This window comes from Hibiscus syriacus, unplaced genomic scaffold (assembly GCF_006381635.1).
Source record: "Hibiscus syriacus cultivar Baekdansim isolate YM2019G1 unplaced genomic scaffold, ASM638163v2 tig00111330_pilon, whole genome shotgun sequence".
Taxonomy (NCBI): Eukaryota; Viridiplantae; Streptophyta; class Magnoliopsida; order Malvales; family Malvaceae; genus Hibiscus; species Hibiscus syriacus.
In genome coordinates, this window is record NW_024063059.1 from 1,259,554 (window position 1) to 1,331,642 (window position 72,089).

General features: G+C 33.0%; 4 protein-coding genes and 1 long non-coding RNA gene across 6 annotated transcripts in view; 1 reads left to right on the top strand and 4 right to left on the bottom strand.

The window, feature by feature from the left end:
* Positions 1-1,573: 1,573 nt before the first annotated feature.
* LOC120158536 (50S ribosomal protein L19-1, chloroplastic-like) lies at positions 1,574-3,887 on the top strand. The gene is made up of 5 exons (XM_039169355.1): positions 1,574-1,612; positions 1,694-2,044; positions 2,534-2,620; positions 2,706-2,839; positions 3,577-3,887. Exons 1-5 carry the CDS (start codon positions 1,589-1,591, stop codon positions 3,683-3,685), a joined length of 705 nt encoding a protein of 234 aa, XP_039025286.1. The 5' UTR covers positions 1,574-1,588; the 3' UTR covers positions 3,686-3,887.
* Positions 3,690-17,330, bottom strand: LOC120158537. The gene is made up of 3 exons (XR_005519242.1): positions 17,316-17,330; positions 16,536-16,539; positions 3,690-3,761 (listed from the first exon to the last, which is right to left on the bottom strand). It is a non-coding gene; the product is annotated as an uncharacterized LOC120158537 (long non-coding RNA).
* On the bottom strand, positions 8,172-13,307 carry LOC120158535 (GATA transcription factor 26-like). Its single transcript, XM_039169354.1, has 8 exons — positions 13,067-13,307; positions 11,221-11,562; positions 10,264-10,696; positions 9,874-9,946; positions 9,558-9,661; positions 9,133-9,319; positions 8,941-9,046; positions 8,172-8,602 (listed from the first exon to the last, which is right to left on the bottom strand). Exons 1-8 carry the CDS (start codon positions 13,104-13,106, stop codon positions 8,298-8,300), a joined length of 1,590 nt encoding a protein of 529 aa, XP_039025285.1. The 5' UTR covers positions 13,107-13,307; the 3' UTR covers positions 8,172-8,297.
* Positions 17,331-34,961: 17,631 nt separating the features above from the next.
* On the bottom strand, positions 34,962-36,195 carry LOC120158686 (DNA polymerase zeta catalytic subunit-like). The gene is made up of 6 exons (XM_039169482.1): positions 36,010-36,195; positions 35,824-35,906; positions 35,519-35,585; positions 35,380-35,429; positions 35,149-35,261; positions 34,962-35,016 (listed from the first exon to the last, which is right to left on the bottom strand). Exons 1-6 carry the CDS (start codon positions 36,119-36,121, stop codon positions 34,962-34,964), a joined length of 480 nt encoding a protein of 159 aa, XP_039025413.1. The 5' UTR covers positions 36,122-36,195.
* Positions 36,196-69,981: 33,786 nt separating this feature from the next.
* The window catches only part of LOC120158564 (vesicle-associated protein 2-1-like), a 6,498-nt gene continuing 4,390 nt past the window's right edge, over positions 69,982-72,089 (bottom strand). For both annotated transcript variants that reach the window (XM_039169388.1, XM_039169387.1), the window contains 4 exons: positions 71,432-71,547; positions 71,195-71,326; positions 70,690-70,758; positions 69,982-70,281 (listed from right to left, as the gene is read on the bottom strand). In XM_039169388.1, the coding sequence (XP_039025319.1) occupies positions 70,147-70,281; positions 70,690-70,758; positions 71,195-71,326; positions 71,432-71,547 (452 nt within the window). In that variant the 3' untranslated portion in view covers positions 69,982-70,146. The remainder of the gene's footprint in view (positions 70,282-70,689; positions 70,759-71,194; positions 71,327-71,431; positions 71,548-72,089) is intronic.

Below are 72,089 nucleotides of genomic sequence, written 5' to 3' on the forward strand. Positions count from 1 at the left end.
AAAACATTACTTGATCGAAGTGGTGTAATCCAATACGACATTTGAACAAAATGTGAACTTGAAATAAAATTGATTTTATCTTGCTAATTAATTCTTTTTATTTTAAGTTGAACAACACAATGCATGTTTCTAAATAGTGATTTATTTTATGCAAAAATGTCGATTTTCCATTTATATTTGATTCATGTTTTTTTAAAATCAATGAGGAGGGAATATTCTTTTACTGATAAGAAATAGGCAACATAGATTTCCCAAAGGAGGATTACGAATTTTGAGATTTCTTTTTGAGTTAAAGAATTTTCCCTATCAGTATAAACATTCGAAACAAGTTAATCAATATTCAATAAACGGATCATATTTTAACTTTATGTTCGATTTGTAATTTCCACCATTACGACAACGTGTAAGCGATTCAGTACCAATTTTTGGGCGTTGCGGGGGTGCTTATCCTTCCCCACATGTAACCGACTCCCGGACCCGTCACATCAAATCTTTGTAATCGCAGACCAATCTTTATCTTAAAAATGATTTTTCTTAAAATTGTTTTAAAAAACGTTTTTAGGTATTCAACCTACCTAGCCCAAAGGTCGATGGCGACTCTAATTCAAATTAATTCAAAATCCCAAATTTTCAAATAAAAGTCATAATTTTTTAAAATAATATTTAATTATTTAAAAACGAGACTTAAAATTTTGTATCTAAATATAGTTAGGAAACATAATAAGTTATTCAGATTAATACACACGTCTAATTATATCTTGAACAATTCTAAACTTTATTTATATGCTATTGTACATTGTATAATAAGCTAATATATAAAGTGACATTTAAAAATTATATGAAATAATCTAAAATTTAAAATAATTTTAAAAAATAAATAAAGATTTGAACTTTATAAAATTAAATTGACCCTCAAATTCGACCAAATAACTAAATTAATTTATATATCATATCATCATGCATTGTAGACGGCCGTAAGAACACCATAAATTACCACATAAACATCGTAAATTATTACATCAATATTGTAATGATTAACGTTCGATTTCGTTAATTAAAAAGTTAAATTGATTTTTTTTCAATTTAAAGACTACATCCAATATAAAAAATTTAGTCATATTAATTTGTTATAATGTCAAAAAAATATCCTTAATGTTTGAATAAATATTCACTTTGGACTCTATTTTTTTTTGGAATATTTTAACCCTTAACGTTTCATTTTAAGGTAAAAAAATTTATCCATAAATAAAACCGCTAGTTGACAAACAATTGACATTATAAAATAAAGGTCTTTTATCTTAAAATAAAACTTTAAAAGTTAATCATAAAAATTAAAATAATTATTTAATCAAATTTTAAATATAATTTTACTAAAATAAAATATTAGATCAAAATACTCCATAAAATATGAACTAAAATAGACATTAAATACCGAGTGTTAATTTTAACATTATGCCCTATTAATTTCTCTGACAACGTTGTAGGTAGGGGCTTAGAAACCCAATCCGACCGGTTACAGAAGTCTATCTAAAGTTTGTCCCCAGTCTCTTCCCAAAACAGGTAAGTGTCTATACTCCATACTAACGCCATGGCTTCCCAACTCCTCCCTCAGGTAAATCCTTAGCCCCCATCAGCTTTTTCCTTAGCTTTCTTGATTTATCTTCAATAATTTCAATTTTGATTATATTTATAGGCACTGCATATGATCCCCATAAACCAAGCAAAGCCATTTCATCCAGTTAAGAACCTAGGGTTCTCTGCATTTCTGTCTTGTGGTCCTTCTCCGTTAACCACTTCCAAGGTTTCAGTGTCTGGGTCTCATTTGAAATTCCATTTTGTGTCCAATCTCAATTGTTTTGCTCGAAGGGATTTCATTGTGAGAGCGGAGTCTAACCCTGAAGCTGAAGCAAATGAAAATGGTGTTGAAGAACCCGAAATGAAAGCCGAAGCCGAAGTTGGAGCAGGAGAGGAGGGAGAAGGTGAGGTTGAAGAAGAGAAACCCAAAGAGCCATTTAAACCCCGGGTTAAAGGTGATATTATGGGGGTAATTTGATTCATCTTTTGCTGTTTTTTTTATGTTGATAATGCGTCTCTTTTATTCACTTATGTACAGGGATGGACCAGGGGCAGGTGGCAGCTGTCGTAGTTACTAAAATATCAAATTTCTATATATTTTAGATATTTTCTTTTTTATTGTAGGTTGGAAATATGTTTTCACCTCTTAAAATTTTATAGGTTAGTCTTTTCCTTAAAATTTTATAGGATCGTCCCCTCTAGCATAAAACCCTCCATCCCTGCTTATGTAGGAATCGAGAAAAGAATTAAACTTTTGGCATTGTGATTTCCTTTTGATATGCTTAATTTGTCTTATGAAAGATGATACCTATAACCCTTCTTTTTTGTTTACATGGTTGAGTCATTTCATAAAAAGAGCTTAACTTTGCTCAGCTAGTTTGAGAATCTTTTTTGAATACATTTGTGAATGACCGATTTTCTTTTTAATTTGATAATATAATTGCTGTTTTGCGAGTAGATACTGAATAAACAAGCAATTGAAGCGTCAGACAAGGAAAGGCCAACTCCAGATCTTAGGACTGGTGATATTGTAGAGATTAAATTGGTGATTCGAGTTTCTCGTTATCCATACTGGATTCCTTTTTATTATATGTTTTGATTGTTATTCTCATGCTTCCTTTGATTTACAGGAAGTTCCGGAAAACAAGCGTAGGCTGTCAGTGTACAAAGGTATAATCATATCAAAACAAAATGCTGGTATCCACACCACCATTCGAATTCGGAGAATTATTGCTGGCATTGGAGTTGAGATTGTATTCCCTGTGTAAGTATTTCTTTTATAATTATGCCTAATTGTTACGATGACCATATGACCATTTCCTTCATTTGGTTCAAGCACACTCGTTCATATGTTGGGCCTAATTAACCAACTAATGCATCATCTTGAATCTGAGAAAGAGAACTTGTGGGAGCTAGATTTCTGAATAATGTTCTTGAATTTATAAAAGTCGTGAAAATAAATAAGAACAGACAACGATTTTCATGATTTCACTTTTATGACTCTTTCTAGTCCTAGATTTATTTACTTTTTCCTTCTTCCTTTTTCTGTTATTGGGATGATTTTTATTGCATTTTATGAAACTTACTTTGGTAGAAGCTGAGATTAGCCTGAATGGATGACTATTAACGGTGCAGCCTAAGCATTGTCTCACCATAGTTGGCTAAAATCTTAGTTGAATTATGTTATGCATAAAGATCTTCGTGTTTACATACATTTAATTTGCATTGTTTCATCTCCTCGTATCAAAGAACGTCCTCAAACTGTTAATTGTTTACTTTTAGTGTTTCCAAACATCGTCCATGAAGTCGTACAGTTTGTTAAAATATCAGGCTTCTTTTGATGTTTTGTTGCTTGCCATGGAAGTCGAATTTCTTAAATTCGTCTTTTGCTCAAATTTTCCCTGTATATAAATCTGTAGTTTCTTATGATGATTCAGCTCACGGAATGCAGAATCATGTTTGTTGATCCATGTTTTATCATTTCTTAATTTATAACTGCAGTTACTCGCCAAACATAAAGGAGATTAAAGTCGTCAAACGCCGAAAAGTGAGGAGGGCGAGGCTGTATTATCTAAGAGATAAGGTTCCCAGGTTGTCAACTTTCAAATGAGAGATTCTCCCTAAAATTCCAGGCAGTTTCTTAGCTGCATACATGTTGTAAGAGCTTTAATTCTATGAACCTGTCTCTTTTCCTTTTAGTGTAAGATTTTGTCGAAAGCTTCGAGTTGATTTCGGAAAATGAATCCATATCTTCAATTATCTACTGAATCATTTCAATCTGCTACTTGTTAATACACTTAACTAGCCGTAAAGCAATGCTTCTTTCTTTAGTTATTTGCTTTGTCCATATCATCAGCAGGAAAGAGAAAGCATTGGTTCAAAACAATGTTTTTCCTCGTCTCAATTGCAACATAAATACTTATCTTCCACTTCAGTTTCTTAATGGAGTGTTGGATATAAATACTTGTATAAAGCCTCATTCAGAATATCTAGATTGTCGCTTAAAAACGCACACCTATGTAGACGTAGCCGCACGGAGGTGTTTTTGTTTACACAAATTTGTCCTTTGTAGAGATAGGAGTGGTTTTAGTTTAGCCTTTGAAAAATTAGAGAATTATAAAAGTTGTTCTTAAGCCTTGAAAAAGATACTAATTTGTTAGAAATTCTTAGTGTGAAGCTAAGGTAGTGGATGTAGACTTCATTGAAGAAATTGAACCACTCTAAATCTCTGTCTTATTGTGTATCTTTTTACTTTCACACCTAAATTTTTCAAAAGGTCAATTCACCATCTCTTGGTATTTTTTCAAGTGATCCATAAAACCTCAAATACCCTAACAACTTCTAAAAAGTAGCTTTGATTTTGTATTAATTCAATTTTATAATATAAATATTGTAAAAATATAGTAAGATTAAACTACAAATAGTAATTTCATAAAATTTATATAATCATATTTTTATTTTTTATTTAAAAATTATTCTATACATACATACTAAAATATAATTATTATACTATTATATAATATCTATACATATAAAAATATAATATTAAAATTTACCACATCTTTAATATTATAAATGTTTAAATGTTATGCTATAATCTTTTCTTATTTTATAATATTATTTATATTTTATAATATTTATTATAATATTATTTTTTATCATACTTATATATTTTTATTATATATATCATTAAACGCTGTCCATGAAAATTGCTCAATGCTTTGATAAAAATAAAAAATAAATTAAAAATTTCAGAATAGGATTTCAGTAGTAGTAAAAGTCAATCACATTGCTATACTGTTCCAACAATCAAGTACATTATTTTATGATTGAGATTTAATTTATTTTATGTTAGAATCAGATTTAAGTTCTATTAGTGTTTCATAAATTTATAATTTAATATTGAAAACATAACAAAAAATAAATTTATAATTAATATTATAAGGATAAAAAGTTATAACATAACAATATTATAAACAAAAAAATTATGAATTTGATTACGATATAAAATTATATTTTTGGTGTCCTTATTTTTAAAGGAATATTACACTTAATTTTATTATTGTGATTTAATTTTAAAAAATTCAAAGGGTTGTAGGTTAAATTTGTAAAATTTAGGATATTTTCAATGAAAAATATATCATATTCGCGTTCATGAAGCTGAAAAGAAGTGAACTACAAATTTTAGGGGTCCAAAGATTGGCAACTACAGCTGCCAATGGTGACTAACAACGAGCGATTGGCGACATAAGATTTTGATCGAATTCTTGAGTCAAATTAATATTTTATCTAAAATATAGGGTCAAAATTATACTTCATCTAAAATTGGATCTAATTAAAAAAATTACTTCTTTCACTAATGTGTTACATTGTCAAAAAAATTAGAATAAACATTTAAGTAAATAAAATGTAACAATCAATAATATAAGTAATCAAAATTTAATAAATTTATAAGGTAAATGATCGAAATGTAATATTTTCAAAACTTAAAGGAAAGTAATTATCTCATTAGTTTACCCATAATTTATTGAACAAACTTATAAGTTTTTACATATATAAATTATAGGGTAAATTAAATGTTTAGTATCTAAACTATTATTTTTGTTTTGTTTTGATATTCAAATTTTTATTTTTTTAAAATCATACCTAATGTTTAGTTTAGATTTCATTTTGGTACACTGTCGTTAAAATCTTAACAATGATATGTGTCACCATAAGATAATGACATGTAATCATTGAATTTTTTTAAAAAAAATATTACAGCATCAGTTCTATTAATTTTTAAACGATATGATATCAAATTGAAACTTAAACTAAATATCTATTTAAAACATTATACTAAATTATACTTTGTATCAAAGGCCAGTCATGTTACGTCATTGAACGGTCAAAATCAAACCAATAAAAAAGGCGGGAAACATATTAAACAAAACAAAATAAAACTTAAGAGAGAGAGAGAGAGAGAGAAAGCAGTCGGTACCATCATTTTAAAGGGGATTCGTTCTTCTCATTCAGATCAACGAGACTCAAAGAAGATGATATATGAGAACCGGACGGCGAACCCTTCCGGTTGCATAATGGAGGAGGTATGCCACGTGTCATCTTCAGAAGAGTCCCGCTTGCTTCGCTACTCTTCTTTTTGTGCCTTGGGATTTTGATGTCTCCAACTCAGGCTGGTGGAATCCGGCCGATATCACCAAGAGACAAACTATCAAATTACCCCCGAAGATCAGCTAATCTTCCACTCCAGATAGCAGTTCCTTATCGGAATAGCGGCTGTTGTATAACCGTATGAAATTATTATTTCACAGCTGGTATACCCGCAAACACAACTGCAATCGCAATTTAAATTCATCCTCCACCTCCTTCGACAACAACAGTAATGGCAAATTCGAATTCCAATTGAACGTTCCCGAAGACGATTTCCCAAGTTTATCATCTGATTATCCCCCTCCGAAAGATTGAAAATTTTCGGATTATGAATCTGTGAGTATAGATTTGGAAAGGGAGGCCAATGAATTATTTAAATCTTTAACGAAATGGAGTTTGAAGAATGATGGTGTGGTTCCAGAATTAGATCTTGAAAATCAACAAAATCGTGAGTTGGATGAAAGCTCGCAACCGGAACATCAACACAGCAGGACACTAATTGACGCACCAGATTCGCCGAATCACTTTCAACAATCACATTAGACGCAGACAGTTTCCGAGGCTAGCCCGATACCAGAGGTGATGGCTTTGGCTTTCACAATACTACCATCCATGGCATTGAAGATTGGAAGTGCATTACCAGAGATCACAACCCCCATTATTATCACCAGCACGAACACCAGTTGAAGCCGTTGGAGGATCCATTAACATTAACTATAATAGATTTAGGAGGGTTGCACCATCCAAGGTAGGGATTTAAATTACGGTTGTTGTTGTGTTTATCATGATTGCGACAATAGCAAATGTTATTATTATCACTGCGAATATCATAGTCGTACAATAATGATTTCTGACGAAACCTTTATCATTATATGACAACCGCTATTTTAATAATGAACCGTTATTTAAATCCCTAATTTAGGATCTTTATTCCCCCGTACTACACCTAAACCACATGTAATCCACTCAAAATCTTTATGTACATTTGGATTCACGGTTTCTAAAGATGCCAACTAAACTGGAATTCAATCAGTATAATGTCAAAAATAACCTCAACGATTATCAAAATTATTACTTTAGTTCGTATTCTTTTTATTTAGAACATTTTAACTTATAACGTTTTAAATTTTCTATAAGAATAACATGAACATTTTAGCTTATAACATTTTAATTTTTGGTAAGAATGACTCATATTAGATGAAAATTATTAGCTAACGAACAATTAATACACCTGATGTAATATTTTCATATACTTAATTACTAACACAACACATTATGTCATCAATTTAAGTGATGTGACATATCATATCATCACCTTAAATGAAGTACACATGTAAGAATATTACATCAACAACGGTTTATCAATTAATAATTTTCATCCAACAAATGACATTTTGACAAAAATTGAAATGTTATGAGCTAAGGTATTCTAAAAATAATAATAAAGACTAAAATGATCATTGTAATAAACTTTAGAATCTAATTTTATTCTTATGCCCGAATAACCACTTATCTAATGAATTTATCTTATGGATTTTTGAAATGGTTCATGATTATCTCTGATGTACATCATCTCATTTCTGCATAACTATGAGCTAGGCATGCAATACCATAAAAAGGTTGAAGGCATGCAACCACTAACATCTCCAAGCATGCTTGAATATTGAGAGTTTTTCCAACAATCTATTGATAAGGTACTTAAACTTTTAATATAAGATGGAGATAGAGATGCCATCAATCAAATGATATATGAAGGAATAAAAAAAGGCACTAACAAAGGCTAAATGGCAACTCTTCAGCATGCATCCCTTAAAAGTCATTTTCATAACCCTTTTATTCTACATTTTCATACAAAACTCTGGAAATTATTACCTCTTCTGCATTTTTTGAGATCTATATTACTTCAACCCATACAAAATTCAAGTTTGATAGGGTCAAGTGGAAAGAAAGAGCAACCATCAAACCTCATTCACAGACTTCGGTCTCTGTCATGCAAAATATGTCGACCCCGTTCATGGGATCTTGCAGAAGGAGCATAACATTTATAGTTCTAGTAATTAAACAACCCACTACTAGGGATGGACAAGATGCGAGTGTGCCGAGTTACTGCTAGTGCTTGCGTGCTGCCCGAAACTTGAAGTAGGATGAAGCAGTTCTGCCTGTGGGAATGAGCCATTGGGTGGCACATCCAGCAGCAAATCTTGGTCTGAGCATTCATCAACAAAACTGAGAGAGTCCAGCACCAGCGAGCTGCCATCGGGAGGCAATGCAAACAGGCTTCTCGGGCTAAAGCAAGAACCATCATTGTCTATGAGTTCCTTGTTTTCATATGCAGCCTTCATGATCCCTCTTTTTGGACTCTTTAAAGTCCTTGCTTCTGAAAAACGAAAAACAAGTTCTTTCTTGAGAAAAATGCCAGTGTAGCTAATAATTCAAACAGCTCACAGGATTGACACTTGACTTAAAGATTAAATTTTTTTTAGCTACAGAGAAAAAACTTCTTCATAATGTTTCATGTTTGCAAATTTATTTCTTTCATCCAGTTTATCAACTGTTCTTATTACTTTTTCGAAAAATCCCAGCTCGGTTATTTTCACTTAAAACATTCAATGTTACTATCAAGTTGTCAAATATAATTTAACATAATCTATTTCACACATATCTTATGCCAAAAAAGTTCATACAGCGCAATTCCAGCAGAGAATATTTTCTAACCTGGAATTTGACTGTCCCGTGATCTCTTCGTAGTTACCGAAGTATGCAATGTAATGGCATTTGGTCCTCTAGCAACAACCGACCCTCCAACATTTCTTTTACATTTCTGCAGCCAAAGAAAGGCTTTTAGACATCCAGTGGGCAGGACAAGTTCATGCCAAGGTGTCACCACTAAAGATAACCGATTCAAACCTTGAGTTCATGACAGCTTTCCACCCAATGAGATTTCGTCAAATTGAATAATGCAACTCGTTTTAAAGTCTTGCAATCTTCAGCTTTCACCCCAGGAACAGAGATATCAAAGACCCCTTCCTTGAGCAGTTGCTGAAAGTAACATAAGTTATCCTTGAATTGAGGGCTTTCAAACATGCTTTTGAGGCTGCAGATGTAAAGACAACTATCAGCAATTCCATTTTCCACATTATGTTTCAATCATTCTCATCATTAGCCATTACTGATTTTTGCCCCTTCCTTTTCCTCAAATACCAGATTTCCACTATATGTGCATCAGATACGATTGTAATACTATTATTACCGTAAATGCATCCCATTACACACAAAACATGAAAATGAAAGATGTTATTTTCCCTCACTTGATAAAAGAGTAAAATAGGTACCCCTCGGGGAGTTTGGCAATGTCAAGTGGAGGTAGATACTGCAATAACTGCTGCTGTTCGTCTTTTGTTAAATGCTTCACATACGCCTCAAAGTTGATAATATCCTGCAACACAAAAAAAAAATAGCATCACATATTTGAAAAAGAATATCTGCAGTGATGCGAATTGTTCATGGTAACTCTACCCTTCCTTAAGATGGAAGAATTATGTGAGATTTTTGAACATCCAGAGTCACTAACTGTAATCAAATTTACTGGTTATGAGTGCTCCATTAATAGTTTTTAACATATAAAAAAAAATGCATAAGGGAACTTACACCCAAATCTATGTTACACAGTGGTGAATTATGACTTTCCAGCATAAGTAATTTTTCATGTTGAACCTGGTCTCTGAAATGTAAGAAAGGAAAAGAAAAAATATATTAATCAACATGAAAGAATCATTCTCCCATATTTCCTCCCATTTACAGCATCTATTTGCTAATTCTTATGGCCAATGAGGGAATGAGTCATGAGTTGTGAGTCGTGATGACTAATAAATTGTCTTCCTGAAAAACTGCAGGTACAAAGATATTCCTACTCGGAGCTTTTGAGATAAGTTCCATGTCTTCCATTGCTGTAAGAATTGTACCATTTCCATAAATATATTTAACCTTTCTGAGTGGCCATGGTAAATTTTGATAAAATCTTAAAAGTACAAGATTTACCTCTTAAGTTGCTCACGCAGCATGCCCTGTCCAGCAGGGTTCTTTGCCTTCTCAATTCCATGTCCTGAAAATTTGATGCCCTTGATATCACTATATGCAGGGAAGCTTGATGAATGTGAATAAGCCTCATTCATTGAATATTGTTTGTTTTCAAACGAGAGTGAGCTAGCTTCTGATTCTTCTTCTCGAGCTATTGAGCTTGGATGTCTAATCAGAACGCTTCCATGTCCAATCTCAACGGAAACCATGGGAGTCTCACTCTCGAGAAGCAAATCTTCCTCAGAAGATCCAGAAAAATATGAAGACTGTTGTTCTTGTAAAATAGTATATAGATCTTTTGTAAGTTTCTCCACTGGAGATGGCTTTGGACAATTTACACATGTTTTTTTCTTAGAAGGTACCATTGAGTCCCACACATTAGATTGGGCAGGCCCTGGAGAAAAATTAAAAAGAAGACAAATCAGTTTTTGAGACCATTTTAAAATTATAAGCATGCAGCTAAAATGAGGCCACCGGCATCAGTCAAGCTTAAGTTGTCAATGAAGGTAAAATCTAAGGATGTAAATTAAAACATCAAGATGAACTGCTAAAGCCTAAAGGAGAAGATTTATTTTGACAAGGAAGGTATTATCCGAATCATGTAGTCAACACATTGTTTCCACTGAAAACTACACTTCCAATTCAGAAGTCTCAAAGATATAACAAGCCTTTTCATGCCAGCTGTTCATTGTGCATCAAGAAGTGTTAAACCATAACAATTAAATTTCAGGTAGAGATTCAACCATTTCCGGAATCATTTTTGATAATGCCAACGACGTCACTCATGAATCTCCAATGAGTTCAGAAGATAGACAGAGATATTCGACTGAATTTTAGTATTTGACCCTTTAATGACTAAAAATTGCAATTACTCCCAAACAGTTGGTCATGAGGAACACTAATGAAATTGTCGCCAACCTGTCAAGTCACTACCATATTGTGCACAGCTTTCAGAATTAGAAATGGCTGATCCAGAGCTTGATCTATTACTAGTATCTTCATCCACAAATTTACGAAAACACAGGTTGTAATCAGGGGAAACAATAGCTGTACAATCATTTGACTTTCTTTTCAGTGGTTTCACTTCTTTGTTCTTATTTATAGATATGCTCCTCACTATGGAAGCCTTATGATCCTCAGGTTCTGCCCGAGCATGAAGTGGGGTATATTTTGCAAGTGTCCCTTTTGTTCTCCACCGCGATCCACACGCATTACACAATACTGGCTTCTCCGGAGGTCCATTGCGCCAAAGAGGAGTACCTATCACAACACATTGTTCACAGTAAGAATAGAGAGATTAACACAAGATATTTAAATTGTGATATGCTTATGGATCTTGCAAAATGGCAAGAAACATTTGCCAAATTTATAGATATTTAAAGGGCCAATGCCTTGAGGGGAGAAAAAAAGTGCATAAAGAGTTTAGAATATTCTTAGCCAAGTTCAAACACAAAAACATCATCACATAAGTCTTCTTCAAATTATGGTCAAAAGGATAAACATCTTTAGTCTATCAAAGACAGACTTGTGTAATAATGAAAGTCAAGCGAAACTTGCATTTAGCCTCAAAAGATAATATTTGCAAATACCAGTTTAGAGCTTAAGGTTCGAAGCAATTTCCAAAAGACATTCAGGATTGATGCCCTTTCCTAACCCAAAGAAAACAAGGATTATCGTGCCTCCCGTGACATTTTTACTTGTGACATTTTTACACTCATCGATGACCAGAAAATTTCGAATTCCAGTGTCACAGTAATGGGTGCATACAGTAAGTTCAGAGACTATAAAACACTTCAAGTATTTGATTAATGGTGCACTAAATTTTAAACTCAGAAGTCATTCAGACTGTTTAAATCCAAATGATACTTATGAGGTTGAATTGCTTAAAATCTAATGAGTCAATACAATTAACTTCAAAATAGGATTGAATGATATCCAGAACAAGAGCGAATAATAACAAAAAAGGGGTTTAAAATGAACAAAGTGCAACTCTTAAAAAATGGTTCAGATTTGTATTGGAGTCCATTGGAGTTGAACAATTCCTATCAGTAAAGAACAAAATGTTTGGAACAAACATAAGAGTGCTTCCTTCTTTAACACTGAATTTTAAACCAATGCTTATTTAGGAACTCATGGCAATTGGCAGGTGCACCAGCAAAGGAACAAAACGATGATGTTGCAAGAAAATACATTCAATTCAATAGAAATGAAGAGAAATGAGGTTTGACTTCATTATTAAGCTTAAAAACGTCATTGGAGCAATGGGAAACCAATACCAATCAAATACTGAATCTAAAACTGCCAAGAATTCAACAGCATATGCAATTCCCAGTATCCATGCAATTCAGACTCATTTTCCCATGGGAGATACGCTCTAGATTTGAGCACTAACCTCAAGAGATATACAAGGTTGAAAGAAACAATAGAATTCAATACCAAACTCAAGTATATGGACTGAGAAAAGAAACACTTGTTGTTCTATATCCATATACAAACAGAATAACACAAAGAATAGAATGTATTCTAAGATTTATTATCTTTGTCCATATGATCTGTTTCTACATAGACATTCCCCTTCCAAATTCCAATGAAAGAATTATTTAGCCAAGCAAATATAAAAACTCATACACCAAAAACACTGATTTAAAGAAAAAGGTTGAACATTTACAATCTATCCCAGAACTCAAAATTCATTTCTTTCTAAAGCTTTATATATATATATATATATATATATATATAGTTAACTGGAGAAACAATAACTCACTTGTAACTCCACAGTGATAGCATGGACCTTGCTTGCCCATATCTCTCTTTTTCTCAAGGAAAGAAAAATGAATAAAAAGAACAGAATAAAAATTTGGTGAAAAAGAGAGTAAAAAAGATCTATTTATTGACAAAAACTTCTACTAAAAATTGAAAGCGCTTTATATAAATTTAATTGATTTCTTCAAGCTTTATATGACACATTCAACTGGTTATTAGAGGTTTTCCTGCAACAACACAGAAAGTAAATTTAGTTTGCAGAACAACACAAAATGAAAAATACCAAGAAGAGCTTTTATGTCCTTATAATCAGTCCAATAAACGTAAAAAAAAACAAGAGGAAGAAATGAAAGATTTTAGAGATGCGTATTGAGCGTAGAATTTGTGTAAAAAAAAGAAAGAAAAAAGGAGAAGACTATTGAGAGGAATCTAATAAATGGATGCGGAAGGAGGAAGGTTAAATGGGAAAGAGAAAGGAAAAGAAAAGGAGATATCAGTGTCTAGTGTGTTTTGTGTTTGTGTGCATTATATATTTTTTATATTAAAGAGAAAAATAAAAAGTAAAAACCAGATTTATTTCTTTTTGCGTTCTTATTTATGATATTATTTGTTAGCCAATAAGGTATTTGAGGTTTTGTAGTTTAAAAAATATCAGTGTGATTTTTGTATTATTTTGTAATATAATATTTTAATTTAAAAAATAAATTAAATGTGATTTTTTATTAACGTTTTGATTCGTTAATTATAACAATATTGGATTGTCAATTCATAATGTTGACGTAGTGGTCTACAGTGTTAATTTGGCAATCCATTTGTCATGTTTAATTTATCAATTTAGCCAATTTATCATATCATCCACCACATTAATATGTCACTCTAATTGTCATGTCAGTATCGTGGACTGTCACATCAACATCGTAAACTGCCACCGATGAAAAAATGTTAGTCAAATAATCACATTTGATTTATTTTTTAAGTTTGAGTACCGCATTTAAAGGAAAATAATATGTGGGTCACATTAATTTTTTTCTCAAAAGTTAGGTCACATTTGATTTATTTTCCTATTTATTATCACTAATTGTAGGTATACATATTCAAAATATAAATTATAAATACATAAATTATATTAAGAATAATACATTTTTGGGTAAATTAATTTATTATGTAAGTAAACTTCTTATTAAAAATGGTTATAATGAAATTTCAAAATAATGGATATATATTATTTTTATCTAAAATTTTTTTTTGCATATTTCTAATAAATTAATGTTGGAATTATATTGCATTAGAAATTGATTTCTAATAAATTATTGTAGGAATTCTATTTGTCAATATACATGCAACACCAAATGTGTAATATAATTTATAATAAATTACATGGTCAATTACGTATTATTCATTTAATTATTTGTACATTTTTGTTTTGGTCAAATTATTTTTATAAAGTTATATATCTAAAATTATGTTTTGTTTTGTTTTGTTTACCCATAATTAAAAAAATAACAAAATTATTGATGTGATAATTTATATTTTTTTAAAATAGCATGAGTTTGTATCATGATAACACGTCAATATCATTATTAATTTTTTAATGATGAATGGTAAAAATAAAATCAAAATGTATTGTTTAATATGATTCAGTGAAGAAATATTTAAGTGTTTGAAATAGAATCACACAAATAATTGATATAGTTAAGTGATTAAATACATAATATATCTTAAATAATATTAACTATAATACATTTTTACATATTTGTTGTTGCATAGACTTTTCATCTTTGTTGGTGTGTATTTAAAGGTGTTTTTACTCATAAACCACCCTAACAACGAAAATATTACATGTCAGACACTTTTTCTCCAAATATTACTGAATTAATACCCTTTATGATAAAAGCGCGGATCATGAAGCGCTCCTTCACGGGGTTCTATCCGAGCTAGCGCCACAGTGGAAAGGCGTATATCATAAGGCATGCCTTCCAGTGTTCTGTCTGAGCTGGCGCCACGTTTAAAGGCGTAGATCATGAAGAGCACATTCGCTGGGAAATCTGACACGTACAAGAAGGTGTGTATCATGAGGCATCCCTTCTATTATTCACCTTGAATTATTACGCACTCTATTATTACCCGAGCCTTAAGTCTCGGCTATTCACCCATCCTCCTCCCCTATAAATACCCCGAATGCAAACATCAAATCACACCAAAATTACTTTCACATTCTTCCTTCTATCAATTCCTTCTATCAAGCTACGTAGATTTTGTTATAGTTTTTAGAAGATAAAATTATTTTTTTATTATATTATATTTATTTTATATTTAATTATTTGACCAAAATTTATTGTACTAATTATTTTCTATTATTTTTTGTGATTGTAAAATGGAAAGCGAGATCATATCTCGAGACATTTTGTCGATACGGTAATAATATTAAATTATGTTATTTAAATTATTATGATTTTTATTTATTTTTTAGCATTAATTTATATTTTAATTCATATACTATTTATTTAATTAGGTATATTTCAGCTATTGTTTTTACAAATATAGGACTCTCAATCTTTCAAACCCTTAAACTCTCAAAATGAGGCGCATTTCAGCTATTGTTTACTATGATGGAGAAATTCAGAAAGATGAAACCGATGTTGTCTTCGCATCAAATCATCATGTCATAATATCCTTCAAGAAAAACAACTTTCTTGATGAGTTGATCACTAAAATTTCAAGGAAGATTCATGTTGGAAGTACTAGAAGACTGTCCTCACTTCAATATAGATTTCTAACTGCACTATTTCTGTTAACTTATACAACGTTCGAACTCTCCAACGATGACAATGTTGTTATGATGGTTGATGTTCATAATCAAAATTTAGACGCTGATACACAAATGTATGCCACACATTTGCGAATGTGTCTGCGGTTCGTAGTATGTCGTTATGCTCCCACTATGGGATGGCTCAATAAGCTGATCAAGTTGATAGCCCAACTCAAGTAATGTGTAATTATTTTAACTCGTTAATGGGAAATCCACATCCTGGTACCATCACATCAAGTTCAATGGAGAGACATTCATCAGCAACTTGTTACAATCTCCACTGAGGTGGCTCCACGAATAATCCGTATGACAACATCGCTTCCAGTTCAAGGGGAAGGCATTCATCTACCAATTTCTTTGACCTGAATATAGAGATTTTATCGATACGACAATATGTTTAGTACCCATTTGATTCCTTCAAGTTCCAGGGAGAGGCATTCAACTACGAGTTTCTTCGACCTCAATATGGAGATGCATGTGGCACAACACTCAGTTTAAAACCTATATGACACGATGCCTTCAAGTTCAAGGAAAGTCATTCAACTACCAACTTGTTCGACCTAAATATCGACATCACAGAGGAACCCTCAACTCCAACAGAGGAACCCTCATCTCCAGCAAAAAAAACTCTTCGTGAGCCAGGTGCGGATGGTGCTAAGACAAGACTATTCATTGAGCCAAAATCACCGCAGTTTGACATGAACTCTGATGATGATGATTTAGATGAAGTTCCTACAAATACGATACACACGAAACCTCCAATACATATGTATGAAGCTAACTATGGTGTAATGTACGAGCCATAATTTACGGATATGTCTAATATTTGTGATTATCTATTTCGAGGAGGATTTCTTCGTATGAGTTGCTTATCCTTGTCACTTTCATCATCATCATCATCATCATCAGTAGAAGCTACATTTTGTTGATAAGGGACAGATGAAGATGTAGAATCTCCATAGAATAAAGACCCTATAGGTGTATGACTAGCCATCCCACCACTTATGAAAACTGTAAAAATTACGAAAACATCAACATCGGTGAATGCAAAAACTGAGCTGGAGGTGTCTATGTCTCTGGTGAAGCATCACCTGCCAAATAAGCAACATATGAAGACCACACTAGATCTATAAGCATGGGAATATATCCGCCATGAGGTGTCATAAAACCCTGTGGTGGTGGCATATAAAATGATTGTGGTGGCATCAGAAATGGTTGTGGTGTCATTTGAAATTGCTGGGGTGGCATCTGAAATTGATGTATGATATAAATTGGTATAGACGGTGGTTGTTGTGATGGTTCTGGTACTATAGCCGAGGATGATCCGGAAGCGCCTACTCTTCGTCCACGAGTCGAGGGACGATGATGTTGTGACGGTGGATGCTTTTCTCAACGCTGATGAATGCTCCCGTCTCATCATTCATCGAAAAGTAGGAACAACTTTGTTGAAAACATTTTGTTGTTTCGATATAACAAATTAAGTATAAATGAATTTTAAGATTTTACAAATGATTTTCTAAGTATATTTGATTTAATTACTCGAATATCAAATTATTACTCCAAGTCTTCAAGATCAATTTCAAACTTTACTAAATGTGTAAAATTGTGTTTTATACTTAATATATTTTTGAAACAATTTTCATAAAGTATTTTGAACCAAAATCAAGCCTAAAATCAATTTTTCAAAGTGATGCATCGATGCACCATGGAATAAATTGAACATCGAATGCATTGCATGCATCGATGCACATACTATGCATCGATGCACTCAGAGTTTTATGAAAACATCGAATGCATTTGATGCATCGATGCACCAACTATGCATCGATGCACTCTGGCTATTTTGAAACATCGAATGCATTTCATGCATCGATGCACTCTCAGTGCACCGATGCACTAAGGGTCCAACGGTCAAAATATTTTAATTTTACACTTGATGCACCGATGCACCTTGGGTATGCATCGATGCACTGACGCTCCCAACTGATTTAATTAATTATTTTCACACTTAAATGGCTCTATTGACTCCACTAATCATCCCCAACGTTCAGAATCATTTGAAGGTGTATTTAAACAAGCTTAGAAGCCATTGATCAACAACAAGAAAACACAAGAAACAAGAATCAAGAGAGAGTCAAAGAGAAAGCATCAAACTTCAAGTTTGAACATTTCAAGCCTATTTTTCATTCAATATTCATTTTTCTTTCAAGAACACTACTTGTACTCAATTGTATTCATTTTTTAGTGTTCTTTTCTTTGTTCTAGAATTGTACAAACAATCTACCTTATGAGGATTTCCTTGTAAGTTTGCAAATTTATAATCTTCTCTTTGAGAAAGAGTGTTCTCAAGAATTGGGGTATATTCTTGAGGGAGTTGGAAGGTTATCTCTTTGGCCTCAAAAGAAAGAAAAAATTAATGAATTTGTTGGAAAACCCTTAGTGTGGATAGCTAAGGTAGTGGACGTATACTTTGGTTGAGAAAGTCGAACCACTCTAAATCGTTGTGCAAATCTTTTCAATTTTCTGCAAAAGCTTCCACCAAAATTTTAATTGCTAATTCACCCCCTCTTGGCTAATTCCATCGATCGATTAACTCAACAATTGGTATCAGAGCCTCACTCATTTGAAGGTTTAATCACCTCTTGAGTTGATTCGGGAAGAGTTACATCGATTATCAAGTCATCAATGGTCTCTACTTTAAATGTCGACTCCGATCTCGATTCGATGTTCGTCAACAAGCCTCCTTTCTTCAATGGAGCTAACTATGCCTATTGGAAGAATAGGATGATGTATTTCATTAAGCAAGTGACATGGGAGCATGGAATGTTGTAGAATATGGATATATCAAGCCTCTCATCATCCAAGATTATGGAGTAAAAGAGAGACAAGAATGTTCCAGCTCAACTCCAAAGCCACCCATATAATATTTGTGCTCTTGGGCCAGATGAATATGGAATAGTTTCATCATGTACAACCGCCAATGAAATAGGATAAACTACAAGTCACTCATGAAGGCACCGACGAGGTAAAAGAATCTAAAATTAGTCTTCTAACACATAGCTATGAAAATTTCAGGATGAAACCAAATAAAGATATCAAAGCTATGACGGATAGATTCTCAACGATTGTCAATGGTCTCAAATCATATGGAGAGATCATTCCAAATGAAAAGCTTGTGAGGAAGTTAGTTTACTCATTTCCAAAATTGTGGCAATCCAAGAAGACGACAATCATCGAGGCTAATAACCTAAAGTCCTTAACTCTTGAAGAGCTAATTGGTTCCCTCCTCACTCATGAAATGATGCTTGAAGATGAGGTGGACCTCGATAAGATTGACGAGACACCAAAGGAGAAGGAGAAGAAGAAAAACATTGGAGTTGCTCTCAAATCCACAAAAATAAGAGTGATTCGGATGAAGATGACGATGACGAGAAAATGGCATTGTTTGCCAAACGGTTCAGAAAAATGACGAGACCTTACCGAGGAAGAAAATTCAAACGAAATGAAGGCCTAAAAAATGAACCAAGAGAGAAGGACCCTATCATTTGCTATGAATGCAAAAAGCTGGGGCATGTCAAATATGATTGCCCATAATTGAAAAGAAAGGGTCAATCAAAGAATAAGCACAATGCTCATGTGGCTACATGGAGCGATGAAGAAGGTTCCGATGAAGAGGACTTGATGGCATTCGGGGAAGATTCTAAGGTAACCTCTAACTCATCTGAATTAGATGATTTATCTTATGTTGAGTTATTAGAGGAATATAATGGGTTGGCTTCGGATTATGAGAAACTGTTTTTAAAATATAAAAATGATGTCTCAAAATTGAAAAATGAAAATAAGCTCATATCCAAGACCAACAATGATTTTGAAAGTAAAATCAAAGATTTGCAAATCAAACTAGAAGAGTTTGAAAAGAAAAATTCGGATTTGCAAAATTTACTTTCAAAAGTCAATGATGATCATCAAAAGAAAATTGATGATCTTAAAGCTTCTTTTGATAAAGTTGGAACAAAACATTTTGAAAATGGAGAAAATTCAAAATCCAACTTTGTTAGAAAAAGTTTTAAAAACTATAATCATAGAGGTCCTTGAAGAACCTCTAATGGAAAAATCGTTAGAAGTATATGAGTTCCTAAAGGACTCATTACTACTAAAGATAAGGATATCATACACAAATGGATACCTAAGGGGACTAGGATTTTGGAAACTAATGAATATGGACCCAAACGAATTTGGGTACCAAAAATTAGAAATTAATCTATGTTTGTAGGAAAATGAGCATTGCTACAAGGCACGGGAAACAAATTCAAACTCATGGTACCTTGATAGTGGATGCTCAAGACACATGACCAGGGACAAAAGCAGGTTCATAGAGCTTAACGCCAAAAATGGAGGAGAAGTGACTTTTGGTGATAATTCAAAAAGGTCACATTAAAGGTATAGGTACAATAGGTAATACCTCTTCCATACAAATTAAAAATGTTTTATATGTGAATGGGTTAAAGCATAATCTTTTGAGTATTAGTCAATTATGTGATAAGGGATTCAATGTCATGTTTGAAACTAATGGTTGTAAAGTCATTTACATTGCATCTAATCGGATTATACTTGTTGGTCATAGAATAGGAAACATTTACATGGTGCATTTAGATTCTATTGATATTACTAATTTATGCCTAGTTGCTAAGGATGAGCATGATAGTTGGTTATGGCATAGGAGACTAGGACATGCTAGTATGAGCATTTTGCAACGGCTAATTCAAGGTGATTTAGTTCGAGGGTTGCCTAAACTAAAATTTGACAATGATAAAATATGTGATGCTTGTGCTAAAGGAAAACAAAAGTGAGTTTCTTTTAAATCCATTAACGATGTATCAACTATTAGAGTATTACAATTGATCCACTTAGATCTTTTTGGGCCATCTAGAACTACTAGCTTGGGTGGAAAACAATATGCATTTGTCTTGGTAGATGACTATTCTAGATATACTTGGGTTATATTCTTAAGTACTAAAGATGAAGCATTATAAAAATTCATCACGTTTTCAAAAGTAATCCAAAACGAAAAAGGTTACTCTATAACTAGTGTTAGGAGTGATCATGGAATTGAATTTGAAAATCTTGGATTTACTGAATTTTGTAATTCAAATGGTATTAGCCATAATTTTTTAGCACCTAGAACCTCTCAACAAAATGGAGTTGTTGAGAGGAAAAATCGAACTTTAGAAGAAATGGCTAGAACCATACTTTGTGAAAACAATTTGCTAAAATATTTTTGGGCGGAAGCCACAAATACCGCTTGTTATGTTATTAATCGAATAATGATTAGGCCTATTTTAAAGAAAACCTTTTAAAACTAAAAAGCCTAACATTAGCTATTTTCATCCTTTTGGATGTAAATGTTTTGTTTTAAACAACGGTAAAGACAATCTTGGCAAATTTGATGCTAAAAGTGATGAAGGAATTTTTCTGGGTTATTCCTTAAATTCTAAAGCTTATCGAGTATTTAATAAAAAAAACTTTGGTTGTAGAAGAGTCTATACATTTTGTTTTCGATGATAATCTCCTTCCGAGGAAGGATTCTTGTTTGAATGATGATGTAGGTGTTATAAATACAAATGATGTTAGACATGACATTGGAGAACTATCATCAAAGGAAGAAACGAAAGATGAGGAAACCCATGATCCTCTCGAGAATCCAACCATTGAAGAAAGGGAAATATCTTACCCAAGAGAGTACAACTATGTCAAGGATGGTGAAATTATAGGTGATTCATCCAAAGGGGTAACAACTCGATCTTCTCTTAGAAATATTTGTAATTATGTTGCATTTATCTCATGCATAGAGCCTAAGAATATTAAAGAAGCAATAAAAGATGAACATTGGATTATGGCTATGCAAGAAGAGTTAAATCAATTTGAGAGAAGTAAAGTTTGGACATTAGTTGAAAGGCTTAGTAATAAATCTATTGTAGGTACTAGATGGGTATTTAGGAATAAGCTTGATGAGAGTGGTAATATAGTGAGAAACAAGGCTAGACTTGTTGCTCAAGGGTATACTCAAGAAGAAGGCATAGACTATGATGAAACATATGATCCCGTAGCTAAGATGGAAGCAATTAGAATTTTATTAGCATTTGCATGCTTTCATGAATTTAAATTATATCAAATGGATGTTAAAAGTGGATTTTTAAATGGTTTTATAAAAGAAGAAATGTATGTGGAACAACCTCCAAGTTTTGAAGATTCAAAATTTCCAGATCATGTTCTTAAATTGACAAAAGCGCTTTACGGTTTAAAACAAGCTCCTAGAGCTTGGTATGAAAGATTGTCAAACTTTTTAATTAAAAAAGATTTTCAAAAGGGAAGGTTGACACTACATTGTTTTTAAAGCATAAAAGTAAAGATTTATTAGTAGTTCAAATTTATGTTGATGATATAATATTTGGTTCTACTAATGATGTTCTTTGCCAAGAATTTTCTAAGCTAATACAAAGTGAATTCGAGATGAGCATGATAGGGGAGCTCTCATTTTTATTGGGACTCCAAATCAAGCAAAGAAAAGATGACATCTTCATTAATCAAGCTAAGTACGTCAAAGACATGCTCAAGAAGTTTGGACTGGAAAATGGGAAACCACATGACACTCCAATGAGCTCATCAACAAAGCTTGACATAGATGAAGGAGATAAATGTGTGGATGTTAAATTATATAGGTCAATGATTGGTTCTTTGCTTTATCTAACTGCAAGTAAACCAGACATTATGTTTAGTGTTTTCTTATGTGCTAGATTTCAATCATGCCCTAAGGAATCACATTTACTAGTTGTTAAGAGAATCTTTAGATACCTTAAGGACACTCCTAGTTTAGGACTTTGGTATTCTAGAGACTCTAGTTTTAGCTTGCATGCCTTCTCTGATGTGGATTATGGAGGATACAAATTAGATAGGAAAATCACCTCCAGTACTTGCCAATTCCTTGGAAATATGCTGATTTCTTGGTTTTCAAAGAAACAAAATTGTGTTACATTATCTACCACTGAAGCAGAATATATTTCAGCCGGTAGTTGTTGTGCATAAGTTTTATGGATGAAATAACAACTTTTTTATTATGGAATTGAAGTAGTTACCATTCCTATCAAGTGTGACAGTACTAGTGCTATTTGTCTCACTAAAAATCCCATCCAACACTCTAGAACTAAGAATATTGAAATAAGACATCACTTCATTAGAGACCATGTCGCTAAGGAAGATGTAGTTCTAGAATTTCTTGATACTTTGCATCAATTAGTAGATATCTTTACAAAACCTTTAGACAAAGAAAGATTTTGGACACTTAGGAGAGAATTAGGTTTAACTGATCTAACTTCACTTAGTTTTTAAAATAATTTTAATATTTTTAAGAATAAATGAAAAATGCTTATAATATTAATTTTTGATTGCATTTATTGATATTAGTTAGGGGGAGTTTATGTTCTTTGGTGAAAATTAATTTTATGTTCAAATGTTGTTTAAGGATTAATTTGATTGATTGAACATGATTAATTTTCAATATATGAGTTGTCAATACCACTAGAGCTAATTAATTTAGTATTTTTAGTGTTTAAAATGGATTTTTGTCATTTTTGTGCTTCATGCATCGATACACTTAACAGTGAATCGATGAATCCCTTTGAATGTGCATCGATACACCATGAAGGTGCACCGATGCACGCCTTGAATGTGCATCGATGCACAAGGCCATGCATCGATGCATCCGTCGGGTTTTGGGTTTAAAAGGCTTATTTTCGTATTTGTTTCAAACCCTAAAACTAAACCCTCTCTAGCCGTACACCTCTCTTCCTCTCTAAATCCTTCATTTGCTCAAAATCAACGAAAATTTGTCAGAATCTTCGAGTTTTTCATCTCTATATCCTACTACTATCATTAAATCGTGCAACACAACATCTCATTCTCTTCAATCCGAAATTTTTCAAGGTATTTTTCTAAAAACTTCTAGTTTATCATATTTTGATCTTAGGACTAGTTCTAGGATGAACATTATATCGGACATTGATTGTTTGATGATTTCAAACTAGATTTTACAACCAATTCATCAAAAACTCACAAATTTTCAAAGAATTTTTGAATTTTCGAAATTAAAAAAAATCGAAAATCTAAATTTGATTTCTAAATTTGATGTTTTTGATTTAATTATGTTGTTTTCATGAAAAACTATACATATTATAATTTTCAAACATTGTTTTCTAAATAGTTTTTCAAAACTATGCCCATTAGGATTTGATTTAGAGAATCTTGAATTATTGCAGACTCAATTGAGTTTTAAGATTGATTAAATTGCATACATGTTTTTCAATTTGCAGGTTATATTCCTTTTTCGATTCCTAAACCATGTCTAATCCCAAACGCCCTAGAACTTCATCGAGTCATTCTCATTCAAACCAACCTCCTAATCCCGTTCCTCCTCCACCTACATCTCTTATAGGATCATGTTTTAATATGCCTGAACGTTGTAGAAACGACTTGTACCATAGGTATATAAATTCTTTCTAATCTTATAGAATCCAGGAAGAGTGTATTCTTTCTCTTCAAGCCATGATAAATATTGACTTCGAATACCTTTCGATTCTTAAAACATGGAAGTTTGATAAAATGTTTCACCTCAAACCTATCGTATATCATCCGTTAGTCCGCATTTTCTACTCTAATGCAGTATGCATTCAAAACCAGACTCAGTGTGGAACTATAGCAATCAGATCCTACCTTTTAGGACAATATTAATCATTTGATGATCTCTTGGGGAATAGACCATCCGGAGGTAGGTATCCATCTTCGTGCTAGGGATTTATGGTGGATGCAGTGTCTCAAGAATAAAACAAAATAAATCTGCCCCACATTATTTTTAGTCAACTAATGGATATCATAAACATTGTTCCTTCAAAACATGTCAAAACATTAGTTTATGGATGTCTTCTTAGTAACCTTTTTATCAAACTCAGTCTAAATGTCTCTCTTAACAATCATATTCCTCTCCAAAACCCAAACAATCTCACCTCGTTGAAGAAAGCGGATTGGAAACAAGATGAGGAAACCGGTCTTTGGGTCTTTCGACCCGGTAAGAAAACTCCGAGAGTGAGTTCTTCATGAGCTTCTCCTAGCTCTTCTCGTGCTCCTCCTCCTCCTCTGGCACCGGTTGCTGACGATGATCCAGAAATTCAGCAGCTCATGCAAGATATCGACGATCACGTACCAAACGATGAGCCTGCACCGGACCTAGCACGGCAAGAAGATCAAAGGCCACCATATTTTCGATCTTTATTAGAGTCGTTTGATCAGAGGTTTGCCTCTATGGAGTCTCAGATTACTGAGTTTCAGCGGGAGATACGTGAACGAATGGACGCTCTCACTCTTGAAGTTCGAGCTCATTATCCTCATCCCCCCGATCCTCCGATGGAGTAGATTTGTTTCCTTGTTATGCTTTCTTGGTTTTCTAAAACTTGGATTGATTTTGATGTTTCTGGATTGTTTATTTTGGATCCTTAAATGTTTGAATTTGTTAGGAGTTATGTTTTGGATGCTTGGGTGACTGAACTTATTATATATATTTGGTTTGATTTTAACTTTATTATTTTGAGCTTAATGTTTCTTAATTTTTGCATCATATTAGTTCATTATGACCAATTATGCCATTTCACATTTGATTATGAATATTGATTATAAAACTAATGGCTAATCTCTCTTTTGATCTTTGATCTTAGCAACTTAAGCTATATATAATATATATATATATATATATATATATATATATATATATATATATCAATTGACTATGTTTTTCAAAACCTGTTTAAATCGATTTTTAAGTCTTTTTATTTACAAAAAGGGGAGAAATGTTAAAGTGTTAAATGTTTAAAGGGAGAAGTGTTAAAGTAAGGGGGAGTAATTTCAAACTTAATTTTTCAAAATTTATTTTCAAAGAAAATCTTAAAATTACACACATGTTTTGTTGTATCAAAAAGGGGGAGATTGTTGAAAACATTTTGATGTTTCGATATAACAAATTAAGTATAAATGAATTTTAAGATTTTACAAATTATTTTCTAAGTATATTCGATTTAATTACTCGAATATCAAATTATTACTCCAAGTCTTCAAGATCAATTTCAAAACTTACTAAATGTGTAAAATTGTGTTTTATACTTAATATATTTTTGAAACAATTTTCACAAAGTATTTTGAACCAAAATCAAGCCTAATATCAATTTTTCAAAGTGATGCACCGATGCACCAATCCATGCATCGATGCACCATGAAATAAATTGAACATCGAATGCATTTCATGCATCAATGCACATACTATGCATCGATGCACTCAGAGTTTTATGAAAACATCGAATGCATTTGATGCATCGATGCACCAACCATGTATCGATGCACTCTAGCTATTTTGAAACATCGAATGCATTTCATGCATCGATGCACTCTTAGTGCACCGATGCACTAAGGGTCCAACGGTCAAAATATTTGAATTTTACACTTGATGCACCGATGCACCTTGGGTATGCATCGATGCACTGACGCTCCCAACTGATTTAATTAATTGTTTTCACACTTAAACGGCTCTATTGACTCCACTAATCATCCCCAACGTTCAGAATCATTTGAAGGTGTATTTAAACAAGCTTAGAAGCCATTGCTCAACAACAAGAAAACACAAGAAACAAGAATCAAGAGAGAATCAAATAGAAAGAATCAAACCTCAAGTTTGAGCATTTCAAGCTTATTTTTCATTCAATATTCATTTTGCTTTCAATAACACTACTTGTACTCAATTGTATTCATTTTTTAGTGTTCTTTTTTTGTTCTAGAATTGTACAAACAATCTACCTTGTGAGGATTTCCTTGTAAGTTTTCAAATTTGTAATCTTCTCTTTAAGAAAGAGTGTTCTCAAGAATCGGGGTATATTCTTGAGGGAGTTGTAAGGTTATCTCTTTGGCCTCAAAAGAAAGAACAAATTAGTGAATTTTTTGGAAAATCCTTAGTGTGGATAGCTAAGGTAGTGGACGTAGACTTTGGTTGAGAAAGTCGAACCACTCTAAATTGTTGTGCAAATCTTTTCAATTTTCTGCAAAAGCTTCCACCAAAATTTTAATTGCCAATTCACCCCCCTCCTGGCTAATTCCATCGATCGATTAACTCAACAAACTTCCCGTTCGTGTTGAACCATTTATAATAGTCATCTGCAACCGAATAATTATAAACATAAATTGGTTCCGTACGGGGAATGCATCCACGTTGATCCTCCTAGATCATTGCTCAGTCGTTGTGCTTCATCAGCCAATTGATATCTTTTTTGGCCCGTCTATCGACGTTATGCATATTGTCGAGATTCTTAAGAGCTTCAGGAATAGATTGTACGAAACCAAATTGGCATAGCACACGATCAGTAGGATGCCACTCGACAATAGCATAACATATCAGATGGACCTCTTCCATCTATACATCTAATGGGCCACTCAAGTGAGGTGGGATACAATGCCTCATTTTTTCAGTACAATAAGGAGCCCATTGAAACTAAAACATATATATATATATATATATATATATATATATATATATATATATATATATATATATATATATATATATATATTCTTATCAAAATAATATTCTAATTATATAACGATAATTAAAGGTAAATAATAAAATTTAAATACATACCTCTGTATCAGCCTTTTGATTAATGAGTAGCCAAATTTCTTCCAATTTGTCTGGTATATCACGATGATTTTTCCTTATACATGACCACCTATTCAGTGTAAAAAAATTCCATTATATACTTAAAGATTATTTATATATGAACTCAGTATTAAAATTACCTCAATAATAACGGGAAAACTAACAAGTTTTTCAAGACCGGACATAAAAAGAGCATGCGATACCATGCCCAGGACTGAAGAAGAAGGAGAAATTCACCGATAGTATTTTTTCGATAATCAATTGTTCGGCACATTTCTCTATATAGAGATGCCAAAACTACGAAGCCCCAACTGAATGAGCCGGCAACTCTAAAATATGTGAGGTGATGTAACCACATACAATGAACTTGGTTGCAAGATTTATCATGCATCAAGATCCCTCCTGTGAGTTGTAATGTGCAGGCCCAAACAAATATTTTAGTATGTTCCTCAGAACAGTCTTTGCTCAACCATTGAAAATTTGTAGCCAACTATGATAACTGTATTCATCCACCGTTGAAATTAGGCAGGATACCTCCAAGATACTCCTCACATAAGGAATGTCAATCACCATCCACCACACTAGAAATAACATCCCCATATACCGGAAGCCCCACATGAAAACATCCTCCAACATAATAGTGCACCCCCACATGAAAGATAGAATGTGTGTATCTCTAGTCTCTATCTCTCAATCAGTGCATGAATAAGGTTGGGTTCAAGGTTACAATGCCCTTCATATTTTGCTATGTCACCGAATCCAGCCACGACTAAATATGACTATACACGACTCGATATCTCTAACTTAACATTACAAATAAATGGATCTAATATACAATCATTCACCTAATTAAATAAATAGAATACAAATAAAAATATAAACTAATACTAAAAAATAACTAAATAAAACATTCATAATAAATAAAATAACAAAATTGACAATTATTATCGTATCTACAAAATGACTCAAGATATGATTCTCATATAAACGCTGCAACCCACCTGTCATTTTATAACTATAAAAAGTAATAAAAAATTAGTACAATAAAATATAATAAAATAATAAACTAATAAATGATTATAATTTAACTTCTAAAAATGATAGTTATACCTTCTTAAAGCTTGATAGATTGATAGATAGAAGGACAAATATAATATTTTTGTTTGTGGTGTGAGTGTTGAAACGGAGGCATGTATTTATAGGGGAGGGGGAGGCGGACGGATGGTTTAAGATATGATTCTCATATAAACGCAACAACCCGCCTACCATTTTATAATTACAAAAAGTAATAAAAAATTAGTACAATAAAATATAATAAAATAATAAACTATTAAATGATTATAATATAATAAAAAAATTAGCTTCTAAAAATGATAAATATACTTTCTTAAAGCTTGATAGAATGATAAATAGAAGGAATTTATGGTCTGTCGTGGCGCCAGCTTGGACAGAACCCTACGAAGACACAATGATCCCTACTTTATCAAAAATGATACTAGATCGATAATATTTAAAAAACGAGTGCCTAATAAATAATATTTTATTGTTAGAGTGCTTTTTAGGTAAAACATCATATTTAAAAGTATTTGTTGGAAGGAATTAAATAAACTATTATTATTATTAGAAACATAAATTAAAATAAAAATAGTAATTGCTGGGAGTCATGGGTGGGTCCCAAGAAGAAGTCATAACTGTTGGTTCTTAGGTGGCTGGCGCCTTTCTAGACTAGCTTACTTCATAGGCTCCTATTTTGGCTTTGCCCACTCATTCTTTTCAACTTATTACTATATTTAGTTTATACATTTATTTATATTCTTATGAATTAACAATCTATTATTGGCTTCCTATTAATAATTACATTTCTTCTTGTATGCTTTCAATAAAATGTTTTTAATTATATTTTTATCTACCAAAAGCAACTTATCATAGCTTTTAAATAAAGATAAATTGAAATATCAAAATATTCAAAGGAATTTAAAGAACTTTTTTTTTTTCAAACTCAATATAATGCTTTAAAATTTTAACTAAATATGAGTGTGTTTAATAAAAATAAAATATGATCACAAAATAATATTAGTTTGTAAGTTAATTTTTTATATGTTAAATCAAGTGATATATACCACATAAAAAAGGGAAATGGTAGAGGATACAATACAATTGGTGGGATCTCTAATATGATGTTTTTAAGCTAAATTATTTGATAAAATAAGTCTACACATTAGGTGGTTAGATGAACCAAGCGCTATATTATATAATTTTGGCATCACATCCCTTAATTTCCTCATCTTGTTTTTTCTTTAATACAAGATCTTCATTTGTACATAATAATAAATGTAAAAAGATGGTCCCTATTTCTGGGTAATTGAACATGGGAATTGTCTCCAATTTTATTGTTATTTTTATATTTTAGTATATAATTTTATAAGCTTAATATAAAAACTATCTAAAATATACGTATTTTTTTCATTTAGGTGTCTATATTTTTTTGTCAATTTAAATATCTAAAGTTTTTAACATTGTCGTTTAGGTATCTACGCCGTAACGATCGTTAAAAATCAGTCAATCAATCAATATTTGACATGCAATATGATTTTTTTATTTCCTTTCATTCTTTAAAAAAATAAAATTAATAAAATTTCGAAAAACTCAATATTTTTTTCATAAAATATCCTAAGACTTTTAATTCCGACGAAGATCACCGACTCAACCGTCGACCACCAGCTCGACGACCACTCACCCGCTAATTGGGATAGATGTGTCTTGAGATTTAAAGATTTAGGAACTTTTGGGGGGGGGGGTTGAACCTACAATTAATGGTTGACGATGGCTGGGTAAGCTTCGATCGATGGGTAGAGGACAAATGGGGATGGCAACGATGGTGGACGATCAACAAGTGAAATGGATATTTTGTGATTAAGAATTTTAATTTTTTTTAGATTTTAAAAATATTTTAAGGTGTTTTAGAAATAATAATAATTTAAATATTTTTTAATTTTTTTAAAAATTTATAAATATGACCCATGTCATATTTTGAGTGGTTGACGATTTTTTTTAACGTATAGCTTAGACATCTAAATGATAACATTGATAACCTTAGGATAAAAGGAATTAAGTACTTAAATGTATTTTAGATATTTTAGACATCTAAATGATAACATTGATAACCTTAAGATAAAAGGAATTAAGTATTTAAATGTATTTTAGATATTTTTTTATTAAGTAATTTTATGTACATATAGTCTACCCGCCATATACATCAATTCATTGACAAGTTCTAAGAACTAATAGAATAATTAAAAATATTAAATTTCAATGGAGTATTGTTGTCATGCTTTTACATGTTAAAATGTGTGAAAACCTAGATTTAGATTAGGGATGGCAACTGGCGGTTTCAGGTCGGGTCCCTCCGTCCCGTCTCTATTTAAAAAATTCGTACTCGTCTTCGTTTAAAAAACTACGAGGATTTAAATGAGGATTCCCATCGGGTAATCAGGGAAAATCGCGGGGAAAACTGCGGTGAAAATTACCCATTTAAATAACCGTTTACCTTAGATGGTTATTTTTCACTGCGGAGATTCCCGTTATCGTTTAAATTTCACACGATGACGCGAGTTATTTAAAAAATAATGTCATTATCGGATATAAACTTACTTGAAACGCTAAACACCACCAAATGCATCCAAAATATAAAAACAAAACAATTCAAATAGACAAATACAATGACAACGACTAATAATATAATGTTTCAACTAACATAAACGAAATCATTCTTCAAAAGTTTCAACTTCCAAGTTACGTCAACGACACCACCACCGTCATCAAACAATTGTGACCCCCGATTGCTATAATTACACAAAAAAAATTATAAGCTACCAAAATTTATATAAAAAAGTTAATGATATCACATATAACTTGTATATCAATTTAGTACCTCGTCACCATCATCACGATCATATTCGATGCTTTTAGAATATGCTTCGGACTCTTGTGAACAAGTTGTTGTATTTATTAATTTATATAACATATCATATCAACAATACAATTATATATTTTTTAATTTAAATTAAATTTATTAATATTATATATATATATAAAATAATTTTTTTTAATATTTATCGAGTCGGGTATTCGGGTAATTGGGGCGGGGATTATCAAACCCGTTCCCGTCCCCGTTTAAAAAATTCGGTTTTTCCCCATCCCGTTTATCATCCCCAAACCCGACCTGTTTAATTCGGTTTTCGATTTTCCCCGACGGGTTCGGGGTTTTTTTTTGCCATCCCTAATTTAGACTCTCATTTATTTTGCATTCTATTATTTATAATCAATGAGTGATAATATATTATTCATTGCAAATACCTTAGCTCACAATGTACAACCAAGGGTTAAAAAAAACTTCACTAGAAAATTCATTTTGGAGCTAAAAAAAAAAATACAATGATGAAAAAATGAGTAATTTGTTCACCCTGTTACATATTAGAAAAAATAGAGAACTAGAAATTAGTTTAAATTTAAATTTCTCCATCATAAGATCCATTATCAGCCTTTTTATTGTTCTCAGATTTATGGGTTTAAGTGTATACAATCTATTTCCATATCTAATGTATCAAACAATGGTGCATCAATTCAAAATTTTTATTACAACATTTTTAGAATATGAGTTGAAATTAATTATTTGAGGCTTAAAGAGTTTTACGAGGGTGAGAGTTAGATTGGATGTTTGGTTTCCATTAAAGCGGAAGAAGGATAATTCCCATATGTTCACAGTGAAGCCTGCCTATAAGGTTTTGACAAACCTGACGCAAACAGAAAACAATGGTCCTTGGAAATAGGTTTGGAACATGCAAGTTCCGCAACGAATCATAACCTTTCTCTGATTAGCTCTCCATGAAAAGCTGTTAACTGATGGAGAACGGCGTTGTCGACACCTTGCCTCATCATCAACCTGTACCCTCTGTCATGATGATGATGAAGATATGTTCCATGCTCTTCGAGGATGCCCCATAAACTTTGAAAATTGGCGTCGAGTTATCGGTATAAACAAGATCCAGGATTTCATGCAAATGCCGAATGAAGAACAGATTTTGGCCAATACGAGGAACCTAAGGTGATTTTGTTGACCGAAGTAACAATCCGAGACAATAATAAAACCTGAGAAAAAGTAAAAGGAAGAAATCAAATTCATTATAATAAAAAATAATTAAAAAGGAAATAAAAATACTCTTTTATATTTGATATTGTGATCGGAATCAGTTGAGACATGTCGCTAAACAGTTTCCTTAATACATATTTTCGGCCACTCCTTGGTGCTTGAGATTTTTTGGTCGTTTGTCTCACAGGATACAACAACTTAATGATAAACTACAGTAGCACAACAGTAGAGATCATGAATTTTCCTTGCCTTCGACTATCACCGAAAAAACTAAGGGTGCGTTTGGTTTACGGAATGTAAGATTATTAGTGGGAATAAAAGATTACCAGAGAATAGGATTACTGGGAATGTTACATTACTGTGTTTGGTTGGTTTGGCAGGAATGTAAGATTACTGTGTTTGGTTGAAGGAATAAAAGATTACTGGAATGTATATTTTACTAAATTGTCATTGTTCTATAATTTTAACAAGTAAAATTCTAAATATTTAAATAAAAATTATTTATATAAAATTCTATCTGTTGATAATATATTACTTGAGTATTTAAATATATCATGTATTAATTTAATTTTAGTTAATATTAAATTTTACATAATTTATGGTAAAAATATATTAAAAATATATTAATGTTTACATTGTGGAAACTAGCTTCAGTTCATATGTGACGCATTCACTGGGAGGTTTCTTGTATTTTTCAATTGACAAGGTTTACATTCTTCTATATACAATAATTTATCATAGATATTCATAATAATATAAGATGTAAATTATTTTTGTTATCTAAGATATAATATTTATTATATCTTCTATATACAATAATTTATTTATTTATCTTTTATATTTATACTTAATTCTGCATATTGTATCATTATTATTTATCTCATAAATTTATATTACAAAAACATAATTCAAATAAGTAAGAAAATAATAGTCTTGTGATATAAGGCACATGTTTAATTGATTATACTATGCATCTACTGCCCTAAGATATTCATAACAATGTTCTTAACCTTGAGGTCGTGGGATCGAGTCCCATGGAGGATATTTCATAATTTGGAGGTCTCCTACGGAAGCTGCTCTCAACCTAGTGTTGTGGGCAGTCTACTATCTTACCTCCCCCTTACCCCATTACATATGGGAACAAGGGACAACCATTTAGATGACATTAGAATAGTATATGTATTCATTGCATTAGTAACTTAATAATAGACATACCGCTCATAGGCTCATAGCATTATCATTTTCAATAGCGTATACATATAATAACCACAATAGTAATATTCATATCCATGTCTTTTCGTCTTCAAGAATTCAACTACCTTTCATCAGATCACTAGAAATCATCATAGAGTTCATAACAACAATTGACACACTCGAAGCAAGCGAGAGCGGTACAGATTTGTGACAAAACGATTGTGCATTAGTTACTCATATACGGACAATTGTTGTGCGCATTTTCAATTGTTGTTGTATTAGCAGTTCTCTCAGTTTTGACATGTGTGACATTTTCGTCATGAATTTTCAACTCAATTATTGCAGGTATATTTTCTTGTTCTTGAAATTTGTAGCCTCTGTAATTCCAACAATTGAGTATGACTACACCATAGACTTTGATCTTGGCAGCACCAGCACTTAATTAGTGGTAAACCATCAATAACTGAAGGCTTTCTTAGCTTTCAATCCAATTTATTGTTCTTGAAATTTGTAGCCTCTGGAATTCCAACAAATGAGTATGGCTAAACCTTCATTTCTTTATCTTTTGGTGTACCACCTGAAACCTGCTTTGTAATATCCAAGCAAGGAATTATTATCCGTGACCCCACACTTAATTCTTCAATGCTCAAAATTTTGGAAGTCGAGCAGTACCTAAGGGGTCTTGAGACTTTAAACCCAAAATTTTTATGAAGTATCTTTGTGTATATACTATATATGTTCCTCATTCTTGTTACCTGACTCAGTTGAATCCTTCTTTTTATTGGAATATATTCAATTTGCATAACCAATGACCTATGAGTTTTTTAAGTAAATTCCTAGATCAAAAAGATGTATGCTAAACATAATAGGCCACTTATGACTAAAATTATCTTACAGGTCAGCCCAGGTCTTAGAACGGAATAAAAAAAGTCCAAAACATTAAATCAAAGCAAATATGAAGTCCATGAATGATAGTGATAACAACACATTGAAAAACATTATCAATTCCCTACCAAAAGAAGATTGGCAGCACGAGAGACGTCATGAGGATGGTAGCTTTGATCATGTCAAGGTCCTCGATATCTAGTCCAACAGTTTGTCCTCAATATCTAGTCTAACTTGTGAATACAAAATGTTCTTTGTTTAAAAAAATAATAATGATAATGATATAATACAGTCTTTGGATACAGGTGAATCTTCACAAATAGCTCTTCGGATGAATGATAACCATAAAATTTCTTTGCTCGTACAAGGCTGCAACCATGGACATGCTGCTGTTTTGAACCAGAACCACCTTTCAGCTACAAGTTCAATTCAAAAAAATTCACACCATATCTACTGCATCAGCAACATAGCAATCGAAAAAAGGAAAAAAGCACAAATCAACAATCACAACTCCATGAATTTAACTGAACATACCTTCAAGGCTTTTTCTGAGGCAAGAGCTAAGGCATGCGTGCATGCATCATCTGTTATAAAATAAATAAGGAGTGCAATTTAAATCAATTATTACCCATACAATAGACAAAATGCAAAGAGTATCAAACATGCTCAGTACCTTCCTGGTGTGTAGGAGTGCTCTGAGGTAACAAATCCGCCAATGGAACATATAAATAAGGCAAAGCCTAGGAGAAGGAAAATGCAACAATCAAGACCTCATAGAAAAGGAAGTAATTATAGTTAAACAAACTCAAATAAGCACTATAAATGGTTCGTTCCCATTCGTACTTAAAAGGCTTAGTTAATAATATATGCAAATACAAAACAAATAACACCTCGACCATTCATAAAAGACAACAATTTTCTTAATTAATTACAAACCCAAACCAATAATCAAGAAAGAAAATAGAACAAGAATCTTACTCTATGAATATGCAAACAAGTCTTCTGACCAGCCGGTGTCGAACCATAAATTCTTATAACTGGAACTTCATTAACTTTTCCACCTTCAAAAAATTCAGTAATTGTAGCTTTTCAAAAACAACAGTAGCTGAACAAAGTTTTAGAATTATTCGGTAATAAAAAGAAAAATTGAAAAGGAAGCGATACCTTGAAAGCTACTGTAGCAAATATCGAAGTCGGGAATTGGCGGTGCCATGTAATGATCAATGGACACAATTCGAACGCTGAAAACGCTCGAATCCGACTGCGAGTTTGACATTTTCTATTTCTCCTGCTTTTACGAAAAACAAAATTTAGAGAGAATGAGAGATTTTGATTGTTTCGTTTTAGCAGTTTAAAGAACACGACACACAGTAAAATAGTTAATGTGTTTGAATGGAGGTAAACATAGAGAAAGCAAAGGATGAATCTCACCGGGAAACAATGAAATTTTCGCAACTTAGCACGGAAATAAAATAAAACCTAAAACATTCTAGGAATAAAACCCCAAAATATACTATTAGTATGATAACATTACCCTCACTTGAGAATCATACCCCAATTAAATATGGGTATCCTTTATCAGGAAACCATGCCTACTGGGAATGGTAAATTCTTTGATCCAAACGGGCCATAAGGGAAAAAAGAATATTTTCTAAGAAAGAGAATATTTTTCAAGAGAAGAAAACTTCTTGAATTCTGAGATATGAAAAATTGAGAGGATTGCTCAGTATTTATAGGGGAATTTTGAGAGAGTTTTACTCAAACTAAAACTCTTTTAATATCTAAATTTAAACAGAAAATAATATATTTTAAATTTAAAATATTAAACCTGAGAGTTTTAATATAATCAAAACTCTTTTAATATCTAAATTTAAACAAATAATATTATCTTTTAAATTTAAAATATTAAACCTGAGAGTTTTACTCAAACCAAAACTCTTTTAATATCTAAATTTAAATAGATAATAATATTTTTTAAATTTATATATTAAATATATATTTTCTCCTTTTATTATTCAAATTAAATAAATATTATTTTAATTTGCAATATTTAAAAGGACTCTGAATTTAATATAAATATCAAATCCATCGATGTAATTCACCCTTTCCAATAATCTCCCACATGAATGAAATTGATGATTTAATCAAAAACATTTTGACTCTATGTGGTGATAGCCTGTACGATTGATAGTTGTATAGGATATGTAGGTGTCCTCCTTAGGACATTCCCTTGATAGTATATTTACTTTATTGGTTAAACAATAGACACGATGTCCTTGAACTGTTTTGTCGTTTGTGTAAACGATAACATACTTAACACAACTACCCCTTTGACAAGAATTTAATACCCGTGGGTATGTCCATAAAGCCTTGGACATTGCCTGATTCTGCAAGAGTTTGAGAGAACTATGCCCGATAGTCTCCTTGAAGTGACCCCACTTCACTCTCACATAGGTGAATTATGTTGCTCGACTCACCGCAACACACATTGATCATTAAAAGCCTAGCGTAGCCTATACTGTATCACCCCGAAAACTGAGTTGGTAGTTCAGGCTAACCCGAGTTGGACCTTGAGTAAATCCCTTACCCTAGGAGAGACCTTGACCCAAACTTAAGTGGAATTGGGCTTTGATTGGAGCCTAATAGTTGGTGCAAATGAGTGTTTATAAAAGTGGACAAATAGAGGAGTGACCAAAAGTGTAATTTCACAAATTTTCAAATAGAAAATTGAATTCCCATTTAAAAAGGATGATATCACGTATGCCATCTCTTTTTCTCCACCAAAAGCTTTGTATTCTTCTTCCTTATTCAAACACTCTCATTCTTCCCCTTGTTTGAACAAAGATTACAATTTGGAAGTCTTGCAGCTTTGGTTTATTATTTTGAAGGTAAGAATCCTAATCCTCACATCTCAAGCTTTAATTCAAACCCACAATCTCTTATTTCCACCATAGTTTCCCAAAGTTTGGGTTTAGAATGGATTTAGGAAACTATAGCAAATTAGTCTTTTTTAGGGATTTTAATCTCTAAAGACGTTTTAAATGCCCATCTAGGCCTCTCAACAAGTCTAGTAACCTATATGTTTGATTCTTGTTTAAAGAGAGAAATTGGACGAAGCTCCAATAACAAAGGAAAGGAGAAGTTTACCTTGGGTTGAGCCTTGGACCGTTCCAGCAGTTAGTAAGCAAAGGCAACTCACTCTAAACTCATCTATACCACAATGTAGGTCACCAATGTGTTTCGATAGGTTGCATGGGCTATAGAGCATATTCATGGTAGAAATCGTAAATTGGTTTTTAGCATGTTTAAAGCCTCTTTATGCCTACTTTAATCATACATAGCATTTTAAAGATAGTTGGGACCCTTAATAGGACCTTTAGAGCGGAAAGGTTGCATTTTTGTGCCCAAATAGTGTATTTTCGAGCGAGGGCATCAGTATTGAAAGAACAGTACAAATACTGTTCCTAAATCAAAAAGTAAATTCAATAAGGGGTATTGATACCAATTTATAGAGTATCAATACTACAGGGTCGATCTCGATACCCATGGGGTGGTATTGATACCGAGATCACTTAGCAAATTATAATAGGCAATTTTGGTACTGATACCTAAGGTGGTATCGATACTGTACCGATACTCCCTATAGAGGTATCGATACTTAGTGAATTATCAAAACATCGAAGCTAAAAATGGTATCAAAATACTCAAGGTTGGTGTCGATACTCAGGGGTCAATACCAATACTGAAGGCTTGGTATCGATACCCACAAACAATTTTGGGTAGAGAACTTAAGGATTTCAAGAGTGGATTTAGGTGTCCCATCTATTTCAAAATACTAAGAAATAAAACTACAAGTGAGAATGTTAATTTAACTCAAAATAGTTAGAAACAACAATAGCTAGGATGAAATAAAACTACCCTTGTTTGACGTTCGGGACACGACCAGGACACCCGAGCTACTCTAGTGGATACAATCGTATAGTCAAATATCCCAGTCAGTGCCAAGGCATTTAAACTGCGAGCTAGGTACAGATGTCCCAAGACTCAATGGAGTGAGTTGGCCGGGTGTTCGTCTCTGATGCAAAATTTTGGATCTTACCCTGAGTACCTTCAGGTATTTTGATACGTTAGAGGGGTGCGTGAGCTCCGAGATGCAGAACCCTTAGCCGCACTATGATGCCCGCCATAGTAGGATAAATCAATATCTTATATGCCTTTATACCTATGCCACTAGCTAATACATTTATTGAATGCATGTAGTGTAGTAAAGTTTTTAGTGAGACACTGGGCTTGTAAGCTCATTGTTCGGAATTTGTTTCCGTCCTCAGGTTAAAAGATCATTCGTGGGGATTTGTCTTCATTAGATGTTCCAGCACAACAAATCAGATGTGGCTGAGTATCTCAGAGTTTGTCTTGCGTCACTTGTAGAGGGCGTTTACTATTATGGACCCTTGTATTACTCAGTCGCAACCTTTGATTTTAAACTCAGTGATGTATTATTATTTGATGAATTTGGGAGCTCCCCTATAATTATAAAACTTAATTAATATGCTTTTATTTATTTAGTATGGATGTATTTTTTTCTGGTTCTTTATAATCGGTTGGCTTTAAAAAGAAATTTTTAGGTTAGCCACTTAGGTGGTCCCATGTGAGATCTTGATTCAGTGATATTCGGTTTAGATTATATTAGGGTGTTATATTTAATGGTAGTAGAGTGTTAGGTTTAGTTGGTTCTAGGACCCGTGGGTTAGAGTCAGTCAGTTTCTGTAAGTGTACATGTTTCTAGAGTGTCAAGAGTACTTTTAAGACTTTAATGACGATATTAACCTATGTTCTTTCCCATTTCAGATGGAAGACGATCCAACCCACAATTAGGATGGTAGGATAAAGAGTCATTCTTCCTTAACAGTCGATTCTAGGGACGAGTTCATCCCGAATTCATATCAGTAGAACGCCCTAGTGGATTCGGGAGTCGAGGAGGCAACCTTATTCAAGGACCTCACCTATGTGCTTAGGTAGATAACCATATCCTGCCCAGTACCTCAGCTGCACCACCTATCCACCAGTGCCCCTGACTCAGCCTGTATGAGCTTCTTAGGAGTCCCTAGTAGAGAGGCTCTATATGTACAAGACGATCGAGTTCTTCGTGGTAGGAGATGATGATCCTATAGTGTCTTAGGGAGACCCTTTGCACCCTCAGACAATTGCATCTCACCCCTGAAGGTAGACTTAAGTGCATCACCGCCCTACTAATGGGTGATGCCATAGACTGGTGGGAAATAGTAGAGCTGGCTTTGGAGCCAAAGAGTCTAACTTGGGAGATGTTCTTGGAGGGGTTTTAGTAGAAGTACATCGGTGAGGCTCACACTGATGACTTGAGGGAGCAATTTATATACTTGGTTCAGGGTGACTGGACAGTGATAGAGTATGAGGGCGAGTTCCTTCGACTGAGTAGGTACATGCATGAGTTAATCTCTAATGATGAGCATCGTTGCCGTAGGTTCAAGGAGGGCCTACACCTTGACATCTAGTCACACTTACCAGTCGACCCTCCCCAAGTTTTCGTTGAGTTATCCCGCCAGGCTAGGGCAGTGGAGAGGGTTTTGAGCAGGAGGTCTAGGAAGGCCGATGAGATGGTAGGGTAAATCAAGAGAGCCCCAGAGCCAGCAAGATTAGTTTAGACTTTGGCCAAGAGGGCTAGAGATGGACAAGGTTCTGGGATACCCCAACAGTATAAATGAGAAAGATTGGGTAGAGTTCTGGTAGATGAGGTAGATCTCATTCTAGGAGGAGACCCTTGACACTGTAATCAGGGGTTAGTATCGATGGGTTGACCAGAGGTGCCACTCACCTTGTTTATGGCTAATGCGGGAGGAGACACCCTGATATGTGTCAGTTAGGGTTTAGGGGTTGTTACAATTACGATGCCTTAGGTCACTTTGCCTGTTACTGCCTAGAAGCTCAGGGAGTGACTCTAGTAGGCACTCAGGGATCGACCCCATTCGAACAGAGATGTTGAGGGTCAGGGAGGAGTGGTAGTACTGCGTCTAGACAGTAGAGTAAGGGACAACTAGATCAGTGGCCAGAGCAATGTCAAGAGTAACCTTTATACAATATGCAATGAGAGCCCACGAGGAGTGTGATGTAGTAGATATGACTTCAGACACTTTCACAGTATTTTCCATTCCAATTACCGCATTGATAGATCCTAGTTGCACCCACTCCTACCTTTACTCTAACCAAGTTTAGGAAATAAAAATCCCAATAGAAGAGTTAGAGATAAGGGTTTGTGTATCGAGCCCTCTAGTTATAGATTTTCTTGTGGATAAAATATATATGCGATTTCCGGTAGAATTCTAGGTTAGACCTTCCTAGAACACTTAATGGAGTTACCATTCTAAGAGTTTGACTTGATCTTAGGCATGGATTGGTTGTCTGAACACGTCGCTAGTTTGAAATGCAAAGCTAGAAAGCTCAAGCTGAGGATGAACGATGGCACAAAGTTAGTAATTACCAGTGGGAAATCAAGCCAGTCAAGGTTAATGTTCTCCATAAAAGCCCAACTGATGATCAACTGAGGTTTGAGGCTTTATTGGCTCATGTGGTTGATACTTGAATCCCAATTCCAATACTTGTGGATATTCGAGCAGTGCAAGATTTTCCTGACATGTTTCCAGAGAAGTTGCCAAGTTTACCACCCAATCGCGAGTTAGAGTTTGGCATTGAGGTAATGCCTGGTACAGCCCCAGTGTCCATTGCTCCCTACCTCATGGCACCGATAGAATTAAAAGAGTTAAAAACTCAAATTCAAGAGTTTCTAGAGAAAGGCTTCATCTGATCGAGCATTTCTCCATATGGAGCACTTATAACACCTATCTCATGTATACCTTTTCGTACACGAGATACAGATGTCACATCACTTTTAAAACAATTCCTTATTTGAAAACCCATAAAAATTTGTTTTTCGATTTCTGAAAAACATAACATTTTAAAATAGAGCAAAACATTGATTGTAATCTGTTACAAAATTCTACTTAATTAAAATTCAGAGCACTTTTAATACTTTAATTACATGCTAAATAAGTTTTTACAAAATAACTAGATTGCCCCTTTGTCACTGATGAGTCAACCTGAATTGATGATCAGTGCTGCTACAGCTGCACTCCTTACTCGATTAGTCTCTGCCTTTACCTACGTGTAGAAGCAATTTACTTAGTGAGACATAGTATTTTAAATAACATTAAGGTATAGATAAGTATATCATATTTATTTGATTTCAAACTAATTCATATTATCCATAAGGATTAGCTATGTCTCTTTTTATGAATCCAAACTTCATTCATACTAATTCGTATGTCTGACATACCTTTCTTTCTTGTACATTATTATTATTTTTATTTAATTTCAGTTATGGCCTCTTTTCATGCCTTAATGCATCCGTTCATGCATTTTTAGATATGGCATACTTTCATTCTTTAAAGTATATTTTCATGCATTTATGGCATTCTTTCATGCCTTAATGCATCATTTCATGCATTTTTAGTTATGGAATCCTTTCATGCCTTAATGCATCCTTTCATGCCTTAATGCATCATTTCATGCATTTTTAGTTATGTCATCCTTTCATGCCTTAATGCATCCGTTCATGCATTTTTATTTATGGCATTATTTCATGCCGTAATGCATCCGTTCAAGTAGTTTTAGTTATGACATCCTTTCATTCCTTAATGCATCCGTTCATGCATTTTTAGTTATGACATCCTTTCATACCTTAATGCATCCATTCATGCATTTTTATTTAGGAATTCGGTTTAGAGTAATTCACACTCTAAAACTCATTCATAATACTCTTTCCATACATATAATGATAACATAATCAATACTATAAAGCATACATAAATTTAAACATTCAAATTTTCATATTCTTCATCTCAAATAATTATAATAAGGTACTCACCTGATAATCCCTGCTAATAAGATGTAGAGATGTCTGGATAATTAGGAACTTTATTTTTTCCCCTTTTCTTGCTAGATTCAAGAGCTTGGTTATGATCTACACAATCATCCATTCAAGACATATACCATACCAAATATTAGTATATTCCCTAACATTTATACTTTATTAGATTAAAGTACCATTCTTTCAATTTATATAACAATTTCAATCTATCTTATAGTTCCAAGCTCATTAGTATCGATACTACTACCCTGGTATCGATACTTCTATACTATGGTACCGATACCCCCTTTCAATATCGATACCATTTCTATATTCTATGTTGCATGGTATCGATACCCTTCTCTCAGTATCGATACTTCTATATTATGGTACCGATACTCCCTTTCAGTATTGATACCATTTTGACATTCTGGATCCATGGTATCAATATTTCCCTTTGTTAGTATCGATACCCATCAGTATCGATACCACTTGCATCGGTATGGATACTGTTCATCCAATTTCTACCTATTTACACCTATAGTATCAATATTGTTCTATCAATATCGATATCATTGCCCATATTTACCATTTTTTAGCTCGATTTTCACTTAATTTTCCCCTCTTATCTTATACTTTTACCTCCAACAATACTATTTAACTACTCTTTACTTAACCCAACAAACTTTACTTCATTTTGCCACTTTTAACATCTAACATCTTCATGGAACATCTCAACTTAATAATCATATCATTTTTGTAAACATGTTTTTTAATCATGTCTCATGTTTTGAATCTCTTATTCAATCATTTGACAAGTAAATTCTACTAATAAACCTCAATAAAAACACATATATCAACATATCATTCAAAAAGCCATAGTTTTAGCATTCTTTAATCATTCTTTAAGCTTACATATCACTTAATGTTACCAAAGTAACCCATAATTTAAAGGAATAACTAGCTAATGAAAGTTTACCTTATGCTAGAGAGGAGAGCACTACCCACGTGAGAGAAGAAGAAGAATATAAATGGATACTTTCCTCTTTTTCTCCTTTAAAATCCCTAATAAGGGAATATATATATTAAAAATTCATTTTCACTCTTAAAATACCAAAGTGTCCTCTTAATTTATCTATGGATACAAATTAGTCTAAACACTATTCCAAATCATTTTCTCATCTTTTACCACTTATTCAAATAAATCTTAAATTTTCAAATCTTTTCAATATAGTCCCTGATATGATATTTAGGGTATTATAATTCTCCCCCTTAAGAAAATTTGTCCTCAAATTTAATTAAATTCCTGGAGCAAAGAGGTATGGAAACTGCATTCTTATGTCTTCCTCTCTTTCCCAAGTAGCTTTTCAACCTTATGATTTTGCCATAATACTTTAACTAAAGGAATCTTTTTGTTGTGTAATTATTTGATTTCTCTAGCCAGGATCTGCACTGGTTATTCTTCATAAGTTAAATCTGATCGGATCTCTATCTTCTCTGGTATGATAATGTGAGACATATATGATCGATATCTTCTGAGCAACGATACGTGAAAAACATTGTGCATCCTATCCATATTCGGAGGCAAAGCTAATTGATACGCTACTAGTCCGACCCTTTTTAATATCTCATAAGTTCCAATTAATCTCGAACTCAGGTTTCCTTTGCGCCCAAATCTCAAAACTTTCTTTCAAGGAGACACCTTTAGAAATACTTTATCTCCCACTTGAAATTCGATTTCTTTTCTTTTCAAATCAGCATAAGATTTCTGCCAATTGGAGGCTATCTTTAGATTACCCTGAACAATCTTTACTTTCTCCTCCATTTCTTTAATCAACTCCGACCCAACTAGGTCTCGGTCTTTTAGTTTGAACCAATTTAATGGTGTTCGACATTTTCTCACATACAAAGCTTTATACGGGGCCATCTTAATACTCAATTGGTAACTGTTATTATATGCAAATTACGCTAAAGGTAAATAATTTTCCCATGATCCTTAGCATATCCTCAAGTATCTAAATAGCTTCTGACTGCCCATTTGTTTGCGGATGAAAAGTTGTGTTGAAGTTCAATCGAGTACCTAATGCCTCATGTAACGACTTCCAGAATCTTGAAGTAAACCTTGGGTTTCGATTAGACACTATTGATATAGGCACTCTATGAAGTCTTACTATATCTTTTATTTACAACTCCACATACTTATCCATCGAGTAATCTACTCGAACTGGAATAAAATGAATTGTCTTGGTCAATCGATCTCCAATTACCCATATGGAGTCCTTTTTACCTGGTGACAAGGGTAGCCCTGAAACAAAATCCATGGTAACTCCTCCCACATCTACTCAAGAATGGATATTGGTTGAAGAAATCTGGAGGGTACTTGATGTTCAGCTTTCACTTGTTGATATGTCAAACATTTTGCCACAAACTCTGTTACAACTCTTTTCATACCAGGCCGCCAATAACGACCTTTTAAATCTTGGTACAACTTATTCCCGCATGGATGCATCGTCAAAGGGATATAAAGTGCTTCATACAGAACATATTCCTTCAATTCATCATTATCAAGAATGCAAAGTCTTCCCCGATAATATAGGCATCCATCCACTCTTATTTCAAAGTCTTTGGTCTCATTCCTTTCGACTTGTGCCATTCTCGCCAAGCATTTCTCATCTTGACTTTGTAGCTCTTTTATCCGATCCAAAACATCGACTTTAACTTAAGCTTAGCAAACAAAGCACCATATTCTGTTAATGAAATATGCGCATCCAAGGCCCATAGAGAGGCAAAAATCTTTCTGCTCAGTGCATCCGCTACCATATTCGCCTTTTCGGGATGATAATCGATAATTAGATCATAATCTTTTAAAAGCTCAATCCATGTTCTTTTCCTCAAGTTCAGTTCTTTCTAAATCAACAAGTACTTTAGACTTTTGTGATCCGTATAAATATGACACCTTTCCTCATACAGATAATGATATCACATTTTCAATACAAACACAACGACTGCCAATTCTAAATCGTGAGTCGGATACTTTTTCTCATGATTCTTCAACTGTCTTGAGGCATAAGCCATAACTTTTCCATCTTGCATCAGCACACACCCCAATCCATTATGGGATGCATCACTGAAAACAACATAGTCTTTTCCTGACTTAGGTTGAATTAAATTGGGGGCCTCAATTACTATTCTTTTAAGCATTTCAAAGCTTTTTTGACATTTACCCTGGTGGTTGTCAATCTACTATACCTTCAATCTTTCTAGGATCTACTCTTATACCTTCTGTGGAGACTATGTGACCAAGGAAAACAACTTCAGCTAACAAAAATTCACACTTTGACAAATTGACATACAATTTCTTCTCACGAAGTATCTGAAGAACTACTCGAAGATGAACATCATGTTCCTCTCTTGACTTGAAATATACCAAAATATCATCTATAAATACAACCATAAATTGATCCAAGTACGGTTGGAATACTCGGTTCATCAAGTCCATGAATGCTGTAGGTGCATAAGTCAAACCAAATGGCATCACTACAAATTCATAGTGCCCATACCGAGTTCAAAAAGCTATCTTTGAAATATTATCCTCTTTGATCTTTAGTTCATGGTACCCCGACCTTAGATCTATCTTAGAAAACACCATTGCTCCTTTCAATTGATCAAACAAATCATCAATCCTCAGAAGATGATACTTTTTCTTTATTGTTACTTTATTTAACTGGCGATAATCGATGCATAATCATATAGACCCATCATTCTTTTTCACAAACAACACATGTGCTCCCCAATGAAAAACCCTAGGTCTTACAAATCCCTTATCAAGTAACTCTTGTAATTGGGCTTTTAATTCTCTCAATTCACTCGGAGTCATCCTATATGGAGCTATAGAAATAGGTTCGATACCCGGGTAAATCTCAATCCTGATTTATACCTCAGGATCTAGAGGCAATCCCGGTAACTCATCGGAAAAAACGTCTGGAAATTCTCTAAACGTAGGAATATCATTTACTCTAACCTCCAGAATTCGAGTATCTATCACATTGGCTAGAAAATCTATACATCCTTTCGACATTATTTTCCTTGCAGTCATGGTTGATATAACATTTGATGGTGATTTCACTCTTTCACCGATCACTATGATTTCTGAACCTTCGACATCCTTTAGAAACAAGCGTTTCTTACGAAAATTGACCCATATATAATGTGAAGACAACCAATCCATGCCTAAAATGATTTCAAATTCATCGAAGGGCAACTCCATCAAGTTTTCCGGAAACACCATCTCTTGGATCTTTTTGGGCATTTTCTACATATTCTAGTTACTCTCGTACTGTGACCCATGGGGTTTTCCACTATCATCTCACTCACAATTGGATCTAAAGGAATTTCTCTAATTCTAACCAATTTGGTACTGATGTATGAGTGTGTAAAACCAGAATCAACTAAAACAAATACAGGCTCATCAAAAAGATGGAAAATACCTATTATGATTTTAGGGTCATCCTGATCCTAATTAGTCTTAATATTGTAAATTCTAGCGACTCTATGATTATCTTGTCTCTGCATTAAATTCGATTATCCCCTGGATCTACCCATTCCTCTACTTCTATTTGAGGGTGCCACTAATCTTTCAAATTACGCCGATCAGTCCCTAGATTTCTTAGGATAGTTTTGAGCAAAGTGACCAGTGTCGCTATATTGGAAACAAGCTTCACTGAGAAGTCTGCATGCTCCACTGAGAAGTCTGCATGCTCCACTGTGCAATTTACCACATGTTTGACATGGAATTCTTTCCCTAGATGCTCTACCCGAGCTAGCAGCAAAAGACTGGGATTGTCTATTTTTTGTGAAGTTGTTGTAGAACTATCTCTAGCAGTATATCTGGAACTCGAGACCTTGCCTCTTTTAACATGATGGGAAGTGGAAGGCATTCCCACTATTTTCCCCGTCTATAAGCTCTTCTCTGTAACTAACGTCTCCTCTTGAGCTCTTTCAATAGCTTTTCTCGGTTTAGGACTTCTTGTAAACTCGGCAAGTTCAAAGCCAACATCATCTCTTTCAACTTTGGCCTTAAACCCTCTATAAACCAATCACGTATTGCTTTATCATTTAGAACTACTTCAGAGTAAAATGACTCAACTTGTTGTATTCATCCTCAAACTCATATACAGATCGATCACCTTGCTTGAGATTAAGGAACTTTAACAGCATTGCCCATCTGATCTGTTCACCCACATACTTGTTCTTGAATTTTTCCAAGAAGAATTGCTAGGTCATTTGCTCCGGGGTTGCATACATTGTAGTATTTAACCACCATACTCGAGCTGATCCTCTAAGTAAAGATACAACTCCTCCCAAATTTTCTAGATCCGAGCATTGAAGACTTTCGAGCATTAGTATAACATCATTTAACCATAGACCGGCCTCCATAAGACCCTCACCCTATTCTCCCTGAAACTATGGAGCTCCCAAGCTCTTAAACTCTTTTGGGATTAATATTCTCGGTGCTGAAGGAGTAGGGGGAGGTTGAAATCGAGTCAGTATGGCGTCAAGAGCTTGCATAAAAGTTCCGAACTCAGGCACCAGAATCCACTGATGTGCATGTGCACTAGCATTTTCAGAAGGGAGATGACGTTCATTATTAGCCTCACAACTTTCACTACCAGTTCCTTATTGCATCTCTTGTTCCCTAACTCTTCACGAATTCGAAGATTCCGACATTTATTATGACATACATAATAATAACATTACAATTAGTAAGGAGTGATCAATTTCACTCTAATGACACCATACCAGTAACATTGACAATCTTTATGGCATGTAATCCCTTTTCTATTTTAAAATAAAACCAGTTTCACCCGAGAATTAACTAAACCTGTAGCTTTGATACCAATAAATGTAACACCCATTTCTCGTATTCCTTTTCGTACACGAGATACAAATGTCACATCACTTTTAAAACAGTTCCTTATTTGAAAACCCATAAAATTTTGTTTTTCGATTTTTGAAAAACATAACATTTTAAGATAAAGCAAAACATTGATTGTAATCTATTACAAAATTCTACTTAATTAAAATTCAGAGCACTTTTAATACTTAAATTACATACAAAATAAGTTTTTACAAAATAACTAGATTGCCCTTTTTCCACTGATGAGTCAACCTGAATTGATGATCAGTGCTGCTACAGTTGTACTCCTTACTCAGTTCATCTCTACCTTTACCTACGCATGGAAGCAACACACGTTAAGCATTTACTTAGTGAGACATAGTATTGTAAAGAACATTATGGTATACATAAGTATATTATAGTTATTTGATTTCAAACTAATTCATATTATCCATAAGGATTAGCTAAGTCCCTTTTTATGAAACCAAACTTCATTCATACTATTTTCATAACCTCCTTCGTACGTCCGACATGCCATTCTTTCTTGTACATTTTTATTATTTTATACTTTAAATTTAGTTATGACCTCTTTTCATTCCTTAATGCATTCGTTCATGCATTTTTAGTTATGACGTACTTTCAAGCTTTAAAGTATATTTTCATGCATTTTTTGCAACATCCCAAAAGTTGGGTTAATGACCAAAATAGAAATTTTGGAAATTTAGTGACCAATCTCAGAAAAGATTGAAAGTTTAGGGATTTAAATAAAAAGTATTGATGTTGGATTAAATAAAAAAGTTTGAAAGTAATAAGGGTATTATGGTCATTTTTCAGGAAAGATTTTTATTTCCCTTTATAAAAGGTAATAAGCACGTGGGAAGGAGATAATTTCTCCAGAACATTCTTCAGTCTTCTTCTTCCTCCTTTCCACCGTGAAGCCTGGTATAAGGTAAGTGGGTCTTCAGTTGGTTAATTCTTTCGTTTTAAAGCTTGTTTTAATTCTTGGGATATTAAGAAAGATTAAGAAAAGCTTTAGGTGGCTTAAAACTGAAAGATTAACAAGTTATGAGAAATTAAGAAAAATGAGTTTTTAAGTGAATTTTTGAAATAAAAGGAGTTAATAGATTTTGAAGTTGAATGTGACTTGTCAAGTGTTGAATTAATAGATGTGAAGTGATAGAATGAGTTTTAAAACATGATGAAAATTTGGTATGATTCTTGAAGTTAATCAAGAGGAGAATATATTAAGGGTAAAGACAAGATAAATGAATAAAAATGAATCTAAGCATGTATTTGTAAGTTAGGATTATAAAAGAGGATGAACCATGATGTTTTAAAGATGAAAGAGTGAATTATCGTGCCTAAAGAGTAATTTCTGGGCAAGGTGTATCGGTACACATTTAAAGTGTACCGATGCACTCTTTAAAGAAGAAACATCAAATGCCAGGAATGTATCGATGCACTATGAGTGTACACCGATGCACCAAGACAAATTTTGAAGGTGCATCGATGCAGTAAGGGGTGCATCGATGCACCAATATTTCGAAGCTATTTTGCATACCGATGCACCTATAGTGCATCGGTACACCCCTAAAGGAAAAAGTGAATATTAGTTTATTAAGTTCGTTTAAGTTGTTAGTTTCAGATTACAAGGTGTAGGTATCTGATAATTGCCTTAAAATGTCTAATTATGTAGATTCAGAGCCTAAACAAGTTCTGGAATCATTGACAAGTAAGATCGATCAAGGGGAAAGACAAGAGATTGGAATTGACTAGTGAGGCCAGGTGAGTGCATAATAGTGACATGTATTGTTTAATGGAAATAAGACTTGCGATGAGTCTATTTCCTAGAATAATATGAATGAAGTCATGAATAAGATTATATGGTTGTTATTATTATATGTGGTATAGGTGATTATATATTTTACATTAATTGTATGTATGCATAACTAAAGATATTGATGTGCTTTGTATATGCTATAGGATTTGTGTAAAACACTAAAATGTAATAATGGAAGAACATGGAATAAATTATATGATAGAGACATAAGGAATGAAATGAACGAGTGAGCATAAGATAATCAAGTATAAGTCATATTATATGGTATATGTGATTACACGAGAAAGGTTAGAAGACTCTATGAGGATAGTATAAATTCGAGGGCATATGCATAAATAAGGATACATAAGTTATATAGGGAAGATTTATATAGTTAAAGGAAACTATGGTTTATGAATTATAAAGTGAAGAGCTACAAAGCTTTATTAAAGAGTATATGTATGAAGTAATGGGAAATTGAACTAATTAAATAGATTAAATTAATATATATAGATGAATTATGTAAGTGAAAGGGGAAATGAGATAAGATAAGTAGAAATTATTTATAGGATAGAATGAGACTATTTGAACATGTATTATAAACTTTATAAAGGATGACTTAGGTTAAATCATTATATGATATAAATATAGGGCATTACTATGTAAATTACATTAAAGAGACATGTTTACACGATTACAAGATATGCTACAAGACATTAGATATATGAAAGAGAAAGTATATGTGATATGAGAAAGTGAAGCAAGTTAAATGATATTGAATCAGGTGAATATAAGAGATTAAAGAATAAATTATAAGAAAAGATATAAGTCATAGGATATGACATGTTTATAGGAACACAAGAGAAGTGTTATATGCCATGTGATACATGAATACGAAATGATATGAGAATTTACATGAACTACGTGATCAAATGCATATGTGAATGAAGCTACTAGTTTATATGAATATGTGATATGTTTACATGAATATGAAAAAGGATATAAAAGATAATGCCCATGATATGTGTCATGAGAGCTAGGGGTATAGTTGGCATGCCAAGAGTCGAGGGTCTACGCTGTCCTTCGAGACATATATGTATCCTTTGGAACATATATGAGGTCTTTTGAGACACATACTTGGTCCTTGGAATATGTATATGGATCTAAAGGAATTTTCTACGTTGTCCTTAGGGACATCTTATATGGCACTTCGGTTTATTTCTACGCGACACTTAGGTGCAATTCTATGTGGCACTTTGGTGCATTTATACGATCTGTGGTGACAACATTAGTGCACAACCTCTATAGACTCACATATCTATAGTTCTCACATGTGTACATGGGCTAATAAAGAAGATGATATAATAGAACCTTGTATGATATTATGTTCTTTGTTTGTAATCTTTATGGTGAAATGATATATGTGATATGATGGTGATGTGTATATAGCTTCGTTAAGAAGAATAGGTACAAGAACATATGACTAAAAGATAAAGAACGAAAATAAGACTATTAAAGAGATAATGAGAAATTTATTACATATGCTTTATATGTTTTGTGTTAGGAAATATGTTACCAGAATTATATGATGATATGGGTATTTTCTTTGTGAAACAATATGTATATATATGATATACAAAATGCAATAAGTATAATATATATTAAACAAGAGTAATAATAATAATAGGTAAAAAGGAAATGGTATATATATATATATATATTTATGTTTGGATGCATTTTATGGTTTATGATAATTACATGAAATGTGCATAATAGGAATTAGTTAGGATATGCTATAGTCAGTTTGTTTATGCCTCACTAAGTCATAGACTTAGCGTGTGATTGTTTTACACGTAGGTTACAGAAGCGAGAAGAGAAGCGAAGAAGAGCAAGACAAGTCAGCATCTCCCTTACAAAATTTCAGATCAGAAAATATATGATTTAAATGTGTTTGATTATTTTGAATATAGTTGAAAACACTAATTGATTGAGTTAAATATGCTCTGATCGATTTTGGTTACTGTGGTAAATTTATGTAAATAAATTGCTTTCACTTTAATGAACGTTTTAAATTTTCTTTGAATTTTGTCAAGAGTCAAAGTTTGAAAGTCAATGTGACACCTCAGACTCGTATTCGGGTCAGGTACGGGTCTGGGGGTGTTACATTTAATGGTATCAGAGCTAAGGTTTAGCCTATTCTCGGCATAAACCGAAGTCCAAAGTGTCATAAAATGTGTACATGCCAACACATAGTGAAAAATTTATGATCTGACAGTGTAAGGAGTATGTTATCTTGCTAATAGAATAAGATTAGTTTAATATAGTAGAAATTTGATTATGAGAATTTCAAAGAAAGCGAGGGATGAACCTGATGGTAGTAGCAATTCACCTGACCTGGCCAGGGAAGAGGAAGAGAGGACACCTCAGGAAGTGCCTCATAAGATAAAAGACCGATTTCAGAAAGTTGAAATCATATTAGAATAGTGATAGAAAGTTTTCACAGGTTTGAATCGAAAAAGTGATATGAAGTATTCTTATCATTTCATGGATACGATAGAATATGGTGACAAGCGTATAAGATCTAAGGATGTGTTTAGAATTTGTAGAGAGTTTGAGAATAAGTGCATCAGTGACAAGCGTATAAGATATATACAGCCAGAGTTTATGAGTTTGAAATAAAGGAATAGTATCGTGTATAAGCAAGAATATGAATAGAATTTGGGTTTGTATTTTAGATGGAAAGAGTTAGCGTTGGCTAACCAGATTATGCGATGGAAAATATATAGAAATATAAAATTTTGAGATGTTGTCAGGATAAGACAACCAAAGATGAGGTGGATCGGGATACAGTTGTATATTTTGATCATAATAATGTGACATAGTGAAGAAGATGAGGATTCGTATGTTTGAGAAAAGCTAAGGATTGATAAGAAGAGTTTAAGAAAGGGTACATCAGTGATCAATTTATAAAATAAAGGAAGTTAGAATGTTGAGTTGGAACAACGGAAATTACATGGTGTATGAGAATAAATGTGGATTTGATAAGTTAAGTAAACTATCGCTGAGATAATTTTGACTGAAAGGAATATATATGAATGGTTCGATGAAGGTTTATGTTTTAGATTGGAATAATTGGTGCTGACTAACATAATTATGTGATGATAAGTGCATTAAGTTAAAGGATTAGAAGATGTTGTTAGGGTAAATTAACTAAGTATGGTGTGAATTGAGACATGATTATGTATTTTGATCACAAAAATGTAAGGTCATGGAAGAGACAAAAGAATAGTAATGTATATGAATAAGAGTGTGGGTTGGATAAGTGAGTAAATTACACTGGTTGGATTTCAACTGAGAAGAGGAATATGAGTAGTCTGATTAGGGCTTATGCCCTAAATTGAAACATTGTTATTGATTAATTATAATGGTATAGATAATAAAGTTATAGGATTTGAAGAAAAGATAAAGTTAAGTTAATCAAGTATGATGTGGATTTGGATATGGTTTTGATCATATAGATATGATGTAGGCAAGGAAATAAGTATTTGTATGTTTAAAAGGGGGTTTGAGGAAGGAAATACAAGTACAAGAAATGGTAAAGAATGAGGTTCTATATAAGTAAAGTGGATTATTAAAGTTATGAAGATGCGATGAAGATCGGTAATCAGAGATGAGTATAAATGATAAGAAAAGAGTATGTGAGCATTAAAGAAAAAGATATGATATGTATAAGAAGATTTTGATTTTGAAGGAAAGAAAGAATAAAGGGATATGAAAAGATTGTGTGTATAGTAATACAAACAAGGATTAAGAAATGAGAAAAAGCTTGATTTATGTGCAAAGCATATAGAGAACGATGAAAAAGATCAAGTGATTCATAATAATAAGGAATAACGATTGGGGTAAATGACAATAAAATGAATGATATTATATGGACTTATAAAGATGTGGATGTATATGAAGATTTGAGTTTGGGGAAAATGGTAAGTTTGCTAGTAGTAACAGGAAATATTAAGAAAGGGAAGCAACATGAAAATATTATAAGACATGATATTATAAAGGTATGCAGTGAAAATTCGAGGATGAATTTTCTTAAGGAGTGGAGATTTGTAACATCCCAAAAGTTGGGTCAAAGACGAAAATAGAATTTTTGGTAATTTAGTGACCAATCTCAGAAAAGATTTAAAGTTTAGGGATTTAAATGAAAAGTATTGATGTTGGATTTAATAACAAAGTTTGAAAGTAATAAGGGTATTATGTTCATTTTTAGGAAAGATTTTTATTTCCCTTTATAAAAGGTAATAAACACGTGGGAAGGAGATAATTTCTCTAGAGCATTCTTCAGTCTTCTTCTTCTTCCTCTCTACCATGAAGCCTGGTATAAGATAAGTGGGTCTTCAGTTGGTTAATTCTTTCACTTTAAAGCTTGTTTTGATTCCTGGGATATTAAGAAAGATTAAGAAAAGCTTTAGGTGGCTTAAAACTCAAAGATTAACAAGTTATGAGAAATTAAGAAAAATGAGTTTTTAAGTGAATTTTTGAAATATAAGTAGTTAATGGATTTTGAAGTTGAATTTGACTTGTCAAGGGTTGAATTAAGAGATGTGAAGTGATAGAATGAGTTTTAAAACATGTTGAAAATTTGGTATGATTCTTGAAGTTAATCAAGAGGAGAGGATATTAAGGTTAAAGACAAGATAAATGAATAAAAATGAATCTAAGCATGTATATGTAAGTTAGGATTATAAAGAGGATGAACCATGAAGTTTTGAAGATAAAAGAGTGAATTATTGTGCCTAAAGAGTAATTTCTGGGCAAGGTGAATCGGTACACATTTAAAGTGTACCGATGCACTATTTAAAGAAGAAACATTGAATGCCAGGAATATATCGATGCACTATGAGTGTGCACCGATGCACCAAGACAAATTTTGAAGGTGCATCGATGCAGTAAGGAGTGCATCAATGCATCAATATTTCGAAGCTATTTTGGGTACCGATGCACCTATAGTGCATCGGTACACCCTTGAAGGAAAAAGTGAATATTAGTTTATTAAGTTCGTTTAAGTTGTTAGTATCAGATTACAAGGTGTAGGTATCTAATAATTGCCTTAAAATGTCTAATTATGTAGATTCAGAGCCTAAACAAGTTCTGAAATCATTGACAAGTAAGATCGATCAAGGGGAAAGATAAGAGATTAAAATTGACTAGTGAGGCCAGGTGAGTGCATAATAGTGACATGTATTGTTTAATGGAAATAAGACTTGCGATGAGTCTATTTCCTAGAATAATATGCATGAAGTCATGAATAAGATTATGTGGTTGTTATTATTATATTGTTATATGTGATTATATATTTTACATTAATTGTATGTATGCATAACTAAAGATATTGATGTGCTTTGTATATGCTATAGGATTTGTGTAAAACACTAAAATGTAATAATGAAAGAACATGAAATAAATTATATGATAGAGACATAAGGAATGAAATGAACGAGTGAGCATAAGATAATCAAGTATAAGTCATATTATATGGTATAGGTGATTACACGAGAAAGGTTAGAAGACTCTATGAGGATAGTATAAATTCGAGGGCATATGCATAAATAAGGATACATAAGTTATATAGGGAAGATTTATATAGTTAAAGGAAACTATGGTTTATGAATTATAAAGTGAAGAGCTACAAAGCTTTATGAAAGAGTATATGTATAAAGTAATGGGAAATTGAACTAATTAAATAGATTAAATTAGTATATATAGATGAATTATGTAAGTGAAAGGGGAAATAAGATAAGTAGAAATTATTTATAGGATAGAATAAGACTATTTGAACATGTATTATAAACTTTATAAAGAATGACTTAGGTTAAATCATTATATGATATAAATATAGGGCATTACTATGTAAATTACATGAAAGAGACATGTTTATACGATTACAAGATATGATACAGGACATTAGATATATGAAAGAGAAAGTATATGTGATATGAGAAAGTGAAACAAGTTAAATGATATTGAATCAGGTGAATATAAGAGATTAAAGCATAAATTATACGAAAAGATATAAGTCATAGGAAATGACATGTTTATAGGAACACAGGAGAAGTGTTATATTCCATGTGATACATGAATATGAAATGATATGAGAATTTACATAAACTACGTGATTAAATGTATATGTGAATGAAGCTACGAGTTTATATGAATATGTGATATGTTTACATGAATATGAAAAAGGATATAAAAGATAATGCCCATGATATGTGTCATGAGAGCTAGGGGTATAGTTGGCATGCCAAGAGTCGAGGGTCTACGCGGTCTTTCGGGACATATATGTATCTTTTGGAACATCTATGAGGTATTTTGAGACACATACTTGGTCCTTGGAATATGTATATGGATCTAAAGGAATTTTCTACATGGTCTTTAGGGACATCTTATATGGCACTTCAGTGCATTTCTACGTGGCACTTAGGTGTACAACCTCTATAGACTCATATATCTATAGTTCTCACATGTGTACATGGGCTAATAAAGAAGATGACATAAAACAACCTTGTATGATATTATGTGCTTTGTTTGTAATCTTTATGGTGAAATGATATATGTGATATGATGGTGATGTGTATATAGCTTCGTTAAGAATAATAGGTACAAGAACATATGACTAAAAGATAAAGAACGAAAATAAGACTATTAAAGAGATAATGAGAAATTTATTGCATACGCTTTATATGTTTTGTGTTAGGAAATATGTTACCATAATTATATGATGATATGTGTATTTTCTTTTTGAAACAATATGTATATATATGATGTACAAAATACAATAAGTATAATATATATTAAACAAGAGTAATAATAATAATAGGTAAAAAGGAAATGGTATATATATATATTTTTATGTTTGGATGCATTTTATGGTTTATGGTGATTACATGAAATGTGCATAATAAGAATTAGTTATGATATGATATAGTCAGTTTGTTTACGCCTCACTAAGTCATAGACTTAGCGTGTGATTGTTTTACACGTAGGTTACAGAAGCGAGAAGAGAAGCGAAGAAGAGCAAGACAAGTCAGCATCTCCCTTATAAAATTTCAGATCAGAAAATAGATGATTTAAATGTGTTTGATTATTTTGAATATAGTTGGCATTCACTAATTGATTGAGTTAAATATGCTCTGATCAATTTTGGTTACTGTGGTCAATTTATGTAAATAAACCGCTTTTACTTTAATGAAAGTTTTAAATTTTCTTTGAATTTTGTCAATTGTCAAAGTTTGAAAAGTTAATGTGACACCTCAGACACGAATTTGGGTCGGGTACGGGTCTGGGGGTGTTACATTTTTAGTTATTGCATCCTATCATGCCTTAATGCATCATTTCATGCATTTTTAGTTATGACATCCTTTCATGTCTTAATGCATCATTTCATGCATTTTTAGTTATGGCATCCTTTTATGCCTTAATGTATCCGTTCATGCATTTTTATTTATGTTATCATTTTATGCCTTAATGCATCTGTTCATGCATTTTTAGTTATGGCATCCTTCCATGCCTTAATGCATACGTTCATGCATTTTTAGTTATGGCATCCTTTCATGCCTTAATGCATCCGTTCATGCCTTAATGCATCCGTTCATGCATTTTTAGTTATGGCATCATTTCATGCCTTAATGCATCCGTTCATGCATTTTTATTTAGGAATTCAGTTTAGAGTATTTCATACTCTAAAACTCAGTCATAATACTCTTTCCATACATATAATGATAAAATAATCAATATTGTGAAACATACATAATTTTAAACATTCTAATTTGCATCTTCTTCATCTCAAATAATTACAATAATGTACTCACTTGATAATCCCCTCTAATAAGATGTAGAGATGTCTGGCTAATCAACAACGTTATTTTCCCTCATTTTCTTGCTAGATTCAGGAGCTTGGTTATGATCTACGCAATCATCCATTGAAGACATATACCTTACCAAATGTTATTATATTCCCTAACATTTATACTTTAATACTTAAAAGTACCACTCTTTCAATTTCTATGACAATTTTAATCTATCTTATTATTCCAACCTCATTAGTACCGGTACTACTACCTTGGTATCGATACTTTTATATTATGGTACTGATACCCCTTTTCAATATCGACACCATTTCTATATTCTGTGTTGCATGGTATTGATACCATTCTCTCAGTATTGATACTACTATACTATGGTACTGATACTCCCATTCAGTATTGATACCATTTTGACATTATGGATCCATGGTATCAATATTTCCCTTTGTTAGTATCGATACCACTTGCATTGGTACCGATACTATTTGTCCAATTTCTACCTATTTACACCTATAGTATCGGTATTGTTCTATCAGTATCGATATTATTGCCCATATTTACCATTTTTCAGCTTGAATTTCACTTAATTTTCCCCTTTAATCTTATACTTTTACCTCCAAATATACTATTTAACTCGTTTTTACTTAACCCAACTGACTTTACTTCATTTTGCCTCCTTTAACATCTAACATCTTCATGGAACATCTCAACTCAAGAATCATATCATTTTTCTAAACATGTTTTTAATCATATCTCATTTTTCTAATCTCTTATTCAATCCTTTTACAAGTCAATTCTACTAATAAACCTCAATAAGAACACATATATTAACATATCCTTCAAAACACATTTCTTTAAATCTCCTATAAAACATCCACCACTTAGTTTTAACCTTCTTTAATCCTTCCTTAAGCTTACATATCACTTAATGTTACCAAGTAACCCATAATTTAAAGGAAGAACTAGCTAATGGAAGTTTACCTTATGCTAGAGAGGAGAGCACTACCCATGTGAGAGAAGAAGAAGAATATAAATGGCTATTTTCCTCTTTTCCCCTTTAAAATCCCTAATAAGGGAATATATATATTAAAAATTCATTTTCCCTCTTAAAAGACCAAATTTCCCTCTTAATTTATCTATGGATACAAATTAGTCTAAACACTATTCCAAATCATTTTCTCATCTTTTAACACTTATTCAAATAAATCTTAAATTTTCAAATCTTTTCAATATAGTCCTTGATATGATATTGGGGGTATTACATCGCCATTCCTGTTTGTTAAGAAAAAGGATGGGTCAATGAGGTTGTACATCGACTACAGACAGTTAAACAAGTTAACCATCAAGAACCGTTACCCACTCCCGAGGATAGGCGATCTCTTTGACCAACTTAGGGGAGCGCGTGTATTCTCTAAGATTGACTTGAGGTCGGAGTATTACCAGTTTAAAGTCAAGGATATCGATGTAGCAAAGATAACGTTTAGGATGAGGTGCAATCATTACGAGTTCCTAGTGGTGCCGTTTGGACTCACTAACGGTCCGGTAGCATTCATGGACTTGATGAACCGGGGTTTTCACCTTTACTTGGATCAGTTCATAGTGGTGTTCATAGACGACATCCTAGTGTACTCTCATTTAGAAGACGAGCATGATCAACATCTTCACATTGTTCTTTAGACCTGTGAGACCGACAATTGTATACCAAGTTAGGGTTTTTTTGGGCATTTATTAGGCATGTCATATAAACAGACGACATTAGAGTTGACACTCAGAAGATTCGGGTCGTATTTGAGTGGGTACAACCTAAGAAAGTTTCAAGGTGTCTAGCTTCCTAGGTTTAACCGGGTACTATAGTCGTTTTATTCAGGGTTTTGTTTATGATAGCTGCCCCTTTGACCAAATTACTTTAAAAGGGGGTTCTTTTTATGTAAGATTAACTCAAGCCCATTTTTTACTCAACCGGAGTCGGGTAAGAACTTCATAATTTTCAGTGACGCCTCGTTGAATGGCCTTTGGTGCGTCTTGATGCAAGAAGGCAATGTGGTGGCCTATGCATCCCATCAACTTAAACTCCATGAATATAATTATCATACCCATGATCTTGAGATAGTAGCGGTTGTGTTTGCCTTGAAGATTTGACGACATTATTTGTTTAGGGAAAATATCACATCTTCACGGACCATAAGAGCCTTAAGTATCTACTCACCCAAGAAGAGTTGAACTTGAGGCAACGTAGGTAGGTTGAGATGCTCAAGGACTATGACTATGTGATATATTACCATCTAGAAAAGGCCAATGTAGTAGCAGACGCCTTGAGATGAAAGTCAATGTTAAAGTTGTAAGCCCTTCTGGCACGATTAAGTTTCTCTCGTGATGATGAGTTGTTAGTCGAGTTGTGAGTTGAGCCAAAATTGGTAAGTGAATCCAAGAGACTATAGAGCTTAGTTGATCAGTTGAGAGCTCATATTGAGTAGGTCCGTCAAGGCAAAGTTCCAGGTTTTGAACTGCATGATGGAGATGTGTTGTACTTCAATGGTAAGTTGTGAGTGCCCGTAAATGCTCATTTGTATTATGAGGTACATTACAGTTCACCCTCAGTTCATCCGGGCAGTAATAAGATGAATCAGGAGCTTCGATCGTTGTTTTTGTGCTCGGGTATGAAAATGAAAGTGTTAGAGTTTGTCTCTAGGTGCTTAGTATTCCAGTAAGTTAAAGCGGAACACCATGTTCCTTCAGGCTTACTTCAACCTACTCAGATTTCTTAGTGGAAGTGGGACAGAGTGACAATGGACTTTGTGACCAGATTATTCATGACTAGACAGAGACATAACGTAGTTTGGGTCATAGTCGATCGTTTAACTAAATAATCATATTTTCTCCCAATCAAGATATAATATACCTTAGAGAGGTTAGCTCAGTTGTACATTCATGAGATAGTGAGGTTTTACGGTGTACCAATTTTCATCATATCAGATAGAGATCCCTGCTTTACTTCCCGTTTATGGAGAGCCCTTCATGAATCTTTAGGCATAAACTAAATTTCATCATAACTTTCCACCCTCAAAATGATGACCAGTCAGAGCTTGTTATTCAAATCTTGGAGGATATACTTAGGTTCACCGTTATATATTTCGAGGAAAGTTGGAAGGACCATTTGCCCTTAGTATGGTTTTTCTACAATAATATTTTTTAGTCGAGCATCCAAATGGCTCTGTATGAGGCCTTGTATGGGTGCAATTATAGGAATCCACTATGTTGGATAAATCTCAATGAGGGTAAGGAAGTAGGCCCATAATTAATCAGAGAGGTAGATGAGAAAGTTCGATTGATTTAGAGCCGATCAAAGAAAGCTTCAAACAGATAGAGGTCCTAAGCATACTTGAAGTGTAAAGACATTGAGTTCATAGTTAGGGACAGGGTGTTCCTCAAGGTCTCCCCTTAAAAGAAAGTACTTCGCTTCAGGTGCAAGGGAAAGTTGGCTCTGTGCTTTATAAGACCTTATGAGGTACTTGAGAGAATTGGATCAGTGGTTTACAGGTTAGTGTTACCACTAGAGTTGGAGCGCATCCATAATGTATTCCACATGTCAATAGCCAGGAAATACCATTCCGATCCTTCTCATATGATTCCCTTGGAGCAAGTTGAGGTCAGTTAGGACATGACCTATAAAGAGGAGCTAACTCGAATCTTAGCCAGAGGGGTTAAGGAGCTAAGGAACAAGAGGATACTTTTGGTAAAAGTGCTATGAAAGAACCATGGCGTTGAGGAGGAAAGTTGGGAAACTAAGGAGGACATGTAGCTTCAATATCCTCACCTCTTCTATCTAGGTAAATTTCAAGGATGAAATTTCTTTCAAAGGGGGAGAGTTGTAACGCCCCAAAAACCAAGTTGGTAGTTTGGACTAACTCGAGTTGGACCTTGAGTAAATCCTTTGGCCTAAAATAGACTTTGACCCAAACTTAAGTGGAATTGGGCTTTGTTTGGAGCCCAATAGTTGGTGCAAAGGGGTGTTTTATAAAAGTGGACCAATAGGAGAGTGATCAAAAGTGTAATTTCACCAATTTTTAAAGAGAAAGTTGAATTTCCAATTAAGAAAGATGATATTATGTATGCCATCTCTTTTTCTCCACCAAAAGCTTTGTCTTCTTCTTCCTTCTTCAAATACACTCATTCTTCCTCATGTTTGAAGAAATGTCACAACTTGGAAGTCTTGCAACTTTGGTTTATTATTTTGAAGGTCAGAATCCTAATCCTCACATCTAAAGCTTCAATTCAAACCCCTAATCTCTTATTTCCATAATAGTTTTCTAAAGTGTGGGTTTAGAGGGGTTTTAGGAAACCATAGAAAACTAGTATATTGTTTTAGGTATTTTAATCTCTTAAAATATTTTAGATGCACCTCTAAGCCTCTCAATAAGTCTAGTAACCTATATGTTTTATTCTTGTTTAGAGAGAAATTGGAGGAAGCTCCAAGAACAAATGAAAGGAGAATCTTACCTTGGGTTGAGCCTTGGACCATTCCAACAGTTAGTAAGCAAATGTAACTCACTCTGAACTCATTTATACAACAATATAGGTCACTAATGTGTTTTGGTAGGTTGCATGAGCTATAGAGCATCTTCATGGTTGAAATAGTAGTGTTTTCAGCATGTTTAAAGCCTCTTTATGACTCCTTTAATCATACATAACACTTTAAAGACAATTAGGATCCTTAATAGGACCTTTAGAGTGAAAATGTTATATTTTTCATGCCCAAACAGGGCATTTTCGAGCGAGAGTATCGGTACTAGAAGAACAATACGGATATTGTTCTTAAATCAAATAGTAAATTCAAAAGGAAGATCGATACCTATTCATGGAGCATCGGTACTACAGGGTTGGTCTTGATACCTATGGGGTGGTATCGATACCGAGATCACTTAGCAAATTACAGTAGGCAATTTCGGTATCAATACCTAAGGTGGTATTGATACCTGTATGGATACTCCCCATAGGGGTATCGATACTCAGTGAATTATCTAAACATCGAAGCTAAAAATGGTATTAGTACCCAGGGTTGGTATCGATACTCAGGGGTCAGTACTGATACTAAAGGTTTGGTATCGGTACCCATATACAATTTTGGATAGAGAACTTAAGGATTTCAAGATTGTATTTAGGGGTCCTATCTATTCTAGAATACTATGACATAAAACTACAAATGAGAACGTTAAGTTAACTTAGAATAGTTAGAAACAATAATAGCAATGATGAAATAAAAGAAGACTTGCTTGACGCTCGGGACTCGATCATGACACTCGAGCTCCTATAGTGGATATAGTCGTACAGTCAAATATCCCACTGAGTTCCAAGACACTTAAACCACCATCTGGGTGCAGATGCCCCAAGACTCGATTGAGTGTGTTGGCCGGGTGTATGTCTCCGATGTAAAATTTCGGATCTCACTCCGAGTACTTTCGGGTATTCCGACATGCTAGAGGGGTACGTGAGCTTTGAGATGTAGAACCCTCAACTGCACCATGATGCCCACCACAATAGGATAGATCGGTATCTTTTATGCATTTATACTTGTGCCACTAGCCAAAACGTTTAGTGAATGCATGTAGTGTAGTAAAATTTTTAATGAGCACTAAGCTCGTAAGCTCAGTGTTCGAAATATGTTTCCATGCGTAGTTTAAGAGATCGTTCGTGGGGAGTTTCCATAATCAGATATTCCAGTACAACATATCAGATCCAATCGAGTATCTTAAAGTATGTCTTGAGTCACTTGTAGTGGGCATGTATTATTATGGACCCTTGTATTACTCAATCATAACCTTTGATTATAAACTCAGTGATGTATTATTATTTGATGATTTTGGGAGCTCCCCTGTAATTGTAAAGCTTAATTACTATGCATTTATTTATTTAGTATGGATGAATATTTTACATCATAGGAACATACTTTTGATAAGAAACCCCCACAATGACCGTACACGGTTTATGCAATTAAGTTGTTCTTTTGAACCTAGATCTTGGGATCTTTAATCAACAAGTTAGGGTTTTTCTTCATATAACACCATTGAATTTCATGGGCTTTATTCCCATTCCTTTAGATGTTTTCTCAAATTGATATTGATTTAACCATTTGGTTAGTGGATCTGCGATGTTATCCTTTGACTTTACATAATCATTAGAGATAATTTCATTTGAGATTTGTTGCCTAATGGTATTGTGTCGACAATGTATATGTCTCGATCTACCATTATACATAAAATTATGTGCTCTAGCAATTGTTGCTTGGTTATCACAGTATATACATACTATGGGCACATGTTTCACCCATTCTGGAATATTCTCAAGAAAGTTTCGAAGCAAATATGCTTCTTTTTCAGATTTATCTAGAGCTATAAACTCGTATTCCATTGTGGATCTAGTTATAATCATTTGTCTTGAGGATTTCCAAGACACAACTTTTCCTCCTAAAGTGAATACATATTCACTTGTACCTTTGGTATCCTGAATATCATATATTCAACTAGCATTAAAGTATCCTTCTAAGACCGTAAGTTCTCTAGAATAATTCAACCCATAATCCCGAGTATATCTAGGATATCTTAATATCCTTTTGATCAAATTCTAGTGATTTTCACTTGGATTGCTCGTGAATCTACTTAGACTGCTCATAGTAAAAGTGATGTCTGGTCTCGTACAACTCATTACATTAAGTTACCTATTACCCTTGCATATTCCACCTGGTGAACACTTTCTCTCCTTGATTTTTAGACAAATATGAACAAGAGTCTATTGGAGTTATGACCATACCAGAATCATCCTTGTTAAATTTCTCAAGGATCTTGTCCACATAGTGTGACTATATTAGAATGACCTTTTAATTTGGATGCCTAGAATCGTATCGAATAATCTCATATATTTCATGTCAAATCTCAAATTTAACATGTCTTTGGTATGTTTTACCATTTCATTGTTACTCCCAACAATGAGTATTTCATCAGCACATAAGCATAGAATCACATATCCCATGTTTGTAGTTTTGACATATAAACATTTTCCACATTGATTTATCTTGAAGCCGTTTGTCATCATGGCACTATTGAACTTCTAATGCCATTGTTTTGGTACTTGTTTAAGTCCATATCAAGACTTCACTAACCTATATACTTTCCTTTCTTGACATAGGATTACATGGCCCTTAGGTTGTTCTATGTAAATTTCTTTCGTTAAGGCCCCCATTCAATAAAGCTGTTTTAACATGCATTTGATGTACTTCTAGATTTCACGAAGTGACAATTGTGAGTATCATTCTTGTGGATGTTATTCTTGATACAGGAGAATATGTATCAAAGTAGTTAAGGCCTTCCTTTTGACAGTATCCTTTTATTACCAATCTAGCATTGTACTTATCAATTATTTCATATTCTTTCATTTTTCCATTTGAAAATCCATTTAAAATTTAGTGGTCTAATCCCTGTAGGAAAATCCACTAATTCCCATGTATGATTCTGAATGATGGAATCTATTTCCCTCTTAATGGCTTTTTTCCATAAGGTACCTTTATAGGATCATATAACTTCACTATACGTTTGAGGTTCAACCTCCAACATAAAAGTTAAGAAGTTTGGCCTAAAGGATTTTTCAACCCTTGCTTGTTTACTCCTTCTTGGCTCTATCTCAGTTTCAACCTCTTGTTGATCATCTAGACTATCCTCATTATTAGTTTCTAAAGTTCATTTTATTGAACTTCGATCAACCTCCTTAGATTTATAAGGGAAAATATTTTCAAAGAATGATGCATTCTTTGATTCCATTATTGTGTTCTTGTGAATCTCATGATTCTTTGATCCATATACAAGAAATCGATATGCATTGTTATGTTCTGCATAACCTATGAAAATACAATCCACGATTCTAGGACCTATTTTCATTTGCTTTGGTAATGGGGCCATTTCATTGGCAAGACACCCCCACATTATCAAACGTTTGTAGGAAGGTTCCTTACCTTTCTATAATTCATATTGTGTCTTGTGTTTTTCCTTTTGGGGTAGCTTATTTAAAAGGTAATTAGCTGAGAGGACAATTTCCCCTACATGTTCTGTGATAACCCATAACTTCTTAGCATTGCGTTCATTGTTCAATCTTCCGTTTTCTACTCCATTTATTTTAGGAGAGTATAGTGATTTCACTTCATGAATAATATCATGTTGTGCATAATGGTTTAACATATTCACCATCACTATCACTTCTTACCATCTTAATCTATTTATTAAGTTGGTTTTCAACTTCGTACTTATAGAGTATAAATTCCTCTATAACTTTATCTTTTCTCTTAAGCAAATATACATAGCAACACTTTTTCTATCACCAATGGAAGTAATAAAACATTTATTTTTCCTCTTCTGTTCCATTATTACGAATTTTAAGAACTTTACCACTAAAATTTCCTTAGTGTCACCATCTTCCGCTTCATATTTATGGTCTAATGTCGTCCATAATTCTTTAGTCATTTTAAACATTGTACACTTCATAACATGTATTAGATAAGGCTTTGAAAATGTGATTACATCTTAGAAAACCATGTTTTCCAAGCTTTGATTCAAGACATTCAAGAAATAAATTCAACAATTTATTTCTTTTTACAAGATAAAATCATATTTGATTCTCAAGAAATAAATCCAACAATTTAATTTCTTTTACAAACATAATCATACAAAATTTCTATGAAAATAAATTTAACTATTTATCTTCTATAAGATGAAATCGATCAAGATTTCCAAGAAAATAAATTTGACGTTTTATTGTTTTACCAAACATAATCATATAAGATTCATAGGAAAATAAATTCAACAATTTATTTTCTTTTCAAAGTTAGAATCAACGCAAGATTCTAAGGTGAAATAAATTCAAAAATTTATTTCTCCTTTTCTAGTGTTATATCTTTCGAAACAGATATATCAAGGCAACTGTATTCTGATTAACAACCAGAAATAAAAGGAACTAATCCTTTAACTTTAACAATCAAGTATTCAAAAGCCTTTGATTAAACTCTGAATCTGTTTGTATCTATAAAATTTCTCAAAAATAAATTAATAGTTTAGTGTTTCCAAACACTAGCCATAATTATTATAATATTTTATAATAATTATAAATATCGAAAGATATTCTTTATTCATGTCATATTTAATATTCTATATTAAAATGTCATGATTAATGCTTTCATGCATTTCCTTTTTAATATGGTAATAATATTTACCTCATCCTCTCTAATAATAGGAGGATTGTTTAGTATTTGGCCAAACTCAACATGACCAAATAGATCAACCTCTTGTATTGTTGTATCTTGACATTCTTTCCATAGATTTTTTCAAGTTTCTCGTTGTGGCTTACACCATCAATACCGTTGAATTTAATTCAAACATTGAGTAAGAAAAATAATGTTCCAAATCACGAATTAGGTGAATCATTGAAATTACCCATTATTCCATTTAGAATTAGTAATAATCCCATAAATCGAAATAAATTCTAGTTTATTGTACCAACAAATTTTGGTTAGAGACTAAATTTTTTTAAACAAATTAGTAACAAACTTGTTACTTTCCCATAATTTCTATTAATAGAAATCAAAATTTTTTGTTACGTGACAGAATTAAAATCCCAATTGATTTCAAATATGAAATCAAAGATTCCAATAAACAGAAAATTAATTCTTGTTTATTTTAGAATTTGTTATCGGACATAATCAAAATTCTGAAACAGAATCAGTAACCACAGTTACTTTCACAACAATTTCGGTTATACATATTTATCCATTTTGAGATCTTTAGTAAACCCGTTAAGATGACAGGATAAATCCCGAAACAATTTTGTTGATTATCTCGTAATTCCTGCAATTCTGAATTATTTCGGATCAAAAGAGGTAGAAGATAAAAAGTTTGTTTTAAGATTGTTGACCGAAGTAACAATCCAAGACAATAATGGAACTTGAAAAAAAGTAAAAGAAAGAAATCAAATTCTTTATAATAAAAGAGAATTAAAAAAGAAATCAAATTCTTTATAATATCTTTTAAATTTAAAATATTAAACCTAAGAGTTTTACTTAAATCAAAACTCTTTTAATATTTAAACTTAACAGATAATAAATATCTTTTAAATTTAAATATTAAACATATAGTTCCACTTTTTATTATTCAAATTAAATAAATATTATTTTAATTTGCAATATTTAAAAAGACTCTGAATTTAATATAAAATATTAAATGCATCGGTGTAATTTACCATTTTTTCCAACAGATTTTGGTTTAGATGTTTCACACTGGGAAATTTTGTTTCCTATCATCTGCTGGAGCATTTTGAAACGTAGATGTAAGGTGTTGTTTGAGCCAACCTCTGTTGAACATGAGGATATACTAATCCAAAGTGTGCGATTTAAAAATGAAATTATAGCAAACATAGTGATATCTCCAAGTCCACGAGCGGTGCAACGGCCTGTTGAAGGGTAGAAAAAGCCTGCTGAAAATTGGGTAAAGGCGAACACTGACGGTGCCGTTGGTGGTTAGAGGAACATGGCTGCGGCTGGAGGCGTTTTACGGGATGAACATGGTGAATGGATCCTTGGTTTCTCTCGAAGTCTAGGCATTTGCTTCGTTGTGAATGCAGAACGTTGGGCGATATATGATAGGTTGAATCTATCTTGGAACCAAGGCTTCAGGAAAATTGAAATGGAGTCCGATTGCACAATAGCAGTGAAAATGGTTGATGGATCTCCTCAGACAGCGGGCGGTAAATGGTAATGCAATAGCCTTACTGATATGTGACCTTATGAATAAAGACTGGGAGTTGAAGATAAAGCATGTGCCTCAAGAGAAAAATGCAGTGATTGATAAGCTTGCTACAATGGTTAGAGATTATACGATTGGTTCGACTATTTATTGGGATCCTCCGAGCGAAGTGGCTCATTTACTGAGTCAGGATAGAGCTCCTTGATCTAAGATTGCTATATTCTGTATTATTAAAAAAAAAACCCCCCGGAAGAAGAATATTACCATAGGTTAAAATCAATCAATCTATTGTAACACCTTTTATCCGACTTAACCCTAAATAGAGTCAAAAATATCACAAATAATGGTGGAAGCAAAAATTTATTGAATCAAACATACAATCACACAATTCATTCACTATTTTTACATTAACAAATTTAATATCTCATCCAACAATATTATAAAAATCTTTTATTATCAAATCAATTAATAGTCTCATTTTAACTTAAATTTAAATCGAATCCATAACATATCAATTATCCACTTAAACACTTTGATTATCACATTCATAAATTTCAACATCATATTTTAACCACACTACAAAATTCGTTAAGCCTTAATTATATTAGTAATATGTTAGATGTGAAATTTAGAAAAATTAAATAAAAAGAATTCTGTAAACCATTTATATCAATATCCTGTAATTTAACATTAAAGATTAATCAATGTAGATAAAATTAAATAAAAGATGTATGAATTTAGATGCAAGCATGTCCTACAAACTTGTATTATATGTTAATAAATGAAATTGTTTACTGATAACATTACTCTTAAGTCACATTTCAACTTATGGATTGAATGAAAACAAATTCAAAAACAAAAAGCAGTTGATCAAAAACATATGGCTATGGACAAAGATCAAATATACAGAAAGGCAAGGAAATGGGAAGACTCTCCATCAAGCAGAACATGAACACTCGGGCATTATACGATGAACAAAATCACTGGTTCCTACACACGGTGTATATTCATTCCGACGATGGTGAAGCCAAGGAAAGATTTAACAGAAAACCAACCATTATCCCTATCAGTCCCACAACGGATGCGAACATGAAGGAGAAGCCGGAGTCGTTCCTACGTCTCCTTTGCCTCTTGAGAAAATCCTGTTGAGGAAAAACATAAACATGCATGAATTATATAGTTCTCAGATTTACCATTCAGTTTGCTCCAGTTCAAGAATTGGAGACTTACATTATCGATATACATGGTATTTTAACTAGCAAACATAACCCAATACTGCATTCATCACAGCAACGGAAGTTTTGGGCTTGAATTTCAATCATTTAGAAGATCAACATAGTTAATCTCTTAAGAAACAGCTAATAATGACACTTTTACACGAGGGACAAACTAAAAGATGCAAAAACCATATTAAATTCTAAATTAGCAAACCAAATTTCTCTTATTGTTTTCGCTGTATTGGTGTGTCTGTCCATTTTTTAGCTTATTATTGGGGCACTCGTCAACTTGTGACGGAAACTGATAACAAAATATCATAAGTAAAAACATACCAGGTCTTGTTGCAGCTGCACTGTTTGCCGAACTGCAGCATCTCTTTCATCCTTAAGGTGCTGTATGGTCTGATTTCATGAATAATGAAAGTAACTTTAGAAATGAAGGCATGGAAACCAGATTTTGGGTTTTTGAGTATTTTGAAATAGCTTCACCAGAAAAATTTCTTAAAAAGTAGAAAGAAAATAACTTTCAGTAGCTAACTGAAATTTTTTAGTGGGGGAAAACCAAGATCCTTAATCCCATAATATGCATTTCATAGATAAGACATAGATAACGAGGACATGAAATCATGCGCTCAAGATTTGCATACATAAACTGAAATGAGTATGTGCAGTTCATAATATCGGCTTGCTTACATTCAAAACCAATTTGTGAATTCCAGATAACTAATCAAAAGGTCTCAGCATGCACATTTCTTCCTTACTATTACAAGGAAGATGAATCGGGTTGTTACACTAGAAAACTACAGTCTAGAAAGTGCAGATCAACAACAAGACTCACCGAGTTTGCATCGGGGGTTTGTGATGTGAAGCTCTTTAATCCTCCGTTTTCTGAATTTGCTTGACCCGAGAGAGATTCATAGAAAACTTTAAGTTTGCACTCCTTTACCTCCTTAGAACCATCCTTATTGAACTGGATGTAAAGACACAGATAGCATTCCAAAAATCAAATTTGTTTTTAGACAATATCATAAAGGTAGTCAAATGAAAACATTAATCTCCATGTAAGCAATCTTACAGTATCTGCTGGGAGATCATCTACATCAGTATTTGGTGGCACTATAGTACTCTGTAGCAGAAATTTGTCCTTGCATTGCATATGGGGAGGATATTCGCTTTGGGCTTGGAGAGTGACTGATAGATCAATGAAACCGGTATCATACATTATGTAATCTCAATGAACTAACAGAGAAATTACTTGCTATCGTAAATTTCTTACTGGAAATGTAACATCCGCAATACCGGGTTAGTGACCAAATTGTAAAGTTTCAGAATTTGGTGACTAAAGTAGGATAATTGAATAATTCAATGACTTCTTGGAAATATGATGAAGATTATTCAGTAATTATTAAAGGAAATAAAGGGTAAAATGGTCATTTGATCATTTAAGAAAAAAAAATGGAATTATATACACGTCCAGAATTCTCTTCTCCTTTCTTCTTCTTCTTCACGTGGAAGCCAAGAGCAAAGGTAAGTTTGATTTAGCTTTTGATTTCTTGAAAGTTTTAAGTTGGATTTGAGTCTTTGAGGGTTATATAAGCTTAAGGAAAGCTTATATAAGTTTAAAACACCAAAGAGATAGAATTAGAAAGGAATTTCTATTAAGGGTTTATAAATGAACTTTTGTTATAGAAAGGTTTTTGAAGTTCTAAAGTTGGATTTGACTTGTCATCAGC

Coding starts and splice junctions, on each gene's coding strand:
- LOC120158536 (XM_039169355.1), top strand. CDS start 1,589: ATGGCTTCCCAACTCCTCCCTCAG. Junction 1,613..1,693: donor CTTCCCAACTCCTCCCTCAG/GTAAATCCTTAG, acceptor TTATATTTATAG/GCACTGCATATGATCCCCAT. Junction 2,045..2,533: donor TTAAAGGTGATATTATGGGG/GTAATTTGATTC, acceptor TTTTGCGAGTAG/ATACTGAATAAACAAGCAAT.
- LOC120158535 (XM_039169354.1), bottom strand. CDS start 13,106: ATGGGCAAGCAAGGTCCATGCTATCACTGTGGAGTTACAA. Junction 9,662..9,873: donor TGTGTAACATAGATTTGGGT/GTAAGTTCCCTT, acceptor TTTGTGTTGCAG/GATATTATCAACTTTGAGGC. Junction 9,320..9,557: donor ATTGCCAAACTCCCCGAGGG/GTACCTATTTTA, acceptor TTACATCTGCAG/CCTCAAAAGCATGTTTGAAA.
- LOC120158686 (XM_039169482.1), bottom strand. CDS start 36,121: ATGTCAAACTCGCAGTCGGATTCGAGCGTTTTCAGCGTTCGAATTGTG. Junction 35,907..36,009: donor TTGCTACAGTAGCTTTCAAG/GTATCGCTTCCT, acceptor AATTTTTTGAAG/GTGGAAAAGTTAATGAAGTT. Junction 35,430..35,518: donor CACTCCTACACACCAGGAAG/GTACTGAGCATG, acceptor ATTTTATAACAG/ATGATGCATGCACGCATGCC.